The sequence below is a fragment of the Meleagris gallopavo genome, chromosome 1, assembly GCF_000146605.3.
Source record: "Meleagris gallopavo isolate NT-WF06-2002-E0010 breed Aviagen turkey brand Nicholas breeding stock chromosome 1, Turkey_5.1, whole genome shotgun sequence".
Classification (NCBI taxonomy): domain Eukaryota; kingdom Metazoa; phylum Chordata; class Aves; order Galliformes; family Phasianidae; genus Meleagris; species Meleagris gallopavo.
In genome coordinates this window covers 167,590,711-167,641,684 of record NC_015011.2, presented here as the reverse complement: position 1 = coordinate 167,641,684, position 50,974 = coordinate 167,590,711, and the positions used below count along the sequence as shown (strand labels likewise).

Below are 50,974 nucleotides of genomic sequence, written 5' to 3'. Positions count from 1 at the left end.
GCGGACATCGCGGTGGGGGGAAGGCGACGTGACGCCTCCGGGGGTTTCGGGCCCGTTTAGCCCCGCTGCGGGCGGCTTCTGGTACGACGGAATGTCAGGGATCAGCTCGAGTCTTTTGTCGCTACTCTCAAGCCGCCCCGGTGGCTCTGCAGCGCGCCCGCTGCCTTCGCGCCTCACCGCAGCGGTGTTGTGAGCGGGGCAGGGTCGGGCGGCTTCGCTGTCGGAGAAGTTGTGAGCGGCGCGGCACAGCAAGTGCGGGCACCTGCCGGGAGCCGAGTGCCGCGTGTCGTTGCGGGCGTCGTGCCGTGCGAGCCTGGCGTCTTCGGCGGTGTTGGAGTTACAGGAAAAATGGGGAAGGAGCGGCCTTTGAGTCGCCACCAGCCGAGCTCAGCGCAACCCTTGCAGCCCCGCTCGATGCACAGAGCTTCATTCGCCCTCCGGGTCCGGCCCTGAGCCCGTGCACGGGGCGCTGTTAGGGCTGCTCGGGAGGAACTGGGAGGGTTTTGGTGGTGATGTGAAACCCAGGCTCATTGAGAGCGTTGGGGAGTGCTGGAGCGAGGCTGTGTCCCCACGTTACTCCTAGTCTCTCGCAGGGATACAGGGCATACAGGGCTGTGTGTCGCCACTGCTGTCCTGTGTTCCCACCGCACCCCATGTGGTGGCAGAGCACCAATCCCTGTGCAGAGCCAGGGCTGATGTGTGGGGCATCGCTCTGCTCTCCTGCTGGGTGTTCCTGGTTGGAGACACCTCCTGAATGTTGGGCTGTGGCCCACGGGCGGTTTGGCAGTGGGATGGAGGGGCCGTCTTGCTCGCATCCCCATCGCCCACCTTCTCCTTGCCGTTGCAGTGCCCATCTACGTGCCGTTCCTCATTGTCGGCTCCGTCTTCGTCGCCTTCATCATCCTGGGCTCGCTGGTGGCCGCCTGCTGCTGCCGCTGCCTGCGGCCCAAGCAGGAACCCCAGCAGAGCCACGCTCCCGCCGGCTCCCGCCTGATGGAGACTATCCCCATGATTGCCAGCACAGGCACATCACGCGGCTCCTCCTCGCGCCAGTCCAGCACTGCCGCCAGCTCCAGCTCCAGCGCCAATTCGGGAGCCCGCGCCCCCCCGACCCGCTCGCAGACCAACTGCTGCCTGCCCGAGGGCACCATGAACAACGTCTACGTCAACATGCCCACCAATTTCTCGGTGCTCAACTGCCAGCAGGCCACCCAAATCGTGCCACACCAGGGCCAGTTCCTGCACCCGCCTTACGTGGGCTATGCTGTCCCGCACGATGCGGTGCCGCTCGCCCCTGTGCCCCAGTTCCTGGACGGGCTGCAGGGCGGCTACCGGCAGATCCAGTCTCCGTACCCACATGCCGGCGGAGAGCAGAAGATGTACCCGGCGGTCACCGTGTAGCTGCCTGCCACGGTGCGTTTTTAACTTCCAAACTGAGCAGAGGAGGAATACTTCCTTGGAACGCGGCTCCCTGAACAGCGCTTGTAAATAATTTGGGAAGGCTCATGCATGTCAGACAGTGTTTATAAACCATTTATTCTCGTCGAGGTCCGTTGCCAGAACTGTAGGATGATACCGCTGAATTAACGTTTCCAGATACACTTTCATTCCTGTGCATGATTTACAATGGCAAAGGATTATGCTGGAAATGCATATGCATTTCAGATCACTGTGCTTGTGAGATAATGCCGCAGCCATTAAGTGCCCTTCAGGTGTGACATGGTCAGAAGTATTTGCCTAATTAGTTTGCAGAAGAGCTTTGTTACACAGAACAGAGCGCAATGCTCACAAAGCCTTTCTCCTCTCCTCATCCTGTCTCCTAGTGACATTTCCCACTGCTTCACAGACAGTGATAGAGCCGGGCAGAGCAGCCATCGTGTGCTTGGTTCCTGGTTCCAACTGCTGTGGCCTTGTGGGGTGCGCTGCCATGCAGTGCTTGGTCCTGTGAGAGCAGCTTCCCTGGTATTTATGTAGGAATTACTTTATGTAGGAACGCACCAATTGCTCAGCTCCTACTTGCGGTGCACTTGAAACCCTTCTTGGTTTGATGTTGCCTCCAGGCTGAGAACCAGTAGCGGTTTGCACAAGCTTGGTTTCTCTCCATGAACTTCTACTATGAGCAGGGTGTGAGTTGCCACCAGCACCGCTTTCAGGACAGCGGCTGCCCTCAGAGCTGACCTCATGCTGCAGCTTCCATTCACCTCTTTCAGCCTCACCCCCCCCCCAAACACCGACCCATCAGGCTGGTGACAGAACCCTCCCTGTGGCTGCAGGCCCTCCCGGCAGCTGCCAGTTCAGCATCCCCAGCAGCGGCACCAAGTGCTGCAACTGTGTGGGAAGGGCAAAACCCGAAGCGAGCAGTCGTGACGAGCAGAGCCAGCAGAGGGTTCCTTGGCTGATATCACATCAGTACGTAGCAATAATTGGACGCTGCTATTCTTGTATGTCTCTCTTCAAGCCACGTGGATGCGTGGAAGTGTTGCCAAACAGCTTGCCTGTAAACATACTGCATACACACTCAATTGTCTGCAGAAGGGAGAAACATTTGTGACCATGGAGGACGAAAGTGAACTTGTAGCAGCTCTGCTGGCCCTGGCTGTGCTCTCCCCAGGCTGTGAGCTCCCAGAAGCATGGCACTGACCCCCACTGTGCTGGGACCGGTGGCCTCGTGGGGTGGTTGGCATCCCCTGCCAGGGTGCCTCCTGTGACCGGTGGCATTCAGGTGACTCTTTGTATATTGTTTACTTGTTTAAAAAGAAAAGAATAAGTTAAATTTAAATCTGTAGAAAATAATTTACAGCGGAAGGAAAAGCGACCTGAGTTGTAATAAGAGGAAGTTTGTGAGATGTGCTGTTTTTTTTTAATGTCATGTATAATAATGTAAAACCAATGTTAACGTTTGATATAGCTTTTAAATTTCTGAAAGGGCACTTGATTTAAAGTGTTTCTTACAAATGAAGAAAAAAGCCCCCTTTGTTTCTTAATAAATACTTTATGGTGTGACTTTTCCCTTTGTTTGCTTTGTCACAGTCATTTTTCTGTTCAGTCAGTGCCTCAGTTGCCCCTTTCTGTAACGGCCTGTCCCACCCCATCAAAGCCAAGGCTGTGCTGTCGGACAGTTTTTGGAAGCAGCAGCAGCACTGCCTTCGAGGTGTTGCAAGGCCGAGTGGTGGAGGCAGGAATAGGAAACGGAGCCCTGTGGTGGTACATGTGTACCCCAAGCAGGAAAGCAAGAGAAGACAGGCTCAACAGGCTGTTGGGTGCTGTAGACGAATGGGTGTTTGCTGTGCAGGAGCCTCTGTCTTTTCTCCCTTTCTTATTCTTTCCTCTGCAGCTCCATGCTCAGCCCTCCTGACTGCTGTGTGCCTGTAGGCCTTGCTAACTTTGCTAGCTCCTGTTACTCAGCTTCGTCTTCCCAGACTGCCCTGAACAATTCCTCCTGTTTGTCCCGCTGTTTACACCTCTTAAATCTGTTCTCACTTCCTTGCAGTTGGAAGAGTACGGAATGCTTTTTCAGTGCTTCTCTTTGAATACCTTGCTCTTTTCTCAGCAGTGGTCAGGAAATGGCCGTGCCAGCTGGGGGTGTTGGTGGTGTGGAGCAGAGCACATGCTGCTGCGCTGTCACTGCCTCATCCTGTGGCACACATCCTCCATGCTGGGCAGGGCTGGCCCGAGTGCTGTGTGCCCAAGCCCAGTGCCATGGGCAGAAGGAACTAGTCGCTGTGAGAACAACTGCTGAATATGTTCCTGAATCCCTTGTTGAGCTGCACCCCTTTGGGCCTGCAGGCTGACGGCAGGCTCATGGTATCCAGAACCACTGTGCTGCACCAGGGCAGCCCAGCACCACCAACAGCCAGCGGGACGCGGGCAGCGCTTGGGGGTTCTGTGCCCTGCCATCCACCCCAACCCAACCCTGCTGGCATCTGAGAGCCCCCATACAGCCTCTGCCAGGCACTTCCACGTGTGCTGATGTGGAGCTCATGCAATCAGTGTCCGGTGCTTGAATTTGGAATGTGATCCCACATGGCAGGAAGTGAGATTTCAGGTCCCAGATCAGCATGTGAACTTCAGCACCTTCCTTCCACAACATCTCATTTGCTGCTCACTCCTGGTCTTGCTGGAGCTCTCCTTTCCCCTCCACATTTTCTGCTCTCCCAATTCTTTTCCTCCCACTGAAGCTGTTATTAAATATTATTCCCTGCATGTATTCCCTTGTATTTTTCCAAGCTGAAGCTCATTTTATTGTTTCCTGCTTGCATTTATTTCTTGCCTCTCTGTAGGTCCCTTTGTATTATTTTTCTGTCCTCAGCGGGGTTTGCAGCATTTCTCTGCATCCCACACGCAGGCAGCAGTGTGCAGAGAGGTGGGGCAGTTAGGTAGCAGCAACACAGCTTCATTGGGAGATGAGCCCATTTCCCACCAAAGATGATGCCTCCCCCGTTTTCCAAGTAGTGTTTGCAGGGATTCATGCTCCTGGCAGGCAAATGCGTGGCACACAGCTTGCTCAGAGCACACAGCTGGGGATCTCGGCTCTCCATCATCTTCATTAGGCAACTAATGGAGGGCTTTCAAGGGTGTGATGTGGACCACAGCGTTCAGAGTGCTTATTTCTGCTCCCAGATGGAAAGCTTTGGTAAACTATTTCATTTTTTTAATAGTGCTCAGTCTGGGTGATTATTTTGTTCCCGGTGGAGGAGCGATGATGCCATTCTGTACCCAGTGGTATCTGCTGCTCAGTATGGAGATGCCCTTTCCTTTTCATGTTTGACTTGTCAGTAATGCATGAGGAAATCTGAAAGTTATCCCAAACACTGAAGACAACCCCCTGTCTGCTACTGCAGGGTCCTTTCATGCACTCAGTAGACTTCTGATAGCAAAAGCATAATTCAGGTGTCCAAGAAAGAGTGGTTATGGCATCCCTTCTCCTGAACACGATAACCCTTTGCTTTCAGAGAAGCCAACCCTTATTTGCCTTTTTAGTCCTTCAGAAAACTTCCAGTAAAACTGAGAACGATGATACGTCAAGCTGGAAAATGTTGATTAATTCAAAAAAGATGGATGAGCTGCTTTCCATCAGGCTGGCCTCATGGTTAGTGCTGCGGCACATCAGGGCACGACCCCATCTGGTTTGTAGGTTAACTTATAAAGAGTATGAAGGAGTAGGAGAAACAAAAGGAACAGGACTCGGTCCTCTTAAGTCCGGGCAAGGCGGCATCCCATCAGTGCGCTGTACTAACAGAACAACCAAACCAAGAGCCTTCTTCCCCAGGCATTGAGCCATGTCAGCCATGAGCCACATCCAGGAGGCCTGCAGAGATGGATGGGCTGTGCTCCTGTGCACCAGGGACAGGTTGGGCAGAGGATGTCCCTCTGAGGTGAGCATCCCTCGTGTCGCACAGCCTGTGCTATGATTTATTACCCCAAAAGTAAATATTGGCTTATGCAGCTGCTGCCTCTCTCAGTGTTTGCTCTTGAGAAAAAGAATCCCAGTGCCTTCGCACACACCCAACAGTCTGTGCATTGCTGCGAATGTCCCGTTGTGGGGAAAATGTGATTCCCAGTTCTGCAGTGCAAATTGAATGCCACGGCTGTGCTTGGTGCACCATCACACCCAGAGGTTTGGTTTAAAAGCAGACCCAGGGGCTTGGTTTAAAGACAGACCTGCTTCCTGCTGTGTGCAGGGAGATACGAAGAGTCGTTATGAACTGGGGCTTAATTGAATTCATGTTTACAGTGTAGGTATGTATGCTCAAGCTCTGATGCCAGGCTTCACATTGATATGTACCCACTGTAGGATCACTATATATATATATATATTTGCCAGGGAGAAATCCTGCATTGTTGTACTTTGGACACAGTTCTTCCTCAGCGGGAAACATGGGGCAGGGAAGGAAGGAGCCCAGCCAGTGTGGTGATAAATCCAGTGCATCAGACAAGCCAGCCCTACCCAGCATCCCCCTTCTTCCAGTCTCCTCTCCCCCCAGGCGCTGGGTGCAGGTTTCCAGCACAAACCACCAACCCACGGCATCTGTCAGAGCCAGCAAATGAGTGCTGTTGGCTGTGACAGCTGTTCTGAGGCTTCGCCATCAGGCAACATCAGACAGAGGGTGTCAGCAGCACTCACTTGTGTGTCTGTGTACCTCAGCAAGCCCCGTCCTCACTGCCCCACGGATATGACCTTGGTGGGGCAGCACCCGATACCATGGCAATACAGCAAGAGGTCAGGACTGCCTCTTCCACTGTCAATCCACCATGAATCGGATCTGACACAGCATGAAAACACAGCATACACCTACCGAGCACTGCCAGCACCTTCCTACCTCACCCTGCCCAGCAGCCCCTTCCTCACCCTGGATGCCTGAGGCTGGCATTCAGTGATGCTCCCACGCCTTGCTTCCCTGTGGAGCAGGAAGCGGCAGGAAACCCTCTGCTCCTGCCACATTTCTCAGGACTCACTGCTCCATCGACACAGGTGGAGCTGAGGGGCTCAGGGCTGCCTCTGGGCTAGGGCAGTGCTTGGTGGCTGGGTGCTGCCGCAGCAAGCTCACACAAAAGGATTATGTTTCTGAAATCTTCCCGCTTAACATTCCTCAACCGGACCTTTCTCAGTTACGCTTTTATTTTTCAATGCTCCCATTTCAGACTTGAGCATTAATCTCAGGGTTTAGGGCCTTTGATTCTGTTTTGGTCTGGTATGAGGCACCGAGGACGCCGGCGACAGCCTCAGCAGCTGCTCCTGCAAATGTGTGCTGGGGGATGCGAGCAGCGGGCGCTCGTCTGTCACGCTGCTGGGGGTGCAGAGGGGTAATTCACTCACATCTCTAATAAGGGGTGTAAGAAGCAATTCATTACGTTTAGCAATTCCAAGTGTTATCTCGTTTCTAGCACACTGCAGAGGACAGCGCAGGGAATCTTCTCCCACAGCCAGGTGAATAAAGCTTTATTCAGGTCTATCACCAGTCTGTCGTTGGCTCACCTGGCAGAGTGAGGGCTCCCTGCACTCGGTGCCAGGCTGTGATACATCAGGAAAGGAGAGGCAGGTACCGGGGTTTCTGGGATAAAAGCCCTTGGAAATGTGCTTGAGCAGTGACTTGTAAAGCAAAATGGGGAAACTTGGCTTACAACCCTTCTTTGTTTCCTAAATTTAAAAAATCCAGAAGTAATTTGTTGGCTGAAACGAGTCTCTCTAGGCTCTTAAAAATGGCTCAGTCAGCAGTGCGACAATCTGTAAGGAAAAAAAACATCAAGTTATAGCACCCTAAAGAGGAACAGTTTTAGCCAGACTACATATAAATATGCATTTTATTCCTGCGGAAATCTATTTAACACCAATATCTAATAGTGTCTGGACAAAGAGATCTCTTTGCTAAGGCCCACGCACTTTTACTTTCTATGGGGATCGTGCAATTCTCACTTTCTGAGGTCACCAGAACTCTACTGGGCCGATGGTTATCACACAGCAGTCAGCTGGTACCGCTGGCTGGGCAAGCTCTGCCCACACTGGGTGCTGGTGAGGATCACAGCATGTGTCCCCGAGGGCCTGCGGGTATGGAGCTGACCGGGTCAGGAGAGCCCTTGTGTGAGGACTGGGCTGCGAGTCTGGCTCCAGGAAAGAGAGCACGAGAGGTGCTTCTCTGAGCAAGGAGTGGAGGACCACTGGCAGGGCTGGGTGCTGTGTTCCTCTGCCTGCCCCGGCCCTCGGGGTGCTCTGGGGAAGGACTGCTCAGGACGCTTTGGAGAACAACAGTACCGATGTTCCCGTGTCACTGGCTTGGTGCACCACCAGGCTGTCCTCTCCCATCACCCTGGAGCGCGCAGGTCCCATGGTAAATATCCTCCTGCAAACTGAGCTATGGGAAAAAGAGCAACAGAGAGTCCAAGGCTTCATTTTAACTCAGCTGTGTCTGTGTGACTTAGGTGTCAAAAAAAATCTCCCAGGCTCATTATAGTGAAGCCATGGTGAGATCACACAGCAGTTGTAGGAGAGAAGCCTGCCCACCTACTTTACAGGAATAGATGGCTCTCCACCTTCAGACAGCATTCAAACACCAGGCACACGCCGCGAGCCCACCAGCATTGCTCTTATCAGACACTCTCTTGTCCGTGGCACTAACAGAGGTGTCCCCATACCCAGAAGGTAATAAAAACCCAAACCGACCCTGACAGCAGCTTTGCAGGCAAAATGTCCAATGCATTCAATTCTGAGCTCTTGCTGCAAAACTTGTGGGGTGGATAAAACAAGCAAGCCTCAGTCCGTTGAGTTGCTTTAATAAAAGGTTTATTTGAAATATTTTTGTGCAGACATACAATAGTCAACAATGCTGTTCAAAGCTACAAATTCGCTAAGTTTTCAGAACCTTCTAAAAATATGAGTAAATGACCTTCATTTGTATTCAGTCTGGGAGGGAAACAAACCCCACTGTAATGCGATGCTGCACTGAAACGACCAGAGGACATTAATAGAAGGTGAAAATGGGAAGGCTTCTGGAGGAAAACCCACACAGCACCCAGCTCCCGCTGCTCTGCTGGGAGCCAATTAAGCGTTCCCCCACAGCACCACTCTGTGCTGCATACCCAGATTAAAACCTCTCCATCTGTAACAATATTTAAGCAATTTGAGCACAGATATGACAGACAAGTGGGCACATGACTCAGCTCATTGATGAAAAAGATGTCGGTAAGGATCCTGTCACTCAGACTGCTGAACGTGTGACCTCCCGGACCGATGGCTGCACTCTGGGGCAGGTTTTCCCACACAGACCCACAGGGCTCGGCCACCTCACTGCTGGGGATCAGCCCAGGCCCTGCTCGAGGAGAGCTGGGACCTGCTTGGGGCTGCTTTCAGTCTGCGTGCTGCTGGTGGTAAGAGCAGTGTGTCTGCACTCACCTCCTAAACCAGAATATCAACCAGAAGGGCAAAGCAGTGCACACACAGCAGCTGTTCAACTCCATGTTTTCTAAGAAACCCACCAGATGTTTTGAAGGGGATTAATTTATGCCAAGACATCTGGAACATCTTCTTGGGGAAGCCACCCAGTAAGGTGGCCAGAACCTAAAACAATCATGTCTTTCTCTTGATGCTGGCTTTCTCTCCCTCAGCTTCATCACTCTTTAATTACAGGGGTGCTGACGTCACGGTTATGCACAGTGACACTTTGGCAATATTCTGGCTTTCCTTCACTGTTAGGCTTGGCATGACTGCCTCGAGCTGGGGGCTTGCCTACACCAAATTTGTCCTTTACCCACTTTAAGTTTCACTTCAGCATCCGTAGAGGTGCTGTGAGAGAAACTGCAGATTTCAAGCAGCATGCCTCACCATCATGCATAAAAGAAGATTGCAGAAGACGTTTACCTTCTGTCCACACCACAAATGAGTAGGCCCTAATTTGGCATGAAACAGCTCTCAGCCTTCAAGTAAAAAGGCTGGCCTTCCTGACCAACAGGCCCCCTCCACCTGCCCACGGGGCAGGAACCGGCCCAGGAGCACCACTGACAAGTTCTACCTGAGAAATCTGCTCCCTTGACAACCGAAGCCAACCAGTGTTCACTCCCTGCGTGTCCCTGGGGTAAACAACAGCCAGCAAGCAATCCTGTGAGCTGTCCCACCAACCAACCACTGGCGCCTACACTGGACAGCAGAGGCTGCTGGCAGCGACGTGTTCCCCTTCTCCAAGCTCAGGACCTAGCTTGGCGCCAGAGAGACGCTTCAGGAGATAAGAGCACTGCAGTGTGCCTACTCCCAGCAAGGAACCCAAGGAAGAAACTTTATCATGGCTCTTCAGGGATGGCCGCTTCCCTGTGAGCAGACACAGCGGTTCCTGCCCAGCCATTTCCCCCCCAGCTCCCTCATCCTTCCTGACCACCCATCCCAGAGCAGATGGCAGGCCAGATAACGCTCAGATCATCTGGGCTGCTTGCAGGTCACTGAGAAGCGATCACCTTTGGGATGCACCTTTGTGGCCAAGCAGCACAGGGCGCTCTCTAGTTTTCATTTGCAAACCAGGTGCAAAGCCTCCATTCATCTTATTGCCAGGTGAAAGTATGGTAAATTATTCTTTGCACCCATACGTGGCTTGCCTTTGTCATATATTGCACTGACGGATCCTGCTGCCTCCTCCAGACACAGCACTAGTGCTTACATGTAACAGCTGTTTAGTTGTGAGTGTGAGCAGGGACTGGTGCAGCCAGGCCAGGAGGCTGAGCACTGCGAGGAGCTGAGCTGCAGTACAGACCCTGGCAGAGCTGAGTGCAATGGTCTGTCCTGGAAGGGCTGGAAGATTCTTAGGCAGCCTGAGCCCAGGGGTACGGAGACTGAGCATGTGGGCAGTGCCACATTTCAGAAGCAGACTGCTGACCAAATGGAGCAGATACAGCACAGACACGGCCAATTTCTCCTCCAATCCATTATGGCTGGAAAGACCTGTTGTGTTTCCTCTTGTTGTCGTGTCCTGCTCAGCAGTAGGCTCAGTGAGAGGCCAGGAGTGTGCCCTGCAAACTGATGGAAGTTTAAGGCATTGAATGAGATGAGCCAAAACTAAGGTAAAATACACTCCATGCCATTAAACTAGGAATTTAACTGACAAGTCCAGTGTGCTGCTGAGGATGAGCACCTGCTGAAGGGCTGCTCCACTTCAAACCTGAGCTGTGAGGCATAATAGCAGTACTATCCCCAGAGTAGTTACAAACAAAATTAAGTCATTATTTATGAAATTAAGTCATTATTTATGAAATTATGACGTTATGGGAGAACGTCAATTGGGCATTACTGCACTGATGACTGGAGGCGATGCAAAACTATAGATGAGGTGCTTTAGCCCCAGAGGACAAAAGCTGTGGGACAGGAGCAGCACGGGAACCGTGTGCCTCCCCCAGGGCCTTGGGGGTGCCCACAGACAGCCCAGCTGCACTCAGCGTGCCCCTGGCCACCTCAGTCCCCAGATTTCACTTACTCCAGTCCACCCAAGCATTCCTTTCTTTATTTATGAGCATCAATTGTCTTCCAGCTAACACTCTCGAGTACACACTGCAAAAATCACACAGGCTTAGGAACAGAGGTGTTCCCTGCAGCATCTGCTGTGTGCTGCTGGTGGGGCAGGCTGAGCCTGCACACTTCTGGCACACATAGACAAGCGTGTGGGCTGGTGACGTGCCGACTAGTGAGGTTTGACTGCTATCTTAATTTACATCCCTACAGTTCGTGTTAACTCCAGACACAATTTCAGATACATTAGCAGCTTAGTTGGACTCGGATACTTCTATTGGTTATTTGCCATTTCTGCTTGACAAGTAATTCCTGACTTCCCGAGCTAGTCCCCTACTGCAAGGCCTGCAGCCCTGGCAGGGAAAAGGAAATGTCAGTGGGCTGCTCAGCACTGCCCAGCTCTCTGCTGCTCATTTGTTACGGGGTGGCAGCCAGAGGAAGGGCAGCTTGTGTGCAAACCATGACTGTGGTGTTACAAAAAGGAGCAATCAGATCCAGACTTAACTCAGGAAAATCGTGACTTCTTCCTGAATACTGAAAAAAACCCGAACTGAATCAAGCCCCACCACTGTGGTCAGTGCAGAGAGCTGCCGAAGAAACGCTTCTCTACTCAACCCCAGGTAGTTAAATCTGGACAGTCAAGCAGAAACGTCCCATTCCTTCTGCTCCACTACCCTATCTAGCTGATGACATCTCCATAGAGTGCTTTCAAAGGCTGCTGTTATTGCTATGTGCATTTGTGTTAATGAACGAGGAATCCTGTTGATACAGAACAGCTGCCTTTCTCCTGTTGTTAACGTGACACTTGAATACACCTAATCATTGTTCACAACAGCAAGCAACTCCAATATCCACCCTACAATGTATTACAACAGATTAATTCCTGTAATGACTCCAAAGAACAAGAAGAATGCCAGGCCTTGACCTGGGTGGGCTCCACAGGATTAACTCAGATAGAGATTAAGGCCTTACAGTGATGATAAAGCCTGACCCGCCAACCCCGGTGTCACATACTGTATAGCCGTGTGACAAACCCCATGTGTAATTCCCATTGAGCTGATATCCAACACACGTACCTCGATCCAAGCCCCCACTCACTCGAGGGAGGGTTTGTCTTCATGCCCCCTTCTGACCTCAATTTACAGAGAGGTCACAGTGATGCGCCAATAAAATAAATCACATCGGATGGCAGCTGCTCCTCCCCAGCACCTCTCATTGGCTCTGTAAAACGTTTGTTGGACCAAGTCAAGAACAGAAAAGACTCCGGGATCCCTTCTATTTTCTGCTCAACACATTTATTTGCCCTTCTCCATTATTCAGAGGTTTTTAAAAGTTTTTTTCCGGTATCCTCAAGAAAAACCTCCAAATTGTTTACATACCAATGTTTAGTGTGTGGCTTAGAATACAAAGAGTGAGCTGATCTCACTTTGTCTCAGCAGGAAGTTAATTTTCCTTAGGGTGCTACACAAGGAAGAAGCAGTTAGCAGTTTTGGGGACACCTCACATTTCCTAAAAAGATTTCGCTTCTAAATGAAAGAAACTGTTTAACAGGTAAGATCAGGATTAAGATTTGCAAGCTCCTGGGATCAGGTTTAGCCTCCCCTTATTTATTTTCTCCCCTAGAATTCCTGCCTTTAAACAAAAGTAATCTCCCAGAAAAACACGCACACGCACACACTTGGCCCCTCGACATTCGCGCCTATGGCAAAATTATTTGCAATTTCCCCTTACTGCATAATTGTCTCATTAGCACTGCAGAAAGAAGGTGATGACTTTTCCTTCTGTGCCATCAACTTAATCCAGGAGCAATCCCGCCTGGTGACACAGGAGCCAAACCTTCTTCTTAACATGGGAGGGGACTCGGGCCCCTGAGGTGGCATTGGGAACCAGCCTGCCACTGGAGTGCCGGCATTCACTCACAGCCTGTCAGCGAGGTGAAGCCAGTGCGCCAGGCTGTTTTTTTTGTTTTTTTTTCCTTTTTTCCTTTGCTAAGCATAAATATTCATATTCAAATTGCTTTCGGATATATTTAAATCAACAAAAGTTCTGGATGACGGTCAATAGGGCAAGAAACAGCGCCAACTTTTTAAACGCACAGATGTAGTATATACATTAACCACAAAACCTGGCTAGAACACAGCAGTATTTACTTTATGCTATTCAGAAACGTGGCTTGGCGACTAAAATTAATAGAACTTGTCTGGAGGACAGCATAAGCTTTCTAAGAGCTCTTTCAGCTTTAAATTATGCCCCAGTTTTCCCTCTTTTTCCATGGTGCCAATGTATGCAGCAGCACGCTTGCCCCTCTCACAGAGTGAGTCAGTGAAGGCAGCGTTCCTCCCAGGGCTTGCCATGCAGAGGGCGGGCAGCCTGCAGACGGATCTGCTCTAGAGAAGGGCCCGCTCTGGCCGCACAAACAAACAGCAGCTCTTCTCTCCACAATGAGCAGCTCTGTGTGCACATGCACACATATGCATGTTAACCTTTCCTAACTTCCCCCAGCCCGCCCATCCCACCTGGCCGGAGGAACGCCTCTGTAGGATCACAGCACAAGGTGCACACGCTCTTCTGTCTACAGATGTGAAAAGCTTCTACCTCTCTGTTCCTACTGGTTCATTCTATTGTTAAAATGGGAATGGGATAATGGAGGGAAATCCCAGGCTAAATCTGAAGTGCATATCGAAATATAACCTGCAGAGTTATCTATGTGAGTTCCTTTTTGTGAGAATGCCATGCGCTCCACACAGCTGCCTGGCAAGCTCTTCAACTCCCACAGCCTGACTGTGCGAGTAAGCTATTAATCTGTTTTCAGAAAGCTAAGATAGAGCCCTAATAAATCCTGTAAGAGGGCAAGAAGTATTCTATATAATTCATTGCTATTGTGTTATCCTGTCATAAGAAGGCAAGTAAGCATTTTTAGCTACAGATTGTGTTTCCACTGCAATCAAAATTTTTATGCCAAATTGTCTGTTAAATATTTCAGTCAAATCTAGTAATCAGTGAATGCTGGAGGGAATAAAGTCTACATGCAGCCGTGTGCTCCTGGTCTGTATGTAACAAAACAGGAAATCTCAGCACCCTGTTCCAATTAAGCAAAGGCTGATTTCTCATGGAACATAAATTTTCAGCTTTTCTCCCAGAACAACCTTATGCTGATGCTTTAAACAGTGGTAAAACATTGTTTTTAATTTCACACCTCACGTAGCACAGTCAAATGCTTCATAACAACATAAACAAAACTTTAGGCAGAGCTTAGCGACTGAAGTCAAACAATGATTTCCCCCCACAATACGTACTACTCGAGGTTTGCAGGGAGAATACAGAAACGTGTTGGCTAAGGCCACAGAAATGAGTTCTCTGGTGTTTTGGTTGCTGCTGCCAACCCTAGTCAAGAATGTGTTAAGAGTGGATGCATTGATCCAAATCCCATTATTCCTACCACCCATCAAGCAAAGAATCATTTATTCTATTTCTGTTCTCCTTTTGGTTGTGTCGTAGGATCGAACAACTTGTGACTGGGAGACAACACCGTGTTCTTCTTGAGAAAACGCATATCCATCTGAAAAAGCAAAGGAAGAAGAAAAATCACTGGAGTTCAGCTCAAGGGCACAGCCTGTTTTTACCAACAGTTTTAGGCATCACTGAAATTACAATACAGACAGGAATGATCCTCATTTCTATGCTGCACTTCTGTCATCTACGGCTGTGCCCACGTGGTTGCTTGCCAGCTCTGTCTTCCTGCTCCCTCAAAGGCCACATTAGTGTACATGGTCAACATTTCCTTCTGAGCTGACCTAGCTAACAAACTTTGCATAAATTTTGGACACCAGCTTGACTCCCACAGTAGCAGAGCTTCTTTAAAGACTGAACAGGCAGGTGGAGATTTGCATTTTTGGTTGACGCTATCGTCTGCTTGGTATCTGTGGTCTTCCTGGAGGAACACAGAAATGTCTACACCACAGCTGGATCTGAGTCACATCTTCCTAAGTCCATTCAGGAATTTCTTTTACTTTTTTAACAAGTTCCCAGGTATCACCTGACAAATTGCATTGAGAAACTCTTGGCTAGTCACCCAAATCTTGAAGAAAAGAAACTTCAACATATTATGGAGGTCTCTATTTTGCACAAGTTAATTCTGTGAGCTAACATAATCTCCCTAGAAATTACTCAGATGAGAAGAACTACGTGTTTGATTTCCTTTAAAGCACCGTGGACAACACAAGTGACTTCTCTGACATCATCTGCAAAACACCACTACTGGTAAAACCATCACAACAACTAATGGACCAAGAGTGAAACTCAAAACAATATTAAAATCAGACATGAATTTACAGAAAATTCTGAACAGAGCAAAGCACAGTATTCTCTGTGACACAGAGAAAGGATCCTTTCGCTGTGAGAGAATGAGTAGTCAGAATGGAAAAGATTTGCATTGTTTCAAAATACAGAGAAAATGTCACAGGTTACACAGAGTCTGATAAGGCTTTGTAGTAACAAAGTAGGGAAGTTAGCAGGTGAATTCTGCCTAGGAGAACCCAGGAATGATACCACAGCCCTGGAAGTGGGAGCTCATGAACTCTGAAATCCTACCTCAAAGCCACCCCTGGATGAGAGATGCAGCACCAGGTAAGGGAGGACAGATGTGCCAAGTCCTACCCAGAGATGTAGTTCAGGAGTCCTCCCTTAACAGGCTCAAGCCATATTCCCTCTGGATCATGTACCCAGAGAAAAAAAGGCTGAAGAAGGATACGAAGGAGACCTTGCTGGGAAGAGAGTCTTGTTTAGTTACTCGGGAGGATCTTCTCTCACAGAATGGGGGTCAACATCGCCTCTGGAGCCACAGGGACTTTGCTGAAGGTCTGAGTTCAGAAGGCAGAATGTACCCTACCTTAGCAGAAGAGCACACTAGCAGAAGATTAACTGACCTGAACCACAAACACAGCAGGAAACTTTTGTTAGCAGACGGAGGAGGTTCAAATAGAAATACATCATCCAGAACTAAGAGCAATCACATTTCCCACTTGGAGTGATTGTAACACTGTAGGAACTTCAATTTCATTACATGACTGATCCTGGCATCACTATTCATTTTTCCTGAGCCGTTCCATGCCAATATACATACAGCTACAGAGGTACAGCTTGGGCTTTCCTGTCTCTAGCTGAAGGTTCACAAAGTATATTCATGAAATACAACTCTTTTGGAAAAACTATGTGCATCCTATATAACTGCAAAGGAAATATTTACAAAACAGGCCTTCATTTAAAAAAAGGCGGATTCACACCTACACAAATAGCTCTGGTGGGATTGTTCCATTTGAAGGACCAGCCTCCTGTTTGTTTTTTGGCAAAATTCTCGATGGAAAGTCAGTTTGGTCAAAGACTTCAAGGTTAAGCCCTAACAGCCTGGCAGCTGTGCTCCATAACTTGGTGTGCATTGAGATGGCTTTGCCATACTGGCTTACCAGTAGGACCAGTAGATTCAGTAGATTCAACTGCTGTAACTACTGCAGAAAACACTGCCTGCTGCACAACTGTGTGCAGCCTGTCAGACTTAGGTATTTTTCCATTACCTGCTTATTTCCAGTGCTACAAAACAGCTAGGCAGAACAACTACTCTGCAAAGCCAAAGCAAAATGCAGTCAGATAAAGACATTTAACACACATCAGCAGAAAATACCTTAGCCTACGAATTTTTGCTGGATTAAGATGAGCACTGGTTAAGAATACCAGTGGCATTCCTACATCCTCATGTTCTTAATCCACTCCAAAATATCAGCAACAATGTTTTTCTGCATTTGTCAGGGGAAAGTACTTGCACCTAGCCCCCAGTCAGTGAAAACATCTGGCAGTATATTTAAAGCTTTTACCATTGATCTCTACACAGCAAGATCATTTCACACTATACTTTTAATTCGTATGATGATTAAGCTTGAACTTCAAGCTGCTCAGGCAGCTGTCTGTGCGCTGCACAACAAGTATGCTGTGAACGCTCACGTCCCATTCACATTCTCCGTTTCCACTGCTTTCAGACCCCATCCAAAAAGAATGACAGTTTCCACCAGCCAGTTACTAGGGAACACTTCGGAAGTTTGAACTTTTCCCCGAACCCTGGCTTTAAAACCACACCTTGGAGCCTGCCCGCAGAACAAGGCTCCCATTGTTCCAGCCCCAGGACGGAGTGCGCTTCTTAGGGGCTCTGTGGCCACAGCCACTCAGGGCTGTTGCAGAAGGAAGAACCTTTGTCCTCAGAGACCTTCTGTTAACAGAGGGAAGGAGCAGTTCTAAATCTCCGTCAGCCTGGCTCATTTGTTAAGCAGAGATTCACATACATTCTCATCAAATCTAAGGTTTCGTTGGTATCCGATACTATCAGGCAACCTAATGAATTTTAAAAGAATTCTGGTGTTTTGCTTTTTTTCTTTTAAAGCTTTGATATTCTATTAGTAGATCAGAATCTAGGCTCCAATCAGGTTTCTAATTTAACAGAATCATTTTCTGTTCCCTGCAATGACCATTCTGGTCTGTGCAATGCTAGATTAGAGAAACCCTCTCTGCACACATCCCAAATGTGCAGAGCGCACTGCTCCATCTCAGCAGCTCACTCGTGCAATAGCTTCTGAGATGGGAATCAGAGAGCAGGGTGCTGGACTACGTGATCTCCAGAGGTTCCTTCTGACCCTGCTATTCTGTGATAGCTTGAAAATCTGCTCATTGAAAGACTATGCACAGTTTTACGTTCTTCAGAGATTTATTTTAGAGGCTCACTGCTCCTTGTGCTCATCTGATACACCTGAACTGCTGGGTTTGTTGAACAAACACAGGTTCTGGCTGGGAGCCTCCCAGAAATCTTTCCTTCCTGAGCATTTCACTACTTCATACACACAGCAGTGTGCAGTTCAGCATAGCCCGCAACGTAAGATGCCTTGTGCCATCATATTGTTTGTCTTGGGAGAAAAACACCCAGATTTAAATCCGCTAAAATGGAAATGAACTGTAAAAAAAACCCTTTAAAAGTGCTGTGTCTACCAAAATCTGTACAACAAAACAAAAATCAATGTTGGAGTACTGCTTGGCCAGTCAAATTCCTTCTCAGGCCAAACACCGTTGTGCACGGTTTTTTAAGGAGACTTAATGAGATGTTACAATTCACGCCTCCCAATTAAACTGTAAATACAAACTCAGCTTTGACTTCTCAGGGAACCCTCTTCCACTGATCTTGGGAAAGCAAGAGCTGCTTTAAATCTTCTATATTCTGACTGATGCTTACAGAAATCATTCATTTCCCTGCTGATAAACCATGCCTGTGTTTTCTAAAGGACCCAAGAGGAATTCCTGACAAATGGCCCCATCTCTGTTTTCCCAGATACTAACTTATGGGTATGTGCATGTAAAATACAGGGCCAGATGCCTCGGCATCGATTCTAAACTAATTTTTCCCACTTCTTTTCCTTAAGATGATTTTAAAATATAGTCATATTACTCAACAGTCAACAAATACGTAGCAGCCTTGTAAAAAAAATAGAGATACTATATTTCCAACACATGTAAGATAGTAGGAAACGAAGTTTTAAAAGCTTCTGAAGTAGCTACCCTGTTGTGTTTCAAATCAAAATGCACCAGGAGTAAAGTGAAAGGAAGAAGGTGTCTGCTAGTGGAAAATAAATGGTAAGATTAGAGTCCTCAGCATGAACACATTATTATTATTTATTATTCGTCAGCCCCCATGCTGTGAAACAAACCTCAGCTGACAGGTGTTTTTTTCCCACTGATTAATAAGGTGCAAACCATGCGCCCTGTGTTCACATTTACTCTATGCAATGAGCATATACCGTTGAAGGAAGAGGGATTTTCTTTGCAAACGGAGGAAATCTGGGCCAAGCACGTTAATCCTCATTCAAGCACGGCACTCTGCATTTAAAGAGGAGTTCTGCCAGAGCAGTGCTTAATAGGAGGATTCCGCTCTGTTTGTAAGAGCATGCAGAGACAAGTGACAACTGAACACTGACAGGGTACTCTGAATTATGAGAGTGAATCTGCACTGGAGAGATTGTATTGGGCATTCCTTAGAGACAGCCAAGGATGAAGGCACCTGAGCAAATGGGACGGCACCACCCTCCTGTCCTGCTGGTGAGGCTCTGGGGACAGGTGGCAGAGGCCAGTCATCCAAGGAAGACAGGGGACTCAAGAACTGTCTTTGGTATCCAGAGAGCTTATCTAAAGGAGCTGCTAATTCCACAAAGTCAGAGCTAAAAAAGAAAGACAGTAACTGCAATGGAGACTTGGCTTGCTTCGCTTATGCTTTAGGAAAGGGGTGGCTCGCCAACAAAAAGCTATGAGACACATTGAGCAAGCTCCTCTTTCCCACCCACCATAGGGCTGTGCAGGCTTACCCTCTGTCGTCTTTCCCTGCCACTGTAGACCACCAGAAGTAGCCTTGAAACTGCTTGCACTATTTTTCTAGCACTTATCTCCATATGACTGAAACGAATTTATACAGGCATCGCTTCCTCACCAAAAAGTTGGAAACATTTTTTGTCAAAAGTTCATCTCAAACCAGTACTGCATCTTTACCATCTGTTCTAGGAAGTCTAACCTCATTTTTCTTCCTCGCTGGGACCAAAGCAGTTGATTTGCTTAAGCCTTTGTCAGCTCTAACTAAACAAACCATTTTCATGTTTTATATGCAAGTGTCAGATTCCGACCTGAAGTCACACAAGCGATTTTTGGAAGAAGTGGCCTTCACAGGCTGAGAACTTGGAGCCTGGCAATAACACACAAACAGTTCAAGACTTCAAACACAGTACACGTAGTGTGATTTAAGATATTGGCCCAGCAAGTCAAGGCAACTGCCCTATTCATCAATTCTTTGCTTTGAAGATTTCCAGCATTTACTAAACAGTTATACAATTTAGGGTTGTGAAAACAGCACATATGTCCTCTGAATTTCACATGGCCTTGTACATGCAGCAGCTATGAAACATTTGAAAATACATTTGACAAGAGATGATGGAAATTTTAAAGAATTGTGGATATGCTGTAGAAACCTAACAGCTTCACAATCAAATTTATGTTCACATGAAACAGATTGCTGACTGTAACTTGTCCTGACTGCACTGACTGATTTAGCACTTCAGCTAGTTACTGAACTTAGAGTTTATTTCAATGTCTCATTTTTCTTTCCCAATAGCAATTCGCTTATACTGATATGTGCACCACCAAACTAAAAGCATTTATCAAGTCTGACCATTCACTACCAGTGTATCTCCTTTCTGCACTGTGGTGTCTACAGCAGACTTCCTTGACAGTAATTTTTTAATGTATTTCACCAATTCCTTCTGCCAATCATCCTCCTTGGAATTCCCTCACAGAACATGTTTGTGTGCCCACAGCAGAGCTGCAGTCAGTGTCCCTGTCTCCCTGACTCAGAGGATTAGATGCTGGAAAGAGCACGTGGTCTTGTGCTCTTGGCACATCGATCTCCTTTGCCAGGAGCAATGAGATTGATAACTAAAGACCCTATATCCTACTGATAGCAACATCCTTACAGCTGTTTTGTAAAGGACAAAGACAAGCAGATTCATCAGTGTCCCACCCATTCTGACCAAATTCCCTGTGGAAAACAAGGATACCTCAAGCATCTGAGTTCTCAAATCCCAGCCTTGCCGCCATGACATGAACCACATTTCTGCCACAGAAAACAGTACAGTCAACAAGTGAGTTTCCAGTTAGCTGTCTGGGAGTCTTGAGCAGTCAGTGGTCTAACTTCTCATTGCAACAGTGATACAAAACCCAAATCCCCAGTGCCTGCCCCTTGCCCTCAGAGCAGCAGTGCTGCATGCATGGGGTTACTTCCTTAGTAAGACGAGCAAAAAAACCCAGGTCTGGCAGATAGAGGCCTGTCATGTGTTCCTCCAGGAAGATGAATAAATGGATGACTTCAACACCGGCAAGAAATGCAATTTATTCCAAATAGCATCACTGAGGAGGTGTGAGGTCACCTCTCCTCCCTACAGAGGACAAAGAGGGAGAGGAGCAATGCAGCTCTGCATGCCACAGCTTTCCTCATCAGACACATACATAACTCCCATTCGGCATCCGGCAATATCACTGTATTCTCAGCTAACCACAACTAATAAGACTTTATGAATAAAGAAGCCGTTTCTATTTAAGCTAGGCTCTATCACAACATTTATTTTATCCTGCAGAGTTTTTGATTTCACAGCATTCTTGAGACTATCAGGATTTTACATTTATAGAATCTGCATGTTGGGATTTTGTCATCTGGGCCCGTTGATTGAATCCTAGGGAATTATGCACATTTGAGCTCTGCTTGCCTAGGGCCAAATACACTAATTCCACTTCCAAATCTATGTCTCCTGGTTGGCAGCTCAGCTTCTGCACTAGATTATCTTTTCCTACAATTTAATTAAAATGTAATCACCTTTCGCTTCACTCATCTGGGACTGACTGCAGTGCAACACACAAGTGTACACAAACCATTACTTACGTGATACACTTTGCTGGACAGAATGAGCACGGAAAAGGCTCGGAGGAGTTTTCCTGCCGAGCCTTTTTAACAAATGATCACGTTCGTTCACGCTGAGGGAAAGAAAAAAAAAAATCAGTGAGTAACCAGATAATTTTAAGATAAATGTCAGCTGTACTTAAAGTACTTGTCAGCTTTGGCTTTGTCAGTATTTGAGATGGTGGCAGCATGAAAAAATAAACCTTTCCCTTAAACTGCACAATACTCATAATACTTTCTAATAATGGGAAACCCTTTCTAAGGCCACTTTTTAAGGATTACATTTAATTCATCCATCCCTAATATCACAGTCATTGTGATTTCTGAATGTAAGACATGTATAAATTGTTACAAGCCATATCAAATGTCCAACATCAAGTGGTATGGAGCACCTCAAAGGAGATCTCTTTCTAGTATTACGTATACAAAGGATGGCTCGCACCAACTGCTGTAGAGAGAAGGAGCAATAGGTTGTAGCTTAGCACATGGCAAGAGGCCTCTATCACACCTGCAAAAGTACCTGAAATAACTGAAGGCAGCACCATTGTTGACTTCTAAAGATTTTCATCTCCATTCTTGGAGAAAAAACTTTCAATTCAAAAGTCCCCTTTGCTTTACACACCTCATATTAGAAACCTGAACTTACCAACAGTAAAAACACAAGCTGAAGGCAAAAAATATGTATTTCAAGCAGTTGAAAGAAAAAATTAACTGGATTTAACATATACATGCATATCATTAGAGCCACTATCCACTCTTAAGTTTGACAGCCACTACTCATTTCATCAAGAACTGTATGTCCAGAATAGACAATGGCTAACATCCAGACATTTCAGAGCACTTCTCTACATAAGCAAGTGGCGAAAGTGCAACAGAAGACAGCGTAGGTGTACAAATCTTGCTGGACTGAGGCGTCCAGGAACTGTTGTATATCAGATGATTAAGAAACACGTATTACAACCTACTGTTGTTGAAAGCTGTGGCTCTGGGCCACTGGTCTAGTGGCTGGTAACCCTACTCACAGCAGGGGGGTTGAAACTAGATGATCATTATGGTCCGTTTCAACCTAGGCCATTCTACGATTCTATGATGATTCTGTAAAGTTCCTGTAAGATGGGGTTGTTTTTTTCCCTGTCTCATACTTGTTCCTAACACTGAGATGGCAACACTGCAGATGTCTATTCTGCAGCCGCTTGCAGCGCCTTTGTTCCATTTACACCACATTTATGCTGCCTGCTTCCATTTCCAGTCTGCTTGTTCTTTCATGTCCTCATTCACAAGTAATTCCACTGGTTATGCCATAAATGTGGGCACACATTTGAAAGGCGAACGCTGGTATCTTTTTTGGGTTAGATTACAAGTTCACATATATTTGGTATATGAAATGGAAATCCCAGCAAGCACAGCTGCCGCTGCCAACAAGCTCACAACAGCTTTAAACAAACAACTCCCTTTCACTGAAGCAATTTGCTAACTTCAAACAAGAAAGTAAGCAAAGAATCTCCGATACGTCTATAATGTGTAACCCAGTCATGCAGGCTTATATTCCACTTAGTATTCCATTAGGTTAATATCCAGACGCACAACTCATTTAGTGAGTAACAAGATGCCCATGAAAGAAAGGGAGGAATCCTCCTTTTTTTCTTTTTCTTTTCTTTTCACTTTTTTTCCCCTGTGATCTGTAAGTCCAGCCAGCCAGGTTAAGAAATCCTTTGGACCTTTCCTACAAAATCTTTATTAACTGTCAACATTTTCAGATGATTGGTTTCTTTCCCTCCTTCACTGGTCAGAGAAGAATCATGCCTGCAACAGATACAGTAGGTAGCTTTTCCTGTCTGCAGCCAGTTTTATTTCCTCGTTAGCATTTTCCTTCAATAGTAGTTGGAAGCAAAACTAAAGACACTAACTGAGAGTATCAAAAAACCTGGAAGAGCTCACTTGGATCATGAGACCTGCATGCATTCAAAGAGAGAATTACAGTTTTCCACTAAAAACAGAGATGCAGTATGGAAACTTCTGAAGATCTTGAAAGATCCAACTTAGAAAAAAGACTGGCTGCCTGAAAGAAAACCAAGAATACAAAGGAAAACCCAATTGCAGTAGGCCTGCAGCAGAATAGAAAGCATACTACAAAGGGTCATCACAGAAGAGGATGGCAGCTACAAAGTGAGACATGAGATTTTCCTAACTTAAGCTTAAGAAGTTGACAGCCTCCAGAAACCACCATTGCTGGTGTGTGCGCTACCCAGCAATGCGATGCTCAGCAGAGGACTGCCAGCTCAGCTGGGAGTGCACAGACTGTATGTGCAGCAAACAATCGGAATCTAGAGGTGGTCTGTGACTGAGAGAAAGGGGACACCTGCCCATCTTCTCCATACCCATCTAAGCAAGAGACCAGAGGCCTGGATGGACTGCTTAAAAGTGATGGCAAATAAGTTTATGGATTTTTATACATTAGCTAAACACAGTCCTGGGAACAACAAAAAACATGCAGCCATTGTGCTTTCTGCTTTGATAAAGGAATTTGAGAATATGTTTCGAGACTGCCGAAAAAAATCATCCATTTTTTGGTTTATTTGCAACTCTATTTTCAGTTAACATAAATACACTACTTGTGAATTTTCAACTGGAATGCAAAGAGAGTTGCAATCCAAAACCTGATCATCTCTTTAACAAACTTTTATAAGTCTTCTTATCAGAGAGATATTTTCCTCACATCACAGTCAGGCCTTACTTGTGTCATCACTTTTTGGCATTACATACATTTGTGAACAACTACGTTGAAGGATGAAGTACAGGAAGAGTAGAATTTCATCAAAAATCTCTGATGAACACCTCGAGAACTCACTACAAATTGCAACCACTGCCATTGAATCCAACTGATTAGTTCTAACTGCACTAGTTTCACAAAAATAAGGTCACATATCCCAGCAGTTTTATGGTTTTATTGCTCTCTTTTTTACATGTTTTAATAAAAAAAAACATTAACAATTAAAATAAGTTTTGTCACTTTATATACATTAACTGTAGTATATATTTAAAGAGGGCTGTGCTGAAAGTAATGCCTCCTATGTTATTCTGTTGGCCCACAATGTCAGAGGCGGATGTTGGTGGTATGGCAGAAGAGGCTGAACCTTCCCACCAATATCCCATTACAAGTTGTTGCTATGTGACAGATGGCAGCAGAGAGGCAGTCTGACAGAATGGCATCTGATACGGAAGTGCATATGAGGCACTGAGTTCCTCTTTGCAGAAAATATGGCACCCAATGACATTCATTAACACTTGCTGAACTTTGATGGAGACTGAACAGTGGATGTGAGCACAGTGAGGCAGTGGGTAGTGCATTTCAGTGGTGACAACAGTGACAGTGGGTCAGCTCTGCTGCAGACTTTTAAGAGCATGGCACGTAGGCTCTTGATCATTCCTGGCAAAAATGAATAGTTCGTGGTGGTGACTATGTGGAAAAATAATGTTTCCTAGTTGACAATTTGCACAATCAAATGGTCTTATTGTGTTCTTTTATCCATTCCATGGGAATAAATAGGAAGCACTATTTTTGGAGTGACCTACGTATATATGGCCCAAGACAGTCCTGGCCCTCTTCACTCACTGTGGCTCAGACAAGCCAAAAGGTTGAACGACCATGCTCTAAGTGCAAGCCATAACTAAATATACTGCATGTTGAGACCTATCAAGCAGTATAAAATGAATTCCTAACATCAGAAGTAAATGCAATACAACTCTTCTGAAATTGATGAGTATGATTTATTAAAAGGATTAGATCTTCCAGTAGAAAGCGTGAAAGGAAAGTGAAGCTGAAAGGACTACTTAACTAGACCAAAGTCTGCACTGATACCAACTCAGTCCTTGCTTTCTTCTGCTACTAGCAGATAACAAAAAATAAAGACTTCTCATTGGTCTCCTTTCACAACAGTGCAAAACTAGTGATGGCCTCAGATTCCCAGACATATTAGTCCTTGCCCACAAATGTACTGCTTGTAAATCAATCCTGAGTATTAGCTCTGATGATTCTAAGTGTTAAATCTACTTTCCAGACATGGAGAGCCAGCAAAGAAACCTTCCCACCAGAGTCTAAGGATGGCATCTTCAGATGCATCACAGTAAAAGGGTAAAAAAGAGAACGTGAGATCATACGGTGAATACTGGATATGCTTGTGTTTATACTCAGGACCTAAAAAAGGTGTCAGAGTGAAAGAAATCACAAACCCAGACATCCTGATGGGAGTCAATGACCCGGAAAGTGACAGTGAAATATGCTTTACTTGGTTGGTTAGTGACCTCAGGAGGAGTAAGGGAGAAGCTTCATCTATCTGTAATTACATGAAGGACAGCACGCAGACAGAATGCTTTGAACTAAACAAATCAATAGTTGCTCAGAACAAAAACAAGCAAAAAAAAAAAGACCCCAATTGAGAGGGTTACTTTGAAAAAACAACTCAAAAAAGTAATTATTCATGTCATAGAAAACTAGACTCAGTTGCTATCAACAATAAAAAATACCATGCACAAGAAATACCTTTGCAATGGCTTCCTAAATGGGATGAGATTACTTCAGTCTGCCTGAAAGTCTATGCTAACAACATTACACAAATTCATTAAGCATATGACAAAATAAACGATAAACTAAAAACATCATCTTATTTTTCCATTCCATGAATAAAATAACTCTTCCATTTTTGCATCTGAACTGCTCAAAGATGTCAAAAGAGATCTTCATTTTATTTTTGTGTGTTCCCTTCTTGCTCTTCACAAAAGCAAACAGCTCCTAAATCCAGGCAGCAAACATCTGGCTTTACACATTCAAATAAGGAACACCAAAACAAACAGAATAATTCAAAGCTGACCACAACGTCCTGCTGGCTCATTTGCTCAAGTAATTAAAAAAAGATGAGCTTCACCACCAATTAACCTACTGAGGACTAATTAGCGTTAATGAGGATTTGCGGTACTTGGTATAGCTTGACCCAGAATGTCCTCCCCAGTTCACTAATTGGCTGGTGGCAAAGCAGGGCTCACAAAAAAGGGAAGGTTAAAGTGGATGCAGGTGTCTCTTAAAATTGGATCTTCCCTGAGAAAACATAGGCACAGCTGAGCTTAAAAAATTCAGGGCTCCTCTTCTCTCCCATGAGTTGAACTGCTATGAAATGAGCTTGTGTTTTGTTATGATTTGCTAATGGAGATGGAGAGCACAGGCATGAGAAATGGGCAAAGATACTTGGTTGCTCTTGTTTTACTGCTGCCCTTATGGATTATTCAGAAGTCAGACAGACACATATGAAATGATCTGGTTGTGTTTCCTGCCTTTCTTAAAGGCAGAATTGGGTTATTAGTGCAGCATTCCTAGGGCTGCTAAAAACTATGTAAATAACAGAGAAATGCATATCCCAGCTGCTGCCCCTCTGCCTTGATAGCACCCGGTGAACCCGTGGCAGAGGCACAGCCATTCAGTGCAAGACACCCAGTGTCATCTTCATGGGTAGGGCCAGAGGACAAGCAGGATGCTCTTTCTGTCATGTAAATAGCTAGAGACTATAGATCCATAGAATAGTCTGGGTTGGAAGGGGCCTTTAAGATCATCTAGTTCCAAGCCTCCTGCTATAGGCAGGGACACCTCCCTCTAGACCAGGTTGCTGACAGCCCCATCCAGCCTGGCCTCGAATGTCTCCAGGGAGGGAGCATCCACAACCTCACTGGGTAACCTGTTCCAGTGCTTCACCATCCTCACAATAAAGAATTTCTTCCTGATATCTAGTCCAAATCTATCTCACTATATGCCCTTATGAAAAGTCACTCCTCAGCTTTCCTGTGGGCTCCCTACAGGTACTGGCCCTTTGCCCTACTCTCTGGAGGTGCTCTATCATCATTTCTTCAGTTCTATGCTATTGCTGTGGCATTAGCAATAGCTAAATCATTGTATGGCTTGGTTTAAACCAGAAAACACTGCAAAGTTCAGGTTGAAATTCCACTCTTCACTCCACAGTGCTCCTCCTACCCACATGCACTCTCGAATGACACAGTGATAAACTGACATTTAGCACTTTTTTTTTTCCCACTCACACATTCTGTTAAATATCTCGCTGTCCAAGCAGTCCTGGCTACTTACATTCATTTCCTGTTGCAAGTAATTCTTGCAACTCACTGTAATTGTGCTACAACAGCAGGGAGGAAGGGGAAAAGAAAATTTCTGCATAACATCTGACTGTGGCTGAGCGAGTTAAAAGATTAAAAGTTTCTGTCCCTGTCATCCTAGATTTTGAGGAGAGAGAAGAATACTCTTCTCTTAATTTTTAAAATTGATGTTCCAAAGAGTGACTTACACAAAAACTTGCAGTTTCTTTGTTGACATTCTTCCATCTCTGAAAGTTGCATCAGCATAAAATATTAAGAGAAGGAAAAAAGGTCTGAAACAATCAGACGTGCTCAGCTTTGATCAGTCATAATCACCAAACCACTTACAAGCAGATTGTTGATTTTCATTTCAGTCTCTTGGTTCTCAGATTCCTTATAGTTTCTTCTAAACGTTAATCAGAGGTTCAGATGTGATTAATTTTATGTCAGCATAACCTGACACAGATCCCTCCCTGCCAGAAACACCAATTGTTCCTGAGGATGCATTTGCTTCTCTCAAGTTCCATTCCCCACCTCTTGCACACTGTAACCCTGCTTAAACGCTTTCAGTGTCCGTCACTGCTCTGGTGGACCAAGGGTGAGTAACAAATTCTAGGCAGAGGCTCCGAGCACACCTTTGTAATTGGCCAGAGGAGACCTGTTTGTCTTCCTTTTGTGCTCCATTCTCCCTGCTGCCTGAGCACGCTCCTCCAGCACAGCCACAGGCCTTGATTTAATTTGTTTTCAAACTCAAATGCATTAGTCAAATTCATGTAAAGGAGTTGTTACACTGGAGATAAGCAGTGTTCAAAAAACATGGAGATGTGGCACTGAGAGACATGTCTAGTGAGCAATGGGCTGATGGCTGAACTAGATGATCTTAGTGGTCTTCTCCAGCATTAATGACTCTGTGACAATGGATGCCGACTTGACATAAGGCTAATGGAAAAACCCAATATTCTTACAGACCATGAGCCCAAAATTGAACAAGCATGCAAAAAATCTCAAATGCATCCCACTGATGGCTGAGGATTCACAAAACTCTGTATACTCAAGTACCCAGAACAATCAGGGCTTTGGGAGAAAGGGCTGCACATGGGAAAGGTTCACCCTGACCAGTTGTCTGAGCAAGTATCTCTCCAAAGACCAGAGAATGGGATGGAGGTATCACAAAATGAAATCACCCTCCTACAGAATAGTCAGAGTAGCAACAATAGGCCTCTGCTACTTTCTATTTTGGTCCACTAAGGGGAGATGTTATTTTTGGTTATCTATCATTGGATTGCAGGAATGTTTTACTATGAGGTCAATCAGGATAGGAGGCCTTAATTTAAAAGGCAAACAGGCATTACTGATAATGAAGCTGCAGTGTAATCAAAGGAAATCTCTAGAGCATTTCACAAGGAAGCATCTGAGGCTTATAAACAGTAAAGCAAAAATCAGGATTTTCTTAGTAGAGTCAGCCTCTACACACTGTTTAATCACTCAAGATGCAACAACTGAAATAAGACATCCACATCCCAGTCCCTTCTGCATTCTTCTGTAAATACTCCATGAGCCATCAACAAGAAACAGATGAATTCTAGAAGACCAAGGGGTTGCTGAGCACAGTGCAGAGGGAAGTGTGGCCTGTGCCATTTGCAGACTGATATGTGCAAGAGGTTCCTTATCACAGATGACTCCTGCATCAATACAACCAGGCCCTAGGAAGTAACAAAGGGCTCAGAAGCAGCTGATTGCCCAAGAAAGCTGGAGGCGTTATGTCCTGCCATGGGCTGACATCCCCAAGTGTTGTTACTGCAGCAGCTCTCCTCTAGCTGCTTCCCAAATTCATTTCTCTTCCACTGGAGAAATGCCATTGTTACAGCTTGTGATCTGGCCTGAAAACTCTCCCATCGGTGTGAAGTTTGCATGCAGGATGCCCAGCACAGAACCCAGCCAGCTGCAAACTCCATGCACAGGGGTCCATCCACATTGCCAAATCCCCTTGTGCCAGTGCAGAACCACCCTGCAGCAGCAGAGGCCAAGGTGTGTTACGGGTTTCAGCTGGCACTGTGGGTGACACCAGGGCAGTATGTTGAGTTCTGAGACCAAATTCTTCACTGCAAGTCCACAAAATTCCTTCAAATTGGTCTGAAATCTGTATAGTTAAAAGCAGGACAAAGCTTTTCCTTTGGGTGATGAGCAAGAATGACTTACATTTTCTTCTGTCATTACTGATGTCTTTACTGATGTCTTAATGCACAGAAGTCCTTCTCTGATTTCAGAAATCACTTGGACAGTGGTTTCTGGCCTTAGTTTTTGAGGCTGTTATTCCTAAACTTTTCTAAGAGAACTACTTGGTACAGAAGGTGGTATTACCAAGCACATTTAAAAGCAGCATTAACAGCAGACACTATAAACATCATATGGCTCTCAGAAAATCAGCAAGTCTAATAAATGAGATCTCTCTGCCTAGAGTGCCTTCCATTTACAAGCACTGCAAACGTTACATGTGTTCATGCACATCATAACATGGGGGGTGTCACTGTCAACTGCCCCAAAGCCAACTAACCTAAAGTTGAAGCTGCTCAATTTTGCCTTCACTCTTTCCAAAATACGGGAATTGACGAATTGACTCAGTTTAAGCCTCCAAGAAACAGAAAAGGCTAAGCATGACTTGCTGCTTTTTAGCTACCTCTCTCAGTATCAGGGCTGCTTTCTTCTTGTTCTTAAGTACCTCACTTTGCACTTACTCTAGTGGGTGCTCAGTCATATCCTCTACAGATAAGGTGACAATACAGCTGCAACTATTACATTCTTTTCCTAGTAACTCATTTTGTTAGAAGCAGTCACCGTGGTGGGGTTGAAGTTTTCCATGCTTGGTCTCTACAGAAAGGTGTGGTATTTTTTAAGCAAGCGAACAAAAAAATCCCCAACAGAAGGCTACAATAAAGTATACCTCCACATTTTGAATAAACTTAAAATAACTCCTGTTCAAAAACTCTAAGCTCTCCTCTCATTACTTTTTTAATTTTTTTTTTTTTAGAGCAAAGCACAGGTCAATTGGTTGAGTTGCAAAAAAACAAACTGCTTTTCTTCAAGCTTTTATGTATTTTGTAACTGTCCACTAAGGATTTAGTATCTAGTACAGTTTTTTGTTTCTTGTTGGGAAGGCACACTGTCTTGCCCTTCCTCGTAGATAGGACAGCCAGGAGGATCTGGGCGAGACTGCTGAAGCCATTACACTGGAATAGTTGTTACGGAGCGGTTCTCCTGCTGTGCAGCCTGGAGGGAAGATTTCTTCTTCCATCTCCCGTGGAGATCCCCGGTGCCCAACCCAGTAACTACGGATTAGGCATCAGAGAGATTGGCCCCTTAATCAGTTTTAACCCTCATCTTGTTATGTTCCCTTTTTTCCTAATCTTCCCTTTCAATTTACAGCTTCATTTTGGCCTTTGTACTGATACTGTACCTCCATCAACTCTGACTTCGCTAACAGATGTGATCACAGATCTAAATCCTTCTCCAGGTCACCAGGTTTTAATTTTACTTGTGGCACCACATCTCCCTCAAAGTTCAGTGACAGACACAATCAATATGTGAAATAATTAACTGCACTGGAGAAAGCTCACATCAGTTCCAACTGGTGTGCGCGGGCAGCTGGGCACATGGGTTGCCTGTATCAGCAAGAACATGGCAGCTCCCCCTTCATCCCTCCACCAGCTTGACCATCTCTCTTTCTCCTGCTCCCTCCCTCCTCTGCCTCACTGCCTCTACACTGCCCAGTTCAAACCAGAACCAACCCTGGTAATCTGCAAATGCCTCACACGTAGGAGTTAGAAATGCCAGAAATTAACAGTATGTATTAACATGAGGAAATGATGTGCTGATTCTTTACTGACATGGGACAGGAGAGAGAGACGAAGGGACAAGCATAAAATAAAATCAAGCATTTTCCACCTACCATACGTGAACGTCTACCATATGGAATCAAAGAATTTAACAGAAAAAGCACTGATATCATTTTATGTGCGTTTTGCTAGTAAAAGGAGTCTAATATCTTTTTACTAGTAAAGCTGCAAGGAAAAAATCGTAAATATGCCAGTCACTTTGTTGTGTATGCTGGTGGGGAAATCTCGCCTTTCCTTCCCAGAAATGGTGTGAAAAACATCTGGAAAAATTGATAAAAAGCCTCAGACCTCAAAACCAAAATACAGCTCTCTTCTCTTTAACCTTATTTTATGCTTGACTGATGGGCTCAGATTGTAGTCCTGAGTACTCTGAGTCACTGCACCCAACTCAAGGCACTCATGGAACCAGAATTTGGCTCCAAACTGCTGTTTAACCAGTTGAAAACATAAGACTGAGTTTGTTTTAAATAAGATTTGTTGTACCTGCTGATGGGCAGGGGCCCTACTGACACAGCTTCTCTATTCAAGTGGCTGTAATTTGGAATGCATCAATAAAGAGACAAAGTGCTTTGACATATAATGAGCCCAAGCCTTGCTTCTGGTGACATCAATGAAAATGCTCACCTCTTCCTCAGGAGGAGATCAGATGCTCAAGCTCATTCAGGGTTTGTTATAAGTGGAAAATTAACTCTGTTCTAGCATTCCTGCTCCTGCCCTGCTTGGCAGGAGGCTCGCTGCCCTCAGGATGTGCACAGCCACAGGACCTGCCAGGCTTCCCACATCTTGGTCTCCTTCACAGGGACAAAGGGAGCCCTCCCACAAGCACCTGTGTCGCCCGACTGCCCACCTCCTCACACAGCGATGGAAACAAGATAGGCCTCTGTGCTCACCCACCCCATAAAACCCAGGCTGAGGTCACTAGACAGCTTGCTCTTGAGGTGAGAACCAGTCGTGCATGTTTCACTGAAGCAACAGGCAGCTTTGGTGAAAAGCACTGGAGTGAAAGAGAATTTCCATCACAGAGTCTCCTTGTTGAAGACAGACAGCAAGAGACTGGGGAGCACTGCAGTTTTCAGAGCATGGAAAACCAGTGCTTGTTCTACAAAACAGGGATGAAAGGAAGAGGTGGCCAACTTTCATCAGCACACATCTGGAAGCAGACAGAGCTAAAACGCGCATCATGAAGTGGGGTCTCCTTCTTCAGCAGTTACTTCAATTTCTCTTTGCTAAATAAAAGACACTGCCTTCCAGTTTTCCAAATAATTTGAAAGAATTCTTCCCAATATTTCAGTGGTGCAGGCACTGTTCTACAACACTGCTCAGGCCCTTCAACTCCCTGTAAAGCAATTCAACAGTGAAAGCTGCATCACTCTTCAGTATCAAATACTGTTCTCATCCCAGCCACTAAAAAATTACAAAACAGAACAGAAAAACAACCAAAAAGCCACCTTCAAAGGGAGCTTCAGGTAGGGGAACTCTGCAATAGAAAATCTATTGTCACAAGGAGCGTGCTGCACAGCTCTCTTTGTTGGCCATTGAGCACTGAAATGACATAGGTTTCCAAAATAAAGTTTGCTTTGGTCACTAATCAGGCTTTACTCCACCTGAACTCCTGCTGACTTCAATGAGAGGTTAGATGGAGTGAAAAGTGAACGAAGACTTAAAGATTTGGCCCTTTACGAGGCAAGGTTTACTTGCAAACTTACCTCAAGATACAAAAAATCGCTGCAGCTGAACTCAATGCCACTTTTGAATACAAAAGTTGTAGAAAAACTTTTTTTGTGTGTGTAAATCTCACATGTTAACATGATTAGCTCTGCTGGGCAGGTGTCTCCACATGTCCCTGTTTACTTTGGCACACAAACTGCCCCCTCTCACCTCTCTGAATCCACATAAATTTAGTGTTAAATCCTGCCCTTTGTTACATGAGAGTGCCAGGGAGCCCTTTCCCCTCCTGCACCCAGGCTCGCTCACCTTGCAGCCGGGCTGGATGCCAGCCCAGTGCCACTGTGTGTCAGGCTGGGGAGCACCAGAACAGGCACTCATCTTCCACAAGCAGGAATGTGAACACAGTATGGGATCCCTTGCTAACTCCTCGCTGCATGCTGCCACCTCTGCTTCTCAAGCTATTTCTGGTCATCAGTTTTCAAGTATTTCCACACATTCACAGAATGGCTTAGGTCAGAGAGGACCTCAAAGATCATCCAGTTCCACCCCCCTGCCATGGACAAACCTGCCAACCACCAGATCAGGTTGCCCAGGGCCCCATCCAATCTGGCATCACACACCTCCACGGATGCAGCATTTTCAACTGATTAAATCCCCTAACTCTTGGAATCATCTGATTTTGTAATCATTCCAGCTTCCATGAAAAATAAAAGTTTCAGATGTCCAGATGAGATATAGAGAAAAAATGAAGACAAAACCCTTTACAGCTCACAACAGTATACTCAGTATCACCTTCAAGAATCACACTAGTGCTTTTTCTAAGGAATTTGGGACCAGGCTGTAGCACTCTGTATGCTAGTGCTCTTTCACATGATGACACACACCAGCCATCATCAACCAGCCCCCATCTACCATTTTCCTTTCTCACTTATCATTGATAAAGCCAAAATATATCTGTTTTTTTTTTTTTTTAACTCAATAAAAGCAAATTCAATTTCAGAAACTGCTCAAAGAAACTAACAAAGAAAATCTAACTGGCACTAGAAGACACTTTTTAACCAGGAAAAATGTCTCTAGCAAGAACAGTTGCCAGAGTGAAGACCTAAAGCAGGATGTGCTTATTTAGGTATCAAGAGGCACATGAGATCTCCCAGTGCTCCTACCCAAACTGCAGCGAAGACCCTGCTCATGCTTTACAGAAATTCAAGTGAGATGCTGCAAACTGCTGGCACCCTGTTGTGCACGTCTAGATGGTCTCACTGCCTTCTGGGATTTGTGAATTGCTTTTTGTTTAACAGAACAATCCTAAAGATCCACATCTTGCACTTCATTTTTCCCCTCTAGTCTAGGCAACGATAAAAGCAATTAGCTCCCTAAATCCCCCTTATCTGTTATTGGGTGTGATTTTTATATATATATATTTTTGTTTGTGAAAAAACACTGAATAAAAATAGCATCTACTGTGTGAGACAGGAAACCAGACCCGATGACAGCATGCTTATCTTTCACAGCTGCCTGAACAAACCAACACCTAATGGCTGTGTTTTCAAGAACACTTCCAACCAAGAGCTGACACCAGCACTCAGAGGTGACTGGTAGACCTGTGCAGTTCTAACACAGCTCTGCATTTTGTATTGGAAATGAAGAGACTCTGGTTACGTTCCCTTTCTGCACAGTGTCACATTGCCAGTAATACCTTAAGAGCAATGGGGCTGTGGGCAGCAGGGGAGAGCAGTGCATGCATCTCCTTATTTCCATTGGCTTCAAGGACATTTAAGAGAAAATAAAGAATATGAACCAGAGAGGCTATAACTGCAGTAAGGTCCCTCTGCCTCTTTCCCACCCTCACCCTTCCCTTTGGACAAGCTCACTATTTCAAGCAGGTGTGAAAGAGCCAGGAGACAAACAAAAGAGATAAAAGGCAGAACAACTCTGAAGAGCACTCTGGAGGCCACATCACAAGCACAGCACACCAGCTCCTAGCAGGCAGAGGCACTCTACCATTATCTAGTTCACAGATGGACCACCCAGAAAATCTGGGAGCAATTAGGAAGAAGAACAAACAAATGCATGGAAAGAAGTGGGGGAGGGAGAAGGGGAGAGAAGGCCAGTAGGGATTTCTTACATCATCTCCATGCAAGCGTTTCGAGAATGAAGTGAAGCTATACAGAGGAGGAGGAATGCAGATGAGAGAGTTTGCAAGAGAATGCAGTAAAATAAAAGGCTATGAAAACATAGAGCATATGAGTGAATTACAACATGGTCTTTAAATTTACGGCAAGTCAGGACTGTCTGTAAACAGAGAAGAAACCCATCAAGTTCTAGGAGACACATACACATGCATATAAACAGATTAAACCCTAACAACCTTTCTCACTATTAATACTATGTCAACCTGCCTCACAACCCACAGATTCTGTCTGCAAAAAGTGGATTTACTATCCTCCGTGGCTGTCAATAACTGACACTTAATGCTGGCAGGAAAACACAAACATCTCACTGACACAAATGCAGCTTTGTCCCAGACACTGATAGGAACCCCACAGCAGCAGCCGTGGGGCTCCTACTATCAGAACAGCATGCCTGGGAACAGCCAGTCCTCAGCACAACTGGATCCCACTTGCTTGGCATCTAATTGGTCTGTGAGCAGCAATTCACAACCCAAAGTCACACCTTTCACGTGTTTTGGCTGGGAGGTTAACCTGATTTTGGTACCAAGCACTTTGACTCCAACTGACTTTAAGGTGACTACTCAGCCAACTAAAAACAACATCTACTTTTAATTTGATGCTTGACTTCAGGCACTTTTGTTGATTTTAACTGTGGCATGAAACACTGTTGACCAGTGTTGCAAGGTTTGCTTTTTCTTTTTAAACAATTTGATGCGCAGTTTGTGACTTTTGCAAGTGAGAACAATCTATGTGCAGTGTTTTGTAGAATCCAACAGTCATGGCAGAAAAATGGCTCAATAAAAACTGAGCATACCAAGCATTTTGAAGTGATTTTAATCAACAACACTATGTTTACTCTGTCTTGGCCTCTGAGAAGCAAACTGCTCACTAAAGCCATCTTACAAACACACTGTAGTTCACAAAGCATTTTTTTAAGCTTTTTGGTTTACTATAATCTTGGTAAACTCACTCCCTGATAATTTTCCCTAAAAATAGTGCTTATTAACTCACAAATTCAGATGAAAAATCTACTACCCACTCATCTTAGCAGCAGCTACAATATGGCAATTAGTTTACCTCAGAATACACATCAAAGGCTCAAAGGATGACCCTGCCCCATAAGAACAAAATCTTTTAACAGCTCCATTCCACTCAGTTTGCTAGTTTATAAGGTTTGCTAAAATCCAGTTTAATGATCGCGTCGTTTCTTAGCAAGTCATGTGGTGCCATATTGTTTAGGGAACAGAAGAGTTAGTTCTAAAACCTTTTTGAACCCAGGGAGCTTTTCCGACTAGCTGATGCAGAACCACATTCTGCGATGGCAAATGAAACTGTTGGATGTAAAAGCCTCAGTGTGATTTTCTTTAGCTTCTTTCAGAAGAGACAAAGGTTCCCACACAACACATACCAACACATACTCTCCCCTTACAAAGAAGGATTCAATAATAGCAATATGTTCAAGTCCATACGGTGTGGATACAAGGGAGAGGTATGACGAGAAACTGAGAACCCTGAACACAGGGGCCTTCAAAACTGCAGTGGAAAACAGCAAAAACATTAAAAAAACCCAACACTTTCAGGTGAGAATGAAATCAGCTGTAGGGAAACACTGGATTAGCCAGTTCTGCCTTTAGCTACAGTCTAACTCCCCTTACATCTTGAGACACAGTTTCCTCCTTGGACAAGCTTATCAGGCTGACGTTTTTTGATGACAAAGAAAGCATGTGCAACAAAGTCCTTTCAAAACAGTCTGGCTAAAGGGTCAGGTAATAGCACTACTTGTTACCAGGAGACTGAGCTGTAGTTTACAAATACAGCCTCGCTAGCAACAACACAAAAGAAACAGAAGGGTTTTGGTGGGGGCAACAAGAATATATGGAAAGGAACAACAGCAACAAATTAATAATATAGGACAGAAGACTTCTTACCTGTCTGCAATCAGATTTGAGCAATGAGAAATAAAATGAGGAGAGGACAAGAACAGTAATTTATTTTTTTTTAAACATCAGCATATTATTGTCCCACCTCTTTCCATTACTGTCACGAAGCATGGCTTTTCCCAGCTCTCTTGTCTTCATCTCCAACTCTTGAACTTGTTCCAGCAAAGATTTATGGTAGGTGTGCTTGGCCCTGTACCACAATAACAAGAAAGACACAAGGAAAGCCACATGAACATTGTGTTGTTAAAAAAGCCCAATTTTACTTCTTATATGAGAAGCCAGGGCAACTCCTTCACATGATTTGGGAAATAGGGCAGTGAATGCACATGGACAGTCAGCCCAGATTCACAATATCTGCGAAATATTACATAAGACATGAGAAATTTGGCAGAGCTTGTCTGCTTCAACACAACACTCAAGATGCAACCAACAAGCACAGCTATCGGACTGTGGAGACCTGACACTGCTGCTGTGGGACTGCTCAGGACCAGAGCTCTCAGACAAAAGAACAAAAATTCATTGAATATTCATGGCAGTAAAACTCGGTCTTTTGAGCTATGCATCACACTGCTCTGAAAACCTGAGGAGAGTCTCAGATAATAATTGCCATTCAAGCCCCTTTATTTCATTTATCAGTCTCACATGACTTGGAAAAGCACTTCTTTCTCAGTGCTTTCAAGATGACAGTAACAAGACTGGTTCTGTCCTATTTTCTCAGCTTGGGGATTCAATGAGCCATGCATGCACCACACACGTAACCAGAATTTGGAAAGTAGTTCCCCCCTGTAAATACTAAGGCTCTTTTTCAGTTTCACCTACCACTCTAGTACTACTAAAAATTAAACTGGCATAAGGAGAACCCAGTCCCCTTTCCTGACATTTACAAAGTAATAATACGAAATGTGGGATCTTTCTGCAATGGACATTTTTTGATCAGCTTCCTCTTTTGTGTCACTTAGAGGAGGACAAGTGTCCCATGAGACAACACTGATTTGCATGTGACTGCATGATAAGCCCGAAAACAAGATGGAAACAAGTATGGTAATACAGCACTTGCTTCACTTCATGGCATTAAAATTATATTCTTCAGTTCTAGAGGTGGCAAAAATTTCTTTTCAGGTTTTATAAAAATCCTACACACAGATTCTATCATCCTTAACCAACAATACAAAACATGTCTTCCTTCCTCTAGCTGAAAAGTAACTGCTGTATATATAATTAGACTATAATGAAGATGCATTTATTTTTAAAAAGCATGATTTTTATCCCTCCTTCCATGGGGAATAAGAAACAAAAAACCACAAAGCCTTTGCTGAGTCTACTGTAGATGTGAGTGGCTTGATACTAAGTTATATCCAAGTACTTATTTCTTCGTGGTGCTGAATTAGGTCCTATACGTCTCAGAATGAGAAACTGAAATGAAAACTTTTCAGAACATATCTGAATTTAAGAGCAAAGCAAAGCAAAGAGAACAAGAAAATATAAAACAGTAAAATCTGGAGATACCAAGGATGTACTTAGGAGAGCACCTGATTTAAAGCACCAAAGGAGTATGATATGAAGGGAACACCAGCATATTGTGACGGGAGAATAAAGGATAGCAAGCTTATTTTAAAATTCAGCATTTCAAAAACGTGAGATAACCTACAGCTGCACAGATATTAATTGCATTTGAGTTACTATAACTTGTTAGGCTAATGGTTAAACTCTTTGAGGATGGGAAACTAGTCATTTTCTTAGATGAGAAAGCTTTGAATTATTAATTGTCATAATTTTTACAGTTGACATAACTACCGCACTCTTTGAGTAAATACATTAAAACACTGACCTTGAACTCATCTTTTACCTACTAATGTAAACTTCAGCATTGAGCATGTTTGGAACTTACAAAACCCCTTTAAAACCTGCTCTCCCATAGACGAGAACACAGAAATCTGCAAGTTATTTGGTCTCTCTCCCAAGGTTTCATGCCACACAGCATAGGAGATGAGGGATGTTCTTTTTCCTTGGAGTGAACAGCGAATTCAAAATGCAAACTGAGCAACAAAATCCAATTAGCGGAGGACAGCAAGAGCAGGTATTGCACAATATGGAAAAAACATGGTTGCTCCAAATTCAGGTGTTCTGAAGTATTTTAGAAGTAAAATGAAATAACAGAATACATATGTTCTACCATGGCTGAGTATCCATTAAGCAACAGCAACCCCCCCAGGTAATTGTTATGCACTGAGTCACTTCTTCACTTGGAGAAAGAACATCCATGGAAGAATGAGTAATGAAGTATTTATAAAAGGGCCTGGGCTGACCTATCCACACATTTCTCCAAGAACAAATACTAAAATATGGTATTACAAATGCCTCAGAGTCTGGGCTTGCTCCCATCAAAGCCAATTGCAAATATTCCACGGACTGCTGGCAACAGGACTGGATACTTCATGATTTTTTCACAATAGCACATTGTTAACTTTTGATATATAAAAACACAGGTAGAAGTCTTAGCTTTTACCTTGTACTTTACAAGCAGCCCTAGATGCGTGATCAGCCCTCAATAAATTATGAGCTCTTGTATTTGCTGTTCCCGTTCATCTGCAATTGTTGAGTTATATAAAGGCAAACTCAACTTCCCTCACACATAGGGATATTAAGATCAGGGACTACAGGAACAGCTGAAGAGTCACCTCCATCGTCTCAGTTGGCTCTTCTCCCTTCCAAGTCAGGGAAGTGCATACCTCCACATCACAGCCCTGGGAGGATATTTAGGGGTTGTGGAGGCCAGGACTTGCCAGACAGGAGCACGGTTACATTCACAAGTTTTTCTCAAGTGCAAGGACACCTCTACTGTGGCTCTTCGTTATCAACACCACAGTAGCTGTCCCACGCTCCAGAGACTGCAAGTGCACACCAGGATGTGCCTTCTCACTTATTTACCCTGCAAGGGCTGGTAAGTACAATGTGCTTCTTCCCCTAGTCCTCCCCTCATGAAAAAAAAAAGCACATCAGGACTTTGGTAAGGATTGGAAGGCTCAAGAAATGTCTCACTATAACACTAAGTGCTGAGACACCATCTTTAAAAATAAATTCTTGCTCTCTTCCCTAATTTTGCTAGAATAAATTCTACATTTTTATGATCCTCATATAGCTTTGTGGGTCTGACATTTCAAGACTTCCTAGCAACAGTGACATGCATTCAAGTGACATGTGCCAACTGTAAGGAAGGACTCACCTTATAAAACTCTGTTCTTTTCAATGGTAGCGCAACTGGGACTTTTACAAGGCAGAACCTTAATCCAAGCAAAGCTACTGAACTCAAGGTAGTGGACCAAAGTTAACAATGTGGTATTGCAGCCAAGAATTAATAATAAGCTTCCTTCTTTTTCTAAAGTGAGAAGTATTCCACCTTTCCTTGATTCACTTCATATACATATATACATACATACACAAGAATATTTAAACAAAAAACCTGGAGCTGCAGAGAACATGGGAGATAAGAGGAGTTGACAAGTGCAGCACGTACGAGTAAGGGAACATATAAAACTAGCTCATGCTTGCCAGCATTAAACATTTTGACACTGGATACAGCACAGCAGTTTAGAAACAAATTTTTGCATGGCTCTTAAACACACTGGGTTATCCCTTTTAGCCTTCTTCCAGGCAAAAAAACTCTGTATCATATCTGTTTTTCTGACAGTATTTTGTACTGAAATTCGGCTTGTATCTTTTTGGTCACACGGATGCTCTTTCTGTGGACATATACTTCACATCCAAAAGGATCAGAAAGGGACAAATTCCATGACCATGAGAAATCAAATCTGCTGGAATTTTATGGCCCAAACCAGATTCTGCTGAATTATGGACAGCAGCGTGCTGTAACCGCTGCTGTGGAAATGTGCTGTCTGACTTCCAGAGGCCTTGGGCTCAAGTTTTGAATGGCAAGCCTCTTGGAAAGGAAACAGACCTTTACTCCTTCCATATGGCAGTGCTGATAGCTGTGTCATTTCATTTATCCTAGTTAAAATGTTAATGGCGTTAATTTTTCAGTAATAGGTTAAAAAGAGAAGTCCTGCTTAGAGAACAGATTTTTTGCTTAATCTTGATAGGAGCCTCCTGTTTAAAATCTGCTGGGAAAATATCCAGCGTATCAATCACACACGTTTGTCTTCAGAGCTTCACAATCTCTGTACATTCCTGCTCTGAACCAATGAAAGGATTACATTGCTGAGATTCTCTAAGAAATATTAAAGAACAGCCTGAGTCAGTAACAGTTTTCCATGAGTAATAGCTGAGGATGAGCCTGCTTCAGCCTGGTCTGTTTTACAATTCTTTAGCCATTTTTGCCAAGAACTGATAAGAACAGAGGACAAGTGCAGGACACTGAACTATCACAAAAACATTTGAAAAACTGAAGCACAGTCTTGGACACCTACATATATATTTGATTCCTGATGACGCAAACAGTTCAGCTCCTATTTGGCTTGAATCACAGGAGTACTCCCATTGACTTCTGAGCATGTAATTTTAAATAATGCCTGACACAGGAGTAGGACCTGTTACACTAAATGAGTTCTAAGATTTTTTCAGTTTTAAAAACCAGCTCATTGACATAGCTAACTTAAGTATCCAAATTTAGCCTCATTTTGGCCTCAGCTTCAGAGTTCTTAAATTATTTTCAATTGAAGAAATTTAATGAATGTAACAAAAAACCCTCTAGTGTGCAAAACCATTAAATCATAGTTTGACCTTAACATAAATTTTATATTACGGTACTTAGGTTTAATTTTAGCTATGTAGCTCATGAAAATTAAGCTGATGAAGAAAATGGGAAAGCATACAATATGTATCTACTGATTGGCAGATTTGCCAAGCAAAATTAGTTTAATTTAATCATGCCATCAGCCCCAAGGGAAGAAAAAAAAATCAGATTTTTCAGATGCATGCATATTACCTGACTTACCCCATATGCTGGAGCTTGAAATGTACCCATGTTTGGCAAACATTGTTTTTTTGTGTTTTTTTTTTTGGTTTTTGGGGGGGAAGTAAGAGGGGATTTGGTTTTTTTTTTTTTTTCATTTCTCCCTAAAACAGAGCCTTCCTTGACTGATCAAAAGCTCATTGCTAACTGTTACATATCATGAAGCTTTCACTTTGGGCCTTCATGACAAAGTGACATGCTAATCTGTATTCTCTTCTTCTGGCTCTTCATGGCAGCTGGGACCTCAATTTTTGCCTGAGTTAAAAAGGGTTGGGTCCTTGTATCAGGTTATAAAGCCCAGCACTGCCTTCAGATGAGAGAAAGGGCAATGCTTTCTTTGTTGCTCTTCTAACACAATGAGAATGTAACTACTAAGTTACCTCTAGCTGTTCAGAATTCAAAAAAAATCTCATTAATTAGGCTAAAGAAAAATGCTTACAAAAAACAACACACCAACAAATCATCAAAAACATCTTGGTTGTTAAACAGACTTCCAAAGGAAAGAATGAAAGCTGTGGGTCGTAAGATGCTTAAAAAGCAAGTGGAACACCAGAAATGCTACCTGAAAAGTGTGCTTCTGCATTTCAGATTGCCGTGATAGAGAAACTGCATCTCTTTAAATCAAAATTACTGAATTTATTCAAGTTCTGCAGATTTTTGAAACTAGAGAGTTTAGAGAGGATCTGGAGATTACACACAGCTGAATTTCACAGATCTTGTTCCTCCTATCCGGGCAGGGAAGACGTTACTAAAACTAAATACAGAGTTCTGTGAGTACTGCTCTCCTCTCAGCTAAATCTTCAAAGACCCACTGCCGAGTGAACCTAAAAAGCAGCAACTGGAGACTGGAACAGGGTAAGGACAGGAGTACTGCATTTTTATGTTCTACGTAACCTCAGTCAAACCAAACAAAATATTGGCTCCCTTTTAGAATAGGGCATCTCGGAGGTCTGAATTCGATTTGTTTATGTACAGCGTAAACAATGTAAATAATCAAGAGAGATATCTTTGTTACTCAGTGAAGGCTGCCTCCCTCAGATTGGTACAGGATGAACTGGACAACATGTGCATGCAGAATAATTCCCAGAACTCAGAGAAGACAGGCTCAGGACTTACGCTGTCCACGCCACATCTTTCACAAGGCACACAGGGGATAGGAGAAATAACCCAAACCAGAAGTAGCCACATCTCAGCACCATTCCAGCCTACAAAGAAAACAAACAAATTATGAGCATTTTCAAGACATCACATGTTAAGTGGTTGATTTCAGGGAAAAAGTAGAGGGATGGCAACAAACAGCAACTCTGATTGGGATGACGTTGAAATTTGTGGGGGTAAGAAGAAAGGTGGAAGTCTCAACAACTCTTAACTGAAATTAGGCCTGTAATTGAGAAACAACAGCAGTGTTTCTCCCTAGGATCATTCTTTATGATCTCACATTTCCTTGATTTTTTCAGAAATGTTGCGTTTAGATCAAATCCTCTGCTGCTATTATTTTTTTGATCCAAGCAGACATTTTGACTCACGGAGAAGTGCACCATACACATTAAGTTTTTAATTTTAGTAAGTCTTTTCTGCTTTTTGTTTACTCCTTCTACCCTACTGCTTCAGATCTCTGAGCAGCATCAAACTGTCACAGAAACAAACAAACAAACCAAGATATCTCACTAAAATGTTTCAGTCATATTGCACTTAAATACAATACTTCCTGTTCAAACTACTGCTGTCTGAAACCCGGGGGGGGGGGAAGGGAAGGGAGGGATTCACTCCTGTCTCCGTAAATGGCTTTTTACAAATGAAGAGCTCCAAGTTTATATTTGCATTTCTTCCACTGTTGTAATGCTTGAAGAGAAAACTTGGTAGGACTTGAGAAAGAAGATATGCACAAACTCTGTAGGTTCCAGCATACAGATAGAGCTGTGGAACAAAGTTGAAACATAGCACTATTTATTGGACTTGCTATTTCAGGTCATTTATTTAGGGGTCTCTCTAGAACCTTTTACAGATAAATTAACAGTAAAACCTGGTTTGACACACAGGAGACTGGAAACAACCTCACCACCTCCTGCATGCGTGTGTGAACATACATGCACACATCCCATGAGAATCGTTTAATTTCTCTGCTATACCAGTAAAGAGTATTTTTCTATTGTAATGAATTGTGTGCAGAGCACAAGTAAAACATGGGCTGAAAGGTGTCAACAGCATTTCCAGCAGCTAGCCACACCTTGCTCTCTTGCTGCTTGTGAATGAGCCATGTACCTTACCCAAAACCTTGGCTTCTCAGTATCTTTATGCTACACACAATCTCCACAGGTGTACCTACAGATGTCTGTATGCACTGTAGCCAAGGGCAGGGAGGCATATACTCATGGACTCTGAAGTGACGCAGCTGGCTCCTGCTGACATGCAGGCTGAGATGGTTTGGTTGTGCCTCATTTGCAGCACACAAGGGAACAGCAGCCCATGGCACTGAAGTGTCAGGAAATTTTATAGACAAGCACAAAGCTGAACTACAGAACATGAAATTGAACACATGACTTCTAGCCCTTGAAATACACTGTGAGAAGATGATTTGTAGCTACATACTTCAGTAAGACAAAGGCATCTGATCTCAACAGAAGGAACTTCCACCACTTAGTACAGGGGGGCTTAAAACCCAGAACAACCACCACACTGCAGAGCCAGGACAGCACTTGTTGCACCCAGAATCTTCTCCCAGTGTCACTCTCTATTTAGAGTCATCCACCTCTCTGCTCAGCCATATTTAGCCAGCAGCAGCTTGCCCTTGAATTGCTAAGTACTGAAGACTTCCAAAAGCATTTTTCACTTCTGAATGTACAGTCTTCCATGCTGCAGCTGGACTGACAGGTCAGTGGTAAATCTTGTACTGAGACCAAGAACGAACCAGACTGTGCTAAAACATTTATGGACTCTGCCACCCACACGGACAGTCAGCAAACAAATTCCAGTCTGAGAATCAGCTCGTAGTTATTTGTGATCCCTCATGCCTACTTTCACACGAGAATGCCAGAAGCATACCGTCAGTTTTGATCTATGCTTACTTAAGAAAAGGATGGGCAGGAGTAAGAGGGAAAATCTCAACTTAATTGTTAACCAAGAAGCTGAACTACAGTAACGTAGTGGCAAAATATGATGAGATTCACACTCGTGCTTTGCTTTTCTTCAGCTGTGACCCTGCAAGTGTCAGCAGTTTAATCACATCAGCATTTGCACTGACCATCCTTTCATGCTTCTGCTAATAAAGAAGAGAAAAGGACAGGAGTATTAATCATACATGCATTTTCTGGCATTTTTGCTCCAAGTACTTTACATTCTACTTCTCGCTTTCCTAGCTGAAAGAAACTTGATGTGCTTTTAACGCACAGAACAATCCAACTTTCTGTTCACCAGGAACTGAAATGCTACCTTTTATCATGTTGCCAGCTCAATCAATGGCTATGAACTATCAATGGCTATGAACTTGGAAATTTCGCATCTTAAATCCTCTGCACTAAAGAAGCTCAAGTCATATACCTTTTACCTGCAACTATACATTTTACATCAGCATTGGCCTGATGGCAAACTGCACCACAACAGTAAAACCATCCATCTCATCTCACCCCTTTAGACACTGACATTACTGCTGGCAAGCCTTTTTCCATACAGCATGCTCTAAGTTTTTCTCCATTCCTGAGCTCACCTGCACTGTTTCTGCCCATTTGTTTTTAGTTTCTGTGAGCAGTTGTGTGCCCATTCCATTGCAGGACAGCAACTGGTTTGCTGTGCACACGGACCTGAATGTTGTCCTGGCCACAGCAGGGTTATACCATCTGCTCACACAACCAGAGCTCCTCAGCAGAGGAATCCCTGGAAACCACCTAACGTGGGCACATCCATAGACAGCATTTTTAGGATGTTTTCCAACTGGGTTATGAACTGAAGCTATACTGAGAAGACATATATATCGCATCAAAGCCTTCTCCAGACTTTGCAGCTGTTCCCACGCCTCACTGCAGTTGTTCAGCTATTCACGATGGCAGTGTAGCCTGATCTGCAATGTGTCTTCAAGGAAACACTGCACCTCCATGCCCAGCCCCAAGAAGTGACAGCCTTCAACTATCAGGCATCTCCTCCAGATAAGAAAAGCAGAGATGCTAAATAGGAACCACCACCTTTGAAAAAATGTACGTATATATTTATTTATGCGTATGTATTTCAAGAAGGCCACAGTGAAGTTGTTTTCTTAAACAAACTGAAAATTTGACCAGTTCTGTCATCACACAGGGCCCATGATGAGCAACTAAGTCATTTTTAGACTCTTCCGGCATAACCACTAGTGACTAGCACACCCAAAGCCAACTACCAGAAGCCATTTATCACATAGCATCAATGAAACCCTCAAAGCTAATGCAGATCCTCCTGCTGAAGGCACTGCGGCTTAAACTGCTGCCATCAGTAGACTGCCTTCCAAACACTGGGGAAGCTGTTGCAGAGAAATAGCTCATTTCAGACTATGGGTAACAGCTGTTAAAATGGAAGAATAAGAACGATAAAATAAGGAAAAATTACCCCCAGTTATTTCACAAAATCAGCAAAAAATCTAGGTCTTAATACCTTTAGCCAGTTGCAAAGCTGCTTTCTTAAGTGGGTACCTTTTCAAAAATCTTTTAAACATAACAACAACAAAAAAAAGTGACAGTATTGGCCAGTATGAATGACTAGAAAGACCTGCTCTGCATCACTACTATTTTAGAAATATATTTTAGACTAAGTGGTGTTTTGTTTTTTGTTTGTTTTTAAATCAAGGACTAGCTTTACTGAAGCATATCAATTCGGTTGTTTCAAAAAAATCTCTTTTATTATTCTTTCTTAGTATGCATCTGTATTCACAGATTTACTCTCCTGCCAATAGGTGGTGCCACCAATTTCAACAATTCCTTCCAGTGAGAATAATAATGCCAGGAAGTGCTCAGGTGTGGGAAGACATTCTGATTGTTTTTGTATTCTTATCACTGCATGGTTAGGAAACAATTGGGGACCAGTAAACGATTCAGACAACCCAAACAAGGATCACAAGCATCTCAGATCATTCAAGAAAAGTGAGATAAAATATAAATTCACATTCTAAATAATAAAATCTTTTATTGCTTCATTTCCTCAGATGCCCATGCATCCTATTTCTGATTAAAAATGGATAGCAGAAGCATAGCTTCACCATGAAAACAGCTGGTTTTGTATTTATAGTGCAACAAGAATTATTACTGGAATTGTGCCTAGATCCTATTCATAACTGTCTCCACGAGACATGGATAAGGATCCAATAAGCTGCTCAATTTCAATTTCATGTTCATGGAAATGCCAGCATCCCATTTGGGATCCAAATCCAGTCTGCTGTCAACTGGGCACCTGCACAATCATAGGCAGATTACTTTTGGTCCTCACTAGTCAAACATGGAAGACAGTGTACCACCGTTTTTGGCAGCTGTTAGTAGAGGAGGAGATGGGGAGAAGAGGGCCACGTGATGATTGTGAGGGGTGTCCATATCATGAAAATGATAATGAAACTCTCCTATAAACAACGGATGAATTTACATACTTGGTAGACCATTACCCAAATATGCTTTCCTTTACAGAACATGCAGTTTCTGCATGTTCTGGATCCTGTTAAGACTGAACGTTTCAGTGCCAGCACAGGCCAGTTTTCTATTTTTTTCAAAAAGACCTCTAAGTTTAATCATGAAAGAGCAAAAATGTTAAATGCTTATCAAGCAAATAGTAGAATTAATCTTAAGGAGACATCACACTCGCCATAGGTTAACACCACAAGCACGTGCTATACAAACAGCTCGAAGCTGGTGTCAGTTTCATAAATTATTCTCAAGACATAAAGTAGCAATGGTTTCACCCAATTAAATGATAAAAGAGCAATTGTTAGATTTAGCCAAAACCTCCTACTATTCCTCTTAGCTTATGTGACAATCACTATGCTATTAAATCACACAAAACACACAAATTGTTATAATTACCGTATTATACAGCAAGATAAAGTGTTACTAATCTAAGACCCACCTTAAAGACCATATACATTAAAACCCAAGTGCAGAGAGATGACATGGTTTGCTCATGGCCACACAAATCAATTGCAGAGCTGGGCAGATTGCCCAAGTCCCTCAATTAAATTGTCCTACACAGAGACTGAGCCTACCGGAGCCTGTGTATGAAATACAATCAACAGCCAAGAATGCAGTCTCAAGGATTTTCCCTCTGCATGTTGGAACATAATATAGCCTCACCATGAGTCGGTGCTTAAGAACCTTTCCCCCTCTATAACTGTAGCCTGCTCCAGGCTGGACAGGTTTACTAGATTCAGGGCTGACAGGTGTGATGAACAGATTTACTGGCTCCCTCCTCAACAAGCATCTTGAAATGTGCCTAGAGAATACCTTACTTTGAGTTAGTGGCAAAGTGTAAAAAAAAAGAAGGAATAACAATTTGATTTCCCCTCCTGTTTACACCACTGGGGCAGGGATACCTCGAATAAAATCAGCAGAGCTCTACTCCTGAAAGGCTGGCTGGATATTTCCATGTCTGAAATAAAGATGTGCAATGTTTTCCATAATGTAAGAGTTTTCATTCTAAAATGACTCAGATGAAAACAATGACCTCACTGGCTGGCTGGGTTTAACACAGTGACACATTGGTCCAGTCTCAAACCTATTTCCTCCCTCTTCCAGTCTCTACTCATACAGCCATTTCCCCTTGAGAGTGGTAAAAGAAGCACAGAAAAATCAGATACTTCTTTCAGATATTTTACTCTCTTTTTTTTAATTTTGCCAGTCATAGAATCATAGAATGGCTTGGGCTGGAAAGGACCTTAAAGATCACCCATTTTCAACCCCCACGCCATGAGGCTGGTTGCCACCCACCAGGTCAGGCTGCCTAGAGCCTGATCCAACCTGGCCTTGAGCACCTCCAGGGATGGAGCATCCACAGCTTCTCTGGGCAGACTATGCCAGCGCCTCACCACACTCTGAGTAAAAAAAGTTCTAACATCTAACCTAAACTTCCCCTTTTTTTAGTTTAAAGCTATTCCCCCTTATCCTATATGTCTGCTTAAAAAGATGGTTTCCCTCCTGCTTGTAAGCAGGAAGTACTGGAAGGCAACAATGAGGTCTCTCCCCAGAACCTTCTCTTCTTCAGGCTAAAGAAGCCAAGCTCCTTCAACCTTTCATCATAGGAGAAGCGTCCGGTCTTTTGATCATCTTCGCAGCCCTCCTCTGGTCTCTCTCCAACAGCTCCGCATCCCCCCCAGACTGGGGGCCCCAGATCTGGATACAGTACTCCAGATGGGGCCTCACAAGTGCAGAGTAGAGGGATACACAACCCTCTCCCTGCTGGCTAACCCTCTTTTGATGCAGTCCAGGATACTGCTGGCCTTCCAGGCAGCAAGCACACTGCTGGCTCATGTCCAGCTTTTCATCCACTAGGACCCCCATATCCTTCTCCACAGGGCTGCTCTCAATGAGTACTTCTCCCAGTCTATACTCCTATCTGGGATTGTATCAACTCAAGTAAAACATCTTGCCCTTGGACTTGTTAAATCTCATACTTAAAACCATATGGAAGACTAGAATAAGAAACTTATCCACTTGCTAGCTTTCATGCCATACCAATCAAGGCTCTTGGTAATTTTAATTTAAAGCCTGGATGTAAACGTAGAGAGGGAAGATAAGAGTAGTATTGTGAACATAAAGAAAAATGCCAGTGCTATCACAAAGACATATACTTGGTATTCCTAGTAAAGCCCAAGATATTTTGGGATTTAGGCCTCAGGAAAGAAGTTTTTCATTAAAGAAGTTGCTTGGTGCGATGGTTAAAAGGAAGTGTGTCTTTCGAACAATCATGATTAGAAAATTCCAGGAACTGGCAATACAATGCTACAATACCAAAGCTTTCACACACATTCACATTATCTTGGAGAAACCAGTTGGAGTTACAACACTGTAGGAGCACAGTGAAATCCTCAGAACTTGTACTCCCTTTCATTTTCTGTTAGGAACTAATTTTCCATAATGGAAGAATACAACAAGTTACCAACATCTTTTTGTTCCACTTTTTAATATAATTAACAGAAATTACTATTTGAAAAATATATGAAATACACATTAATGTATCATTAGGCAACTGTGTCTCAAAGGGTGTTAATAAGCTCTGGTTTGTGTCAACTATACATATACAGCTTTGCCTACGAAAATATTACTATATCTCATTACTTAATTAGTATACAACACTACCAATTAAATAAGGAACCAGCCCATGTTACTTTCCATTATTACTCTGATAGTAGAAAATTAAGGAAATTAATCAGATAGTGTTTTAATTTGACTTTATGGTTCACTGGCAGTGTAAACTCTGATGTAGTTTTATGCAGCCTGTCATTTCTTTTTTCATTATTGGTTATGTTAAGCTCAACAATAATGCAAACAAATGCTTCTTCAGAGTCATCTGGAGAAGACTACTGGTTAAAAACATAGTAAAATTATGTTCCATATGAACATCAGTGGCTTCCTGAAATTTTGTTAGGAAGCACAGAGCTCATTAACAAAAGAACTTCCTCCTTAAAATGGATGAAATACCTCAGTAAATCTTTAGGTAAATGGTACTGGGGACTAATTTTGCTTCCTGGTTTAAA

General features: G+C 44.0%; 2 protein-coding genes across 2 annotated transcripts; one reads left to right on the top strand and one right to left on the bottom strand.

Moving 5' to 3' along the window:
• Positions 1–696: 696 nt before the first annotated feature.
• On the top strand, positions 697–3,009 carry SHISA2 (shisa family member 2; the record flags this gene model as incomplete). Its single annotated transcript, XM_010728973.2, has 1 exon — positions 697–3,009. A coding segment is annotated over one exon (705 nt), but the record flags the coding sequence as incomplete, so codon positions are not given.
• Positions 3,010–12,942: 9,933 nt separating this feature from the next.
• Positions 12,943–43,489, bottom strand: LOC104917574 (phospholipid-transporting ATPase IB-like). Its single transcript, XM_019612175.1, has 4 exons — positions 43,396–43,489; positions 37,396–37,500; positions 21,489–21,580; positions 12,943–14,540 (listed from the first exon to the last, which is right to left on the bottom strand). Exons 1-4 carry the CDS (start codon positions 43,476–43,478, stop codon positions 14,443–14,445), a joined length of 378 nt encoding a protein of 125 aa, XP_019467720.1. The 5' UTR covers positions 43,479–43,489; the 3' UTR covers positions 12,943–14,442.
• Between the last annotated feature and the right edge of the window lie 7,485 nt (positions 43,490–50,974).

Excerpts from the sequence above, each read along its gene's own strand:
- LOC104917574 (XM_019612175.1), bottom strand. The coding sequence starts at position 43,478 with ATGGTGCTGAGATGTGGCTACTTCTGGTTTGGGTTATTTCTCCTATCC. Across the intron at positions 21,581-37,395 it reads CGTGACAGTAATGGAAAGAG|CGTGAACGAACGTGATCATT; the intron begins GTGGGACAATAA and ends TCTTTCCCTCAG. Across the intron at positions 14,541-21,488 it reads TGTCCAGCAAAGTGTATCAC|ATGGATATGCGTTTTCTCAA; the intron begins GTAAGTAATGGT and ends TTGCTTTTTCAG.